Genomic DNA, 71,923 nt, shown 5'->3' with positions numbered 1-71,923 from the left:
TTGGATTGCAGCTAAGAATTCTTTCCCTTTGTATGATTTGCTCTAACCCTTAGCTCAAAGCATGGGGGCTGTGAGAAATCACCAACAAAAGGAGGGTAGAAGAAAGAGGGAGGATCTGGTAAAGGCCAATGTTCTTTCTCAGCTCCTGTTTGATCTGGTCAAAAGCAGATGCATTTGGACTCAGCCTGGGGAAGAAATCTCTGCATAAAAGAGACAAGCTAGGCCAGGGAGATTCCTGGCTTCTCCACCTCTCAAAAAACAAAACAACAACAACAAAAAACTGGATGCAAGAATTTCCACTGCAAATTGCTGGTCACATGTATTCTCCATCTAGAAATCATTTGTTAATCAATGAGTGCAGTTTTTTTCCTGGTATGTTGAATCACATCTGGAAATGATCTATCCCCATAAATTGATGCTCAGGAGATGATTAAAAAATTCTGATTGTGCCCAAATGAGTATGGAAATGTTTAATAAGGAGCTGGGATCCTGGGATGCCTGTGAGGCACATTCTTGAATCCTTATGGTCTGGACCTCACTTTGGGCAAAAGAGACCAAGTGGAGGATTAGGGAGGTTCTGGTTCAGTTTCTGTTTCTCACTCTAGTGTGGAGCAAGAGTCCCCTGCTCCCCTGCTCGCCCTTCTCTATTCATCTGGAGCCCTCCTTTCTATTGCTTTTTTCCCAGGGAGGACGAAAGGCAGGGAGGAGAACATGGGGATGACAAAGCATTGGCATCTCACAGAAACACCACGAGGATCTTGGCACATGGGGACTGTGATTCTGTTTCACCCTTGGAGAGGTTAAGCCATGCTGTAAATCTTTTTGAGCCTACAGTCCCATAGCTCTGACTTGCGCAAGGTCCTGTAACAAGCTAGAGTCTTGTTGCTAGACTTCTAGTGCAGTGCTTTTTGTGTGCTGAGCCCTTTGGAACCCTCTGTCTCCTGAGCAGGTCCATGGGGTGGCTCTTCCTGTCATAGGACCAAACTGTTGAAATTTGGAGGACACTGGGGGTATGCATGTGTGGGGGTGCATCTGTTCATGTATCTGTGCATGCATGCATACATTTATGCAGATATGTGTATCTGCACGTGCATGTGTTTGTGTGTGTGTGCACAGGCCTGTGTCTGTATGTAGGCATTTCTGCATTTCTGTGTCCTCCGTGTGCATGTGTTGGGCCAGGAGTCAATGTAATGTGTACACCTACATGCCTGTGTCTATATGCTTCGGTTACCATTACCAAGGGCCGTACTCAGGATGTTTAGTACCCAGCCTACCACAGTCACTGACCAATCAGAATAAACACTGTCAGTAACTTATCATTGGCTGGAGTCCTGGGAGGCCAGAGGGTCCCATGGGAGAAGCTGGAATGACTGGGGTATGTGTGAGAGTTTGGGGAGCTTGGGGGAAAGCCCCTATATACCAGCTGGTCCAAAAGTATTTCAATACTTTAATGGCTGGCATGGCCTTCCTTGTGCTAATTGGAAGAATATCAGTTCTTCTGTCCTCAGAAATAAACCTAGGTAAGTGATTAGGAAGATGTGTTCTGGTTAATGTTTGATTTTTCAACAAAAGGAATGACACAATTGAATTTGACAAGTTAGAGTACTCTGTTGGCTCTAGACAAGTTATTTAACCCCTCTGAAAAATTGGGATGATCATACCCACCTTTGTATAAGGTTGGTATAAGGGTGAAATGAGCTTACATCCATACAGTGTGCCTGGCACATGGAAGTTGTTACTATTATTGGTGTCATCAGTTTTATTATAAAATGGCACAGTGAATGTTTCCAGGTATGGTTTTGGAGATCACACAGATCTGGAGTTTATGCCTACTTGGCTGTTCATAAGTTTTAAAAGTGAAGCTACTTAACCTTTTTGAGTCTCAGTTTCCCCGTCTGTAAAATAAAGACACAGGATGTTACTCTGTGTTTGTTGCAGCACCATTAACATGGCCTTGCAAGAAGTGATCTAGAGCTGAGCTCTGTTAAATTACTCCTGATGATGACGGTGATGGTGATGATGATACTATAGGGGCTCCCCTCTGAAGTCTGCCAGAATCTGAAGGCCTTTAGAGATCACTTGGTCCTATTGTTTATTTGCACAGATGAGACTGATGTGGTCTGTGGAGGTGTGATGGGCGCCTGACCTCAGGCCTCCCTGGGGCTGCGACCTGAGGGCCCACTGAGGCATGAGCAGCCTCCAGCTGGGAATGGCCTCCCCACGTTGCTGAGCCCTGGGCTGCACAGCCGACTTTGGGACTTGGAGAGACATCAGTGCCGGATGATGTGCATTTCATTACTTTCAATAGATGTGTAAGTTATTGTTGAAGACTGACAACTTGCTCCCGTTCATCACACGTGTGCTGTGGCAGACACCCTCCAGGGACTTGGGCTTTGAGTAAGTTCAGGGTGGGAGAAGAGAAAAGAGGGCATCACTGGACCTCTTCCTTGGTGGATGGAACAGCGGCATGGCTTGTCCAGGTTGGCAGGCTATGCCGGCCTGGTCCCCTGAGAAACCTCCTCCCCACATTTTGAGGCGTGCATACATGCTGCCCTTAAGTATGTATGGCAGAGGCAGAAACTCAACAGAGATATAGGCTTCCCAGTATCAGGTACCAAACATGATAGAAACCTATTGCGACTTTAGGAGATGGTGAGCGAGGTAGAGGTGTTTGGTACTCAGGGATGATCAGATAAAAGCACTTAGACAGCATTCACATTGCATCAGACACTAGTCTGAGAAGTTTACACAATGAACTTCTAAATCTTCACTAGAACCCTCTGAGGTAGTGCAATGATTATTCCCGTTTTATATATGCAGAAGTGGAGGCACAGAACAGCTCCCTAACCTGTCCAAGGTTACCCCTAAGTACACAAGAGAGCTGGAATTAGAACTCGGGCAGTTGGTCCTGGAGTCTGTTCTTTCCATGTCCTCAGTTGGAGGCTGGGACAGAAGGACAAAGCCTCTTTCCCTTGGTGAGATTTAGGCTGAATGCTGGGAAACTGTGAGCAGGGACGTTTTCTCCAGGCAAAGAGAACAGCCCTGGAGCTTCGAGGAAGGCCTGGGCCACTCACTCTGCATTCCTCAGCCAGCGGCCACACTCAGTTGCCTGGTGAGCCTCTGGAGAACGCCAGGGCATCATCAATCACAGCATGGCCCCTCCTGGGGACTGGCTCCACCTCACCCTGACTCTCCTCACTCACTTGCTGAGTTCTCACAGAGAAAGGGATGGGAAGGGAGCACAGCCTTCCCTTGAAGCACAGGCTCCTGGCATCCATGAAGACTTGTGGTTGGGACCAACTCTGCCCTGAAGTTGATCAACAGGGTTATGTTGAGCCCCTGCCAGGAGCTTGGGACCCCAGTCATGGGCTATGGAAGGGATGAGACCTGTGAAATCCAGGCCCAGCCAAGGGAGGGCACAGGACAAACTAACAGGAGGAAAGAGGGCAGTTGGCTTAGAGGAGAGGGAGGTCTGCAGGTTGGGAGATTGGGGGTCCCAGAGGAGGGGGCCTCTGGGAGCCTTTTTGGGGCAAGGAAGTGAGTGAAGGGGTGGCATGTCACTGAGAAAAGAAAGGGAAGGGGTCTGGTTTCTACCAAAGCCCTGGAGGCACATCTGCTGAGCCCTTTTCCCCAGATGTCCGAAGGGCTGGCTGCTGCTCAGGGGGCAGGGATCCTGCCAGCTGGGGCTGGCCACAGAGCCCCTTCCTGTGTGCAGCACTGAGCAGAGAGCGGTGTTGAGCTCATTTGCTTATCCTCATGTATTCACCTCCCCCAGCTCCTCTGTGTGCCCCCAAGGTTCATGATAGGGACTGGAGGTGATGTATTGAGGGAACAAGAAAAACTAAGGAAAAGTGACCAGGGGTTTCCCTATTCTGACCTTACTGTCCCAGCAGAGCTTGCCTGGGGCAGAGGGCTGGCCATGCGTATGGCCTTTACCAGCCCCCACACATCTCTAGATCTGTGTCTGGGGGACACAGGACTATTCTGGTGATGCTGCAGGAATGTGTCAGGAGGAAGCCTGAGCCCTGACCAGCACCCTTCACTCTTCAGCTTTTGGGGAAGGGCACTCCTGGTCCAGCCTTGGTTTACACTGACCTCAGCGTCTGATCCTCAAAGCAACACAGTGGAGTTTCCTGGGAGGCAGGCCATGCAGGGAGGCAGGCCATGTCAGGAAGAAGACCTCCACCTGCTCCCCGAGGGAAGACACAGATAATCAGGGCCACCCTCTTTCCCCTTCCTCTTCAGAGTCTGTAAGTGACCAGAAAGGAGAGCTCATCAGGCTTTGCACACACTAAAAGACTGGAAGTTTGGTTTTCTCTGTGTGAACAGCTGGAAAAGCCAGTGGAGAGTTTCCATCTCAGTGGGCAATGGGCTCCTTCCTCCTGTCCCTGAGCAGGCCTGGTCTCGCCCTAGTCTGAGCAGTGGCAGAGGAGAGGCCCAAGGGGCTGGATTCTCAGGGGTTTCCAGACCTGGAACTGAACCTTTCCTGGGGCTGTCCGACAGTCTCACCTCCCGCTCTCTGTTTCGTTCTGAACCACTCACATTATACTTTAGCACTTAATTCAACAGTCATTGAAAATGTGCTGGCTTTAGTTTTTTCATCATTTTGACCTAAGATCATGTTGGTGCCAATTTCCTTTAAAATAATTCTCTACCTGTGGGCCACTGGCGTGAAATCCCAGCGGTAGCCCCCGTCGACCCTCCCTCCACAATTCCATGGCCCCCCCTCGCTCACGCTCCCCTCAGGGTTCCTTGGCCTCTGTGTTTATACACTAATGTTTTTTCTCACACATTCATTGTGCAGCTTTCCTTAATTTGGTGTCCTGCCGGGCGCCAGCAGGAAGCCACTCAAACATTATGTCAGTGATCTCAAAATTGAACCCCAGGGCTTTCTTCTGCCAGCAGATGTGTGGCACACTTTATTAACTCAAGTACCCACGAGTTGAAAATTTCATTAGTTTGAGGGGAGGGCTAAGTCCCATCAAGAGACCTGGTCTGGACAGATTCTTTGTGTCAACCTGACCCCTAGCAAAACGGATTATTGTTCTAAGTGAGACAAGTGACCTAATGTTCTGCCTATTATGCACACACGGTCTGTAACCTTTTAAAATACGAGTGTGGGAAAACAGCACATTCTGCCACATCCCTGACCAAAAATTCCTGACAGGTGGCAGCCGGCCTCTTAGCAACGCTACCAGGAGCCTGGAGTTATCCAGGGGCCACGGTGGTTCCCTTAGGCCAGGTACAGGGCGGGGTCGGGAGACCTCCTGCTGGGAGGAAGGAGCCCATGAAGGCAGCGCTCAGCCTCCAGTGCCGCCCTGTGACAGGTCAGGGGACAGCCTTGGATGGGCCATGACAGCCCACCTCCTATGCTCCCTTAGGGTGGTCCCCGGGCTTTCCACCAGACTGGGAGACTCGCAGGGAGGCAGTTTGTTTGCTGTGCAAAGAAAATTTCCCAAGACTCTGCACTGAGTGCAGCCACATCCCTGCACAAGGCCCCCTTCTCACCTGCTCACCCAGGCCCTCTCACGCTACCTTGTTCCAAGTGGCCTGATATTCTGCCTGCTAGGCACACATAGTCTGTACCCTTTTAAGGTACAAGTGGGGAAGAAGGACACTTTCTGTCACGTCCATTACCACAAATTCCTGACAGATGGCAGCTAGGCTCTGGGAAAAGGACCAACATGCTCAGTTGAGCTCAGCACCTCCTGAGGCCTCCTTAGCAAGGCTGGAGCCTGGCCTGTGGAGGAGACAGGTGTCCCAACTGTGGCCCAGAAGTGTGCAAAGGTTGGAGGGGAGAAGGTGGAAAGACTATGGGCTTGGGCAAGGAGGTGTAATCTCCGCTTGGAGCAGGGCTGGAGGAGAGCAGGTAATGGAGGGGTGGGGAGGGCTCCCAGGAAGAAGGGCCTGAGCAGGACGTGACCAGGCCAGAGAAACAGGGTGAGGAAGGGTTCTGGGAAGGAACAGGCCAAGGTGTGGGTCTTGGGTGGAGTTTCGGGGGATGCGAAGCGGAGGCTGTAATCATGCACAGCACACTTGCTCTGGACTGTGTTTTGGGCTCAGATACAGAGCAGTCCCTAGGCTGAGAGACCCAACTGGAGTGGGGACCGGCAACATTCTTCGTGGTACCTCAGTCTCCAGTGGGCCTGTTGTGGCGTTGCATCTTCTGACAAACCCGTCTCTTTTGGGGTAGATGAGAATTCCTGGAGATCCAGGGATGCAGCCTTCAGGCCTGGGTTTGTTCTCCCCGGAGTCCCTGTGACCTGGCCTCCCAGAGAGCTGAGGGTAGGGCTGCACTGGCCCCTACCTTCTGACAGACACAAAGCAGAGCTGGTTGTAAAAACTTAATTAAATGAAATATTTTAACAAGAAATTCCTAGAACAGAATGCCCTGCTCGTAAGCAAGCCATCGCAGAAATAAAAGCTGACAGAAAGCGTGTGTTCTGTCCAGCAAGAGAAATTTTCTGCAAGAAACAAGATAGTGCAGAGAGCTGGCCTGTGCTGGACCAGTGGCTGAGCAAGCTGGTTCCTACAGTCAAAGCCAGGCAGAGTCGGGACACAGGCCTGGGGCTGTGACTACTTGGCTCAGGAATGCTTGAACTCCAGACCATAATTCATGCATTCCACAAACTTTTCCTGAGCACCTACTGTGTGCTGGGCAGTATGCCGGGCTCTGGGTATACAATGCCTTCAGCGTTTACCAGGTGCTCCTGTGAGAGGGCTATTTTGCAAGATGAAGAAATGGGGGCTTAGGGAAGTGATGTAACAGGGTACCACTGAGGCAGAGCTGGGACTGGAACTCAGATCTGTGAATCTTCAAGTCCAAGCTCTTTACCACCTGACCTACTCTTTACACCACAGCTCAGTTAGCAGAGGTGCTGAAGAGGAAACTCGACTGCGTTTGCAGGCTGCTAAATTGTGGCTGGCCCCATGCAAGGCCACCTCTGGGGCTGGAGTGTGCTATTGTACCTTCCTGGGGGAGTGCAACCAAATCCTGTCCTCACACTGGACTGAGATTGGACAGAGACACTCATTCCCATACTGAGGAAAGGGCCTGCCGATCAGAATGTGTAGCTTGCATAGTGGACTTCCTGGAGGAGGTGGCACTTGAGAGGACCTTGAATGTTTCTGTAGAGAGTCAGGGGAGGATGTGCCCCTACATAGGAGGGGAAAGGGAGTAAGCCACACCTGAGAGTGGGCAGCAGAGCATGGAGTGGTGCTAAGTGGCAGGAGGAGCCTGCATTGGAGGCGAGAGTGGAGCCTGGCTCAGGGACTGACTCTCCAGAGAAATGTTGTCCTCTGCATGTGTCAGTAAAGATGAGGTGACAGAAACATCTCTTGCTCCCTTGCCCATCTCGGGTGAGTGTGAGAAAAATGCATTGCACGCACAAGCCAAGGAACTGGCTTGATTTCTGCTGACTGATTATTTCCCAGGCTAGAAGGATTTTGGGAACAGCAGAGTCAAATCCTTCCTGCCACCCGGTGCCTTTGTTCCACACCATCTTCCAGTGGCCTCAGTAGGACTTGGCTCAGGACGAACCTGGTTTAAGAAAATTCCATCAAAAACCCTGACATGCAAAGAAGACTCATTTTAGGTAAAATGGTTCACAGGGTAAGAGGAAACTTTGTTTTACAGGAATATTCTCCATCAGGTTCTCTTATATTGTAAATTTCAAATATTCTTTGATTTATTCAAGGAAATGCCCAAACTTTACAGGATATGGTGAGTGCGTAAAGTGAGACAGGGCTGTGTTTGGTTCAGAAATCAGCTTACAACAAGTGCCTCTTTTTTGCAGCAGAGAAATTATCTTTAAACTCTATCCCCCACACTCCCCCAAGGACTCAGCCCCCTATTGCCCCAGGGAGTCTGGAGAAGGAAAGGGGAGTCTAGGGGTGGGCTAGTCCTATGTTTGGATGACTCTCTGCCTCTGGTATTATTGGGGAGATAAGATTGTATGTGCACTCTGTCCCAGCATCGTGGCTTTGCCCCATTCACAGAGCTGAGGGGGAGACCCTGCATCCCCGGCTTATCTCTGTACCTGTCATAGGAAGGAGTCAGCCCTGCATGGGCAGCCGGACCTGTGAGTGGGGAGGCAGGGTGCCTGGGACGGGGAGGCAGAGGTGGAGGATAAACCCACTCAATAGAGCATGACAGCAAGCCCTCAGTCAGCCTCGGGAAACTGCAGCCCCTTCCATCTCCCATCCAAACCTTTTTCTGAGAGAACAAGCCTAGAAATGCCACTTTAGTGTGTGTGCTTAGCCAGTCAGAGGACGGCAGCACACACCAGTGCTGAGTGAGTTGTCTCAGAGGCATCCATGCAAGGGAATGATTGTTTTCAGCAAACTCAGGGAATCCCCAAGAGGAGGCCCTTCAACTACCCAGCCACAGGGTGAGACATGGAGGAAAACTGACGAGACCTCAGGGGAAGCCCCTTGGAAGGGCCTGTTTGATTTCAGTTTGGCCTGGGGGGTGACACAGGCGAGGACAACTAGATCAAGGCAAACACGTGGCCTGGGTGTGCTTCAGCAGGGATCGGGGGGTCTTCAAGGACTAAGAGACATTCTTTGCTGGGCCTGGGAGGATTTTTGCATAGAGAATAAAAAGAAACAGTCACAGAGGCGAAAAGCTTAGATGGTATAGGAGGACTCGGGCTCATTCAGTTCATCTGGAGCATGTTATTATTCTCTGAGTTCCCACTTTACAGATGAAGTAACTGATGAACAGAGAGGCGAAGTGACTGTCCCAGGACCCCATGGCTGGTGAGTGGCACACTTGGAACTCACACCCACGTCTCTCTCCCAAATGTGCTCTGTGACCTCCTGCCTCTTCTGTCTCCGTGATCCCAGAATCCCTATAAGTCCTCCTCATTTGGGTCCCTCCCAGATTGAACACCATGTCCAGCCTCCTACGTCAGCGTCTTGTTTATTTCTCTGCCCTGAATGCTTAGGAGAATGCCTGGCCTAGAGAAGGGGCTTAATAAATAGCTGCTGAAGCAATAATTTTGCCTGGAGAAGGAGGAGTTGATCTGCCCAAAAATCTCAGGTGAAGAGGAAAAGGAAGCATGAAATAATTGAAGTGCTTCATAGAAGCCATGCACTTAAAGGCTTTACTTTTTTCTCCTTTGTTTTAATTCATTAAATAAATAATATAACTAAGTCAATTAGTAGTGCCATAAGCACCTACAAACTCACCCCGCAGCATGAGAATGAGGGCATGAGGGTCACCCACATTGACCCATGAGTCCTCACCCTCCCTTCCCTGCCTCTCCCCACCAGATCATAACCTATCCGGAATGTTGAGTTTAACATTCCCTGGCTTCAAAACTATAATCCTAGAAAACAAAGCATTTTGTTCTTGATTTTAACTGTATTAAAAGAGTCTGGCAGCCGGGCTCAGTGGCTCACGCCTGTAATCCCAGCACTTTGGGAAGCTAAGGTGGATGGATCACGAGGTCAGGAGATCGAGACCATCCTGGCCAACATGGTGAAACCCCATCTCTACTAAAATACAAAAAATTAGCCGGGCGTGGTGGCACATGCCAGTAATCCCAGCTACTCGGGAGGCTGAGGCAGGGGAATCACTTGAACCCAGGAGGTGGAGGTTGCAGTGAGCCAAGATGGTGCCACTGCACTCCAGCCTGGTGACAGAGCAAGACCCCGTCTCAAACAAATAAACAAACAAACTAAAACAAAAATAAAAGCAAACAAAAACCAAAAAACCCAAAAGAGTCTGGCACTGCATTTCATCTTCCAGGACTTGTATTCTTATTCCCTATTATGTTGTGGTCAGATTCCTCTATGTAGTTGAGTATAATTGTAATTGTATGTCATTTATTTTGACTTCTGTCAATAGAAAACCATCGATGCATTCATTCGCTGTGTGCCAGGCTCCATGTATGTTACCTCATTTAATCTTTGTAACAACTCTGTAACATAAGAGGGGGCCACTTTCTCCTCCTGCTCAGAGTCACTCAACCTATTTTTCTCATTGATCTCCATTTTAATGATGAAACTGAAGGTTAGGAAACTCAAATGACTTTTCTGAAGTTAAATAACTCATGAATGATGAAGCTTGAATTTGAGACCGGGGACTTCTTTTGAGAGGAGGGAAGTATTGACTGCCTTGGTTCCCAACCTCAGCTCAACAGAGCTATGGGGCAGCAGTCGGCCCTCTCTATTGTTCTTTCCAGGATCATCCAACATCCCATGTGATTATACAAATGTTCTAATGACCCTAGCTCCAATCCCAGTTCGAAGGCTTTAGGTCTCCTGGAGCTATACTGAGCTCCACTACTCTAGAAAGACCTCGGCACCAGCCTGGATGAGCCCCACCTGATGGAAAAGCAGAGGAATGGAGAGAGAATTGGTGGAGCTGGGCTATTGGTCCAGCTGTGCTTTCCTTAGGCACTGTTTCTGGATTAGAATCTAAACTCTGGATGCCTCTGCTCACTGTGGTTTGGTGTTCATGCTGCACAGCTGACAGCCCAAGCCACAGTTTAAAAACAAGGGTGGGGACACAGGTCTGCAGTTCATGAACCAGTCCACCTTCAAGGCCTGAGTCATCCCTCTCACCCCAAGAATGGGCTATGGTGGTGTCAGTCCAGGGAGTAAAATGGACACAAGTGTCAGTGTTAGCGCCTAGTGCCCTGGCATTGTTGACTTGAAGCACTGCTCAGATCTGGGGAAGGCATGAGCCAGTCTATGTAGCAGAATAAAGGCAATAAAGGCAAGGCCCTCTCCTTGTGGAAACATGTGCACCTACTCCACCAACTTTTATGAGGCCCTGGAATGTTATTTGTTGGTGACCACCCAACCATCCCACCAACAAATGGAGCACTCTGAAGGGAGTTATAGCTGACCTCTTAATGTGAAACAGCATACAAGGAGATGAGCTAAGAGGTAGGGTCTGTTTCTGCACATTTATCTCTGGTTATTAGACACTTTTAGAGGGAACATCTGTTTGTCCACTCTGGCTCCCATATTGCAGGCCCCATTTGAGGGCCAGCTTGGCCCCTTCTCTGACTGAATTGGGACTAAGTCATAAATTAGAGTCAGAAGGGGACCTAGAATAGGGAGTTAGAGGGGGCTTTGCTCAACTTACCAAAAAAGGGGAATTGAGCTGTTCAACTGACCAGGCTTCAAGTAAAAAGCAGAAGAAAATGGAGGTAGCTCTGAAGACATCTGGTGATACTAAGTCCCATTGGACCCATTTCTTATCAGGTTTATCTTGAGGACAGCACCACTACTCTAGGCGGGACCTGGGAGTCAAACCAAAGCACACAGCTTGATCATGCTTCTGAAGCCCCAGGGACTTGGGCTGGGCTCCATTATTTGATTTTTCCTTTGGTTGAAAACTTTAGATATTTGTTTAATGGGAGGAATATCTGTATTTATAGCAGGACTTTCCACATCACCTCACAGTATGTTCTTAGCAGATGTACCTGCTGACTTACTCCCAGGACAATAGGGCAATTAACTGTACAAAAGGAAAAACTCTTTGTTTTCTTGTTAAGTTTCTAAAGTTACTTATACAAACATAAAATTAATGCAATTATTGATTAAAATCCTCCTTTGCCCCTACTCCTTTGGATATTGTTTCTCTAGCTCACATTTCCAACTGGCCTGCTAGATATCTCTGCTTAGACACATCGTTGCAAATGGAAACTCACTATGCGATCCCGTAGTCCCATTCCTGCTGTGATAGTCAATGAATCCACATCTTATACTAATAATCTCCCACTCAACACATTCCCCCCATTTCTACTGAGGCTCCATAGCCCTTCAAGTTACACAGGTTCGGAATTTCCTAACTCTGAAGTCTGCTTTACCTATTCTTCCTTGTTCCTCTCTCTCCTGCAACCCCTCCAATTCCCGGCTTCAGTGACTTACCAAGGCAACTCCATTTCTAAGAGCTTTTGCACCCATCCTTTGTGTTTTACTCAGTTAGCCACCTGATTCTGTCAATTCTGCCTCCCCAATCTCTTTTATCCTACCCTCCTCACCATTCCTAACCCTAGGACTTGACTGAGGTGCTTCTTGTCTGTTACTTGGACCCTGGCACAACCTCATAGATGTGGTTTGGGTCTGTGTCCCCACCCAAATCACATGTCAAATTGTAATCCACAGTGATGGAGGTGGGGCCTGGTGGGAGGTGACTGGATCATGGGGGGCAGATTTCCCCTTTGGTGCTGTTCTCATGATAGTAAGTGAGTTATCATGAGATCTGGTTGTTTAAAAGTGTGTAGCACCTCCCCGCACTTCCTCCTGTTCCAGCCATGTAGGACGTGCCTGCTTCCCCTTTGCCTTCTGCCATGATTATAAATTTCCTGAGGCCTCCCCAGTCATGCTTTCTGTACCACCTGAGGAACCATGAGCCAATTAAACCTCTTTTCTTTTTAAATTACCCAGTCTAGGTATTTCTTTATAGCAATGCTAGAACGGACTAATACACTCATATCCAGATTAACCCCATTACAATTCATTATCCATATGTTGTCATGTTGGTTTTCCTAAATCACAATGCATGTCACCCTTCTGCTCAAAAACTTTCACTGGATGTCCTTCAGCAAAGAGAGTGTCATCTTTTTACTCTGACATTCAAGCCCTCTGCAGTACTATAGATCTGCCTTTCCAATCCTCTCTCCTTCTTACCTTTCCTGTGCTTTGGCTAAACTGGATAATCCAGTGTCCTTACAACACACCCATCTATCATTCTTTACTCATCTTCTTCCTAGACCGCCCTCTCTCTCTTATCTGTTTATTAAAGTCAATGAATATTTGAGATCCATTTCAACCTTTTCTATAAAAATCCCCTGATTCACAACTTTCCTCTTTTAAATCCCTGATAGTACTTTGGTTATATCCATCATGAGACAACACATTTCACCTTTGATAGACAAATGGGCAGACAGACCTCCAGGAACTGTATCTTATTGATCTTTTTCTCCTCTATAGAGCCACTGCACAGTGCCTTACACATAGAGGTGTTTTATCAATGCTCACTGAACCAGACACGTAGCCCTGCCTCCATTCTTTCTTCTTGCCATAACGTCATTTTAATAATCATCTAATGATAATGGCACTTTGTTTCTACAGGACATTAAAGGTTACAGAACTCTCATATATGTTATTTCAACTGATTTTCATGAAAAGTCCTGCAAGGCAGGCAGGATAGATATTATCTCCATTTCATAGGTAAGAGAACTGAGGCTTGCAGAGGTGAAATAAGTTGCCCTAAGTACAAGCAAATAAAAAATGTAGCTATTAATTGAACCAGAGAAGTATCCAGATATGCAGTAGAAGACCAAAGAAGGGAGCAGGCAAAGTCCAAGCCCCCACAAGGATCCCTTGTTATTCAAACCTCATTCAGTGCAACAAAGACATTTTGAGCTCATCAGGGGCCCTTTGTATGAGGGACACTGGTCAAGGAACTGGGCAGTGGGTACCATGTGACTGTACAAACATTTTGGATTTGTGGCTATTTTTTTTTCCTTTCAGCCCTAGATAGATATCAACAAATAAGCACTGGGAATCTTGGACTCCCTCTTTCCCTCCAAATTAAGCCACAGTTCCAGGCCTCCTTTCAGTTTGAACACTCACTAGATTTTTGCTGCTTACAGCTCATCAGAGAAACTCTTGCAGAACTATTCCTGGTACTATTCCATGTGGTGCCCTGGGATTTGAATCTAATTTCCATGTTTCTCTCACTCTCAAAACTGACCCCTCATTTATCTACTCATTCATTTGCTCACCCGCCCATCCATCCATCCGTCCATCCATCCATTATCCAACAGACTTTCCTTGAGTACCAGATTCATACACTACTGTATTATAGCTCCATGGACTGTTTCTCACTCTTCAGTTCAGTACAGAAGAATATTGTTAAGGCTATGTGTTTCCTTTTCCAGGTAACCCCTGTGCATTTTAACAGTGGGCTTCACCAAGAGAATGTGAAGCTTTATGAAAGAATGGTGGAGGCTGAAGGATTTTTGAATTAAAAAAGGAGGTCTTTTCCAAACAGACCTCATGTAGGATTTGGGAGGTGGTGACCTCCAATTTCTTATTGTCCCCAAGTTACACTCTTCCTTTGCTCTTCAGTGTCATGGAAAAGAACGTGCTGTTTTATATCTACCCTTGTCAGTGATACGAATGCAAGTTTTGTTGCACAGGTTTTTTGCAGCTTTCTCTTTCTAGAGCTCAGCTTGGAGGCTCTGACTGGACATTGCCAGTGTTTAAAATCAGAGTTTGAAGTGAGTGGATATGGCAGGAGAAACCCTTGGGTTTTTATTATACTTGGGATTGTTGGATATTACATTTGGAAAAATAAGGATGCTTAAGAGCCTAAAGAGCATATATGTATGCTGGGTCACAGAGTTGTTAGGAATCTACATCTCCACCCCTCCTCTCCCAGTCATACTTTCTTTGCCTCGAATGGATCCTGGCAGAGCTCCAGGGAGACATCTGGGGTCTGTATTGCCATGAAGCCCTTGGGGCTAGGACTCCCTAGCCATTCCTTCTCCACTCCTGGCAGGCTGAGTGAAATAAAAGACCTGTGGTTTCATCTCAAGGCCTACCGGAGAGCCTTGCCTTGCAAAGGCAGACTGTCAGTGAGGAAGACTATGTGGCACAGGAAGACACCAGAGGTGTTCCTCAGGATCAAAGTATGTACAAGCCTTTGTGAATATTTTTTCCTTCTCACTTGGCAAATACAACTCCTGAGATCAATTACCTCATTTTTTAAATTTTTTCCTCATCTTTTTAACTATTTATAAAATATTGAATTATAAAATATGTAATTACAAATACTTTAATTATAAAATATGTAATTATAAATACTTTATTAAATATTTAATTATAAATACTTTAATTATAAAATATTTAATTATAAATACTTTAATTATAAAATATTTAATTACAAATACTTTAATAATAAAATATTTAATTATAAATACTTTAATTATAAAATATTTAATTATAAAAAACACAATTACCTCATCTTTTTAAATATTTTTGCAAAATATTTCCCTCCACAATTTCTCCGTTACCATTTTTATTCTGTTGCTTAAATCACACTATATGTTCTAGAGGTTTTGCTGTGCCAGAACATTTGCATCAATGCCCTCGTTTCACTGTTTTTCAATACAAATGAGACACATTGAGTGGTATGATACACAATAAAGACTCCATTTATTTGTTCCTCCTCCCCCAAGTTTAGCAAAATAACTCAGATCCTGATTTTCTTTAACTTGCAAAAAATGTCATCCTTCTGAGTTCAGAGACCTTCAGAGCCCTGGTGCCACCTTTGGTGCAGGTCCAGTTCATATGTGCTTCTGCTTATAGTCTACTGCCTAATGCAGGGCTGGCTCACTGTATGGTTTTATCAATATAGGCAGTTTGAATTTTTTCTGTGCTATGTGAAAGTTCAATTGGAAAAGAAGAATAAATGAAGATTGCTTTTAAAAAATTAGAGGATGATAGTAAGTTCTCCTGGAGCAAGCTTCATGTAGGGGTTCATGACCGCGGTTGATTGCAGCTTTTTCAGTAACTCCGTGATGTATATCAGAAATGTGTGGTAGTTTTGAATGGACAGGTCAATCAATCTTTTGGATTCAGCAATAAATTTTTCATAGTAATCAGAGAGTTGGTCTGAAAAATCTTGCAGTTTATATCTAAACTGCTGGTGGCAATCAGAAATTATTTCCTTCGTCGCAATGGCCTGGCTTTTAATTATTTCCTGAGCAGTGGTAGAAAGCTCTGCAATCTTCTCTTTCCCTTTTCCATCTGGATCGGTAAGGATGCTAAGATATTCCTGAATATTTCTGTGCAGAAATTCCTCAACTTGACTTGAGAGTTGGGAAGTAAAGTCAGAGGCACTGACAATATATTCGGAATGGAAGTCCTTAAGAGCAACTAACAGGTTCTTGATCAGACTGACTATCTTTTCTTCAAGTTCATAATATTTCACTGTCCAGCCAACTATACTTGGATCAAAATATTCTTCACGAAGGGCCATAATGTATTGATGGATCTGCTGTAACTCTTGGGAAGCTTCCTGAAGCTCATTTTGAATAAATTCATTGAACTTACGAAGATTAAGGCATAGGTTTTCTTTCAACAATTTAAAAACATATGGGATATAATCTTTGAAGATTGTGTTGATCTCATCTTGGATATAATTAATAAGATAAGTAAATTTCATCTCCTTCAGCTGTTTAATGTTATCTTCTATTAGTTGGAAAATGAATTGTAAAAGGTCCTGAAGATTACGTAGCACCTCTGTGGAATTGAGAGACTGAATGGCTTTAAATACCTCTTGGGCTTCTTTTGATAAATCTTTCAACAGTTCCCTATACATTGAAATTACATCTATTAGTTTATGTCTCCTTAACTCGAAAGGAAGTGTAATCACTAGGTCTTGGAAATAGGAAAACAGTATTTCTGAACCATTATGGACTTTCGAATATACCTGGGACAGTACTGTCCCTACCTCCCTTATGAACATAGTGCAAAGTTCCTCCCTAGTGTATGTCCCAGGTTTCCCCGGAAACTGGAATCTGGGGAAGTTCAGAAAATCGATGAGTGAGTCAATCAGATGCTTGACTTTCATATGGAATTCTTGAGTAACTCGTACCAAGCCATCAAACACCTTATCTTTGAGTCCCTGGAAACTGGCTTGGCCTTCCTGAGTCAACAGTTCCTGGTACAGATTCTGGGCCTTGTCCTTCCACTCTTGGTAGGTCCCAGTGGTGCCACTGGCTGCTTTCTGGAACCGCATGTCGATATCATCAATTTGCCTAATGGCCCCTTGATAAACCCATTCAGCATTGTTCTGCAGATTTCTTCTCAGCTTTGAAGACGCTTCTGTCAGGGTGAGCCCTGTGTGTTCCCAGTGGTACTTGTTGACATAATCATAAAAGGCCCTTGTGGCCTTGGGCACGTTGTCTTTCAGAGAGGTTAGCAAGCCAGAAGCTGCCTCTTCTTCCCAATTAACTTTGATCTGAGTTTCCTCATCAGATTCCCGGACCCTCAACTCAGTTTTGAATATGGTGAGTTTTTTATCTGGAGAGGACTAAATAGAGAAAAAACAAAAAAAAAAAAACAAAAAAAACAAACAAACATGTTTTCAATTACTCCAATTACATAATATAGTACACTAAAACTTCATTAGCAGTTAAAAATAAAGATCAGAGGATCTTTCATATACCGAAAGGGATTTATCTTTCATATGTCAGTTCATGTGTTTGTTTTATGGTTAAATAAGTCTACTGTTGTTAATTTCTCTTTATCACATGCCCCAGAAAGGATTAAAAAAAAAAAAAAACGCTTGCTGTTTGGCATTTGCATTGTGACACTTAACATTAAAGCCTTCCTAGGACTGAAAACTGGAAGAGGAGGAGGGGGAAGAGAAAGAAGAGGAGAGAGAAGAAGAGTCAGGAAATGACAGATAGGGAAAGAAGAAATAGCAAAAAAGGCAAGTTGGAACCCACCCTGCAGAGACCCAGAATCCCAATATCAGTACGCATTCTCCAAGCCCATGACAAACTTTTAGTAACAGTAATAGAACCATGTTTGGTCTTCTCCTCTGGTAACGTCACCCTTGATTTGGCCCTGGCAGAGCTTGTAAATGACATGAGAGGAATTTGATGTATCTCATCTAGCAATTCTATTGTGGGGAAGAATTTCAAAGTTTTAAATACTACAGAAACCAGCACTCTCTGAAAAATATACCCTGCCTATGGCTGAGCTTGCCTATGATTTAGATGATGAGGTATAACCCTCATCTTCCTGATTTTGCCCAGAATTAATAAATAATAGTGCTGATAGGATGTCATGTGTGCATCTAAAAATTAAAATCAATCAAGGACTCATTGTAATACTTTCTAGAGAATATTTCCTCAGAGAAGAAGTTGCTTACCGCCTGTCTTTCACCTAGTTTGGGGAATCTCTGAATGAATATTTGGTCCTGAATTAAATGTATCTGCCCCAATTCTCCACTCGCTCTTGGGGGTGTGTCACTCATTAGGCGGTGTTTACCTGAGGGCTGTAGTAGAAGTTCCATTTAGAAAAGTCATCATCTTCATCCATATCCATGCCCACGGTGCCTATGGCTGGGGAGGCTGCTGAGGTGGAGATGCCTTTCTTGTCTTTCTGGTAGCGCAGATGGAGATCAGTGAACGCTGGGCTTTTGATGTTGAGGTGCACTTTTCCTTCCCATCCCCTGAAAGCAGAAAAACAGATGAGTCATCACGAAAGGGGTATGGAGATGATGAAAATCACCATGCATTTTCAAAAGGGATAAGGTTTCAATAAAAGCTCCATACTGAAGTCCTTCATATTTGCCATCTTCTTCATATTCTGTGCTGAAGTCACGGTGTGAAAATGTTCCTTTAGTCTTAGAGGCTAACATACCATCTTCGATTTTGTGTGTTCCCACAACTGTATAGGAGAGATTTTGTATTTTATTAGATTCACAACAGTAGGACGTAGGTGTTTTCATTGTGAAAACTGGGAGAATTCTATCCTAACCAGATACTTCACTTATGTTTAAAATATGCAATGTACGGCTCACAGTTGTTTTAAAATAAATAGTTAAAAGACATTGTTAGTCCCAAAATAATTACAGAAAAATTCATTTTCTTTAAAGCTGTTTGTCTTGAATGGCACTAGATTTTCTACAGTTTGGTTTTTATGTGTAGGGTATACATGTATCTCTTTTCTTACTTAAAATTTTGTGATATTGAGTAATTGTACCTCTACTCACAACTAAATACATAATTATTTACTCATAACGCTTGTTGAAAATATACAGTATCTAGGAGAGGAGGCAGGCTATTTCTTACCATTTAGTTCATATTTCAGGAACTGTACAGTTGAGCTGCATGTGGAATCCAGGACTGTTTCAACATGATCTGCTTTGTTTTTCAAACTGGCACTCCAAGTGGCATTATACAGGGGAGAGTCTACCTCAAAGTGTGCAGTCAGTGCTTGAAAGGAAGGAATGACAATTCCAGCAGGTACAGAGAACTTAATGGAGGGAATCTCAATGGTCTTCTCAGGCACGATGATGGTGGGCAACTCAAAGTCTGTGATCTTGTTGGCCACCGCATTTAGATCCAAAGCAGCAATGCCAACTGAAACACTTTTTGGAAGCGTGAACTGGGACACAGTTAACTGAGATTCAGGCACGGTTATCTCAAAAAAGGGAATCAAGGAGTCTTCTGGTTGAGAATATTTTGTTAACACATCAACTTCAGGGAATTTTACCTCAGGGAGTGTTGGTAGGTTGAGGGCAAATGATGAAGTTCTCAGCTTCTTATAGATTTTTATTTCTCTGAAGTCAAGTTTGTAGGATGGAACCTGAAGATCTGTAAATGGGACATGGAACGTAGGCATGACAAGAACTGAATTTAGATCATTTAGTTTCAGCCCAGGAATAATGAATTTATCAGCCAAAACTTTTACAGGGATGGAGAATGAATAGCCATTGGGGTTTTTGGTGTACACAAAGGCAGTTGAAACACGAAGATGCTGTCTCCTACCAATGCTGGTGGTTACATCCAGCTTTAGGAAGTCCCATAAGCTCTTGTCATAGACTGGTAGGATGATATTTTTGAGGAACCTTAGGTGTCCTTCTAAGGATCCTACAATGTCAAGGTGTGCCTTTTCTTGGTCATTGGAAAGCTCGACATGGCTCTGGAAAGACCCAGAATGAATCCGGACTTCATTTTTCCATCTGATCTTCTGGTTCTTAGTGTTAGCGTTCAGGGCCACTTCCTGGCCAAGGTGGGGGAAATCAAGGAAGGAACTGGGCTGACTTGCATGGACCTGAACAAGAGCTGACATTTCCCATGGAGAGAGCTCCAGGGTGGCTTTGCTTGTGTGTTCTCCGTTTGTGAAAAAGAGGCCCTCTAGCTGTAAGTGGTTTTTCATACTGTGCTCCCAGAGGGAATATATGCGTTGGAGTGTGGCTTCTCCAGCAAAATTTTCTTTTACTTCAAGGTTCCAGGTATCATCAATTTTGGAAGTGCCCTGCAGCTTCACTGAAGACCGTGTGCTCTTGGAATTCAAGTAAGTGTTGGCCTCACTAGCAATAGTTCCTGAATATTCCCGAGAAAGAACCGAACCCTTGACATCTCCTTTGGTAGATGACTCAATGGAAAAGTAAGAGGTGAGGCTTTCCAAGCTGAGCTTGTGGTCAACTGCTCCTTTAGCGGTAGAGTACAGCATTGAAGAATTGAAATCATACTTAAATTCCATGGAGGAAGAGACAGTAGGTTTTGACTTGGTATTTCCATTAAGTTCTTGCTTGAAATTCATTCTCAAAATTGGAATTTGGGCTTTTGCGGTTGTTGCCACTGACGCTTCCATATTTTTCTTGGTTAAGCTCACAGTACTATTATGACTACCCTCCACAAATTTGTTGCTCAGAGACAGAGCTGTGGCTAACTTCAATCCCCTTTTTCTTGTCAATCTTGTGGTGCCCTCTAATTTGTACTGCAGTGTGTCAATGACAGATGAAGATGAAGAAAGGAGATGAGCAACAATATCTGACTGGTTAAAAAGTTCAGCATTGGTATTCAGTGTGATGACACTTGATTTAAAGGAGAAATCATAGGTAATATTGCCCATGGCAGGAATAAAAATATGGCTTATGGTACACAATTCCTTGAAATCTGGAAGAGAAACCTTGAGATTTCTAGGGACATGAAGGACTGGCAGCTCTAAGGATGGCAGCATTAATGTGTATGAAGGCACACGGATATCAGAACCTAGGATGGTGAAACTAGGCATGCTGACTGCTTTTGGGAACACATAGCCGAATGCCGACATCTCTATGGTGAATGGAGACACTTCAACATTGACAACTGGAACAGTGTATCCAGGAATTTGAAAGGTCTTGGGGAGCTCGTCGTGAGATTTTTCAGCTTTGTACTTATCAAACTTAATTTTTGTTTCATTATAGGATTTGGTGACATAATCTAATGCATTGTTTCTGGCTTTTTCAAAATGCCTGTCAAAGGATTTGATGCTCTGACTGATAAACTCATAAAGCACAGCCAAAGGATTTGTGATGGAATGCCTGTGTTTGTTTTTCTTATACTGAGCTTTTACACTTAAATCAAATGATTGCTTTGTTGTTTTCAAGAATTCCTTCAAGCCTGTTTTTTCCCATAGAGAGAAATCTTTCAGTGGAGGAGTTGTGATTATTGTGTAAGGTAGACGCATTTCAGGAATTGTTAAAGGAATGTTTAAGAAATCCAGATTTGCTTCTCCATTTATTCCTACATGGGCCTCCATAATGTTCTCGTTGTTTCCAGCAGAGAAATTTTGGTTGTACTTATACTGATTGAACCTAGCACTTACTTGCCAACTTGCTTGCTGGGCACTGGGACTCAGAAACAGTGCATAGTTATTCAGGAAGTCTATCTTCCCTGTTAACTTTAATGGAAAACTAACTTTCAAATTCCCTTCATTGTTTGTGGATGCCGTGATCTCAAATGGCTGGGCTGAAAAGAAAAGAGAATTTTTCAAACTTCCAATAACCTTTCCATTTAAATGAGCATCATGCCTCCCAGTAAACTCTGCCTTCCCTTCTCCAAACAATGCTGTGCCTTTAGCAGTTAGAACACTGCGGCCCACATGCTGGGAATCAACTTGTGATTGAATTTCAAGTTTAGAAAAGTTGAGGGAGCCAGATTCATAAACCAAGTTTTGGTTTACTCTTAGGTGTTTGCTATTGATCTTATTGGACAGTCCAAAGGAAGTAAGGGGTCCTTCTATGGTGAAACTAATTTGTGATTCATGTGTTCCCTCATCTGAGAATCTGGGGCAGGCCCATTTCCATGACCCTTTTCCAGAAGAAGTCCATGTTATGTGGCCAGCTTCCAACAGTGTCTTGATCTCATTGCGCAGGTCAGCCTGACTAGAGAAGTCCAGTTTGGGGATGTTCAATTTGTGGAAGTATTTAGTGTTGCTATCCAGGGTAAGCCGATTGTTTATCTTGACAATCACTCCATTACTAAGCTCCAGTGTATTTTTTTCTGTGTGTAAACTTGCCACTGTGTTTGATTTTCCCTCAATAGCATTTCCAAAAAACAGCATTTCACTCCCATGCTCTGTTCTCAGGTACTTGCTGGAGAACTTCACAGACTCCTTCAGAGCCAGCGGATTAATCTTAGGGTTTGAGAGTTGTGCATTTGCTTGAAAATCAAAATTGAGAACTTCTAATTTGGACTCTCCTTTGGCAGTGATGGAAGCTGCGATACCTGCTTCGTTCGCTGAGGTGGTTCCATTCCCTATGTCAGCATTTGCATCTAATGTGAAAAGAGGAGATTGGATTTTCAAAATACTGTACAGCTTGCCAAAAGTAGGTACTTCAATTGTGTGTGAGATGTGGGGAAGCTGGAATTCTGGTATGTGAAGGTCAGGAACTTGAAAATCATTAAGGTTGAGATTTGGGATTATGAATTCTGGAATTGCGATTTCTGGTAAATGGAAGTCTGGCAGGGTGATTCTCATTAGAGGAAAGTCCTCCACCTTCAGATCCCTGAGATATACATCTGGAACGGGCCACTGCAGCTCACTGTTCAGCATCTGGTCAATGGTTCTGATGATCTTTACTTTTATTTCTACAAAGTCAATTGTAAAGGAAGGAATGTGGAAGGTGTTAAAGATGGTAAATTCTGGTGTGGAAAACCTGGATGGGATTTTTATATTTTTTAACTCTTTGAAGTTTATCTGAACTGACGGAATCCTCAAATCTGTTAGGGGGACTATAAAATCAGGTGTCTGGAAGGTAGCTTTCTGAAGAGCCTGAAGACTGACTTCAAAGGCAGGCATGGTCCCAAGGATGGTCTTGATTTCAGGAACAGTGAACCCTTGCTCTACCAATGCTTTCACACGTTTAGCCCAATCTTGGATAGAATACTGCTCTGCAAAGTCAGTAAGGTTCTTAGCAGCAAGAGTCCACCAATCAGAAATGTAAGTGACAAGTGTGCTATAAACCTGGCCTACCAGAGACAGGTATCGTTGAAGTTCCTGCTGAATGTCCATTTGATACATTCGGTCTCGTGTATCTTCTAGGGTCTCTCGGAATTTGGCCTTCATGTGAGCCAAAGATGCTGAACTTAAAGCCTCCTGTAACCAATCGATGATTAAGGTTATTTTGGTGTCCTGTAGGCTTTCCAGATACACTGCAACTGTGGCCTTGGTTTCCTCTAAAAACAATTTTAATGCTTCAGCTTTTTGTGGTAGTTCCAGAGCCTGAATTTCACCATTGAGTCTCTGAGTCACCTCACGGATTTTGTTATTGGTTTCATCTACAAACTGGTGGTAATCAAATGACTTTAATTTCTTTATCAACATGTCAAGGAATTTGTTAACATCTTCAATGAACGTTTTAAAAGATAATTCATTAAGCTGCTTGACAGCATCATCAATAAATCCAACCAATTTCTCAAAGTAATCTTTTATCTTAACTTGTTGTAGGACATTGCTTAGCTTCTGAATAGTCTCCTTCAACTTGTATTGGTGGGCCAACTCTACTAATTTATCCATTAAAACCTGGATTTGTTGGTCTACTTCATACCTCTCGATTAACTCATGGACTTTGGCTCTGAAGGCACTGATTTTCTCAGCTACTTCAAAATCTCCAATAAGATTTATAACAAAGTGTTTGACATGCTCAAGAATGTCATTTATTCTTTCAAATGAAATTGTAGTTCCCAATTGATCTAAAAGCACTCTAACATCAATAGCCTCAACGTGTTGTTTTAACTTTCCAGCTAGGTGCTGGATGTCTATATTCTGTATGTGTCTCTTAAGCTGCTGCAGTTTTTCTTGTATCTGGATTCTGATTTGGTACTTAGTATCCACATTTTGAATCCAGGATGCAGTACTACTTCCACTTTTGTTAAAATCAATATTTTCAATAAACAAATGTAGATCATGGACTGTTTTTACTAAATTTACACGGATATGATAGTGCTCATCAAGACTTTTTAATTTTTCAATGATTTCATCAATAATATTAGCAATAGCTATTTTCAAATCATGTAAATCATAATTGTCTTTAATATACTGATCAAATTGTATCATATATGTCTGCAGTTGAGATAGTTTTTCATTAAAGTTGATTTTGGCATCATCTAATGCAATTTGTATATCATTTTCTGTAATTCTATACTTTTTTGTGAGAGCAGTCAGTTTCTCCTTGGCACGTGAAACTTGTCTCTCCCAATTGAATGAATTCAGATAATCATTAGCTTGCTGTGGGAGTTTTCCCAGGGCTGCTCTGTATTTTCTTACAAATTGATCAATATTGATGTGCTTCAGGTCTCTCTGTATGTTTTCCAGTACAACTATAATGGTTTGTTGATTCCTCTCAAAATATTCTTGCAAGGTCTCAAAAAATGGGAGGTTAATGGCGTGAACATCTTGGTTTTTATCATACTTTACAAAAGCAACAATTGTAAATTCTTGGGGCTTCTCAACGGCATCTCTCATCTCTAAAGCATCAATGATATTGATGGGCTCACTGAGTAAAAGTGGCACTTTAATTGGGGAGTCTAGTAGAGTTAGGTCAGCCAGGGTTCGTCCACTAAGCTCCACACCAATTTTGTCTTTAGTGTTGTAAGCATCCAAGTCCTGGCTGTATTCATTGTTGTTAAATTGGGTCTTGAGTTTCCAGGTGCCTGTCTGCTCAGCTGGAGTAAGCAGGGCACTGACTTTGTGTTCAAGAGCTGCACTGATGCTTTTCCTAGACACGAGATGATGACTTGTGGAGCCTTTGTAATCATGAGAGAAAGTAAATGCCAGAGGTTCTGCTTTCAACAGGAATTTGCTATACAGCTGCCCAGTATGTTCTCCCCAGAGAGCGAGTTTCCCATTGCCATTTGTATGTGCATCGATGGTCATGGTAAATGGGGTCATTACAGAACGGAAGACATTGCTGAAATGCAGTGAGTCTGAATTATAGTTTGTGCTCATGTCAATGGCTGAAGCCAGCCCAGCGATGTCTGTGTTGAGCCGATGGCTAAACTCCACACCCTGAACCTTAGCAACAGTGTCTGCTTTATAGCTTGCTGATAAGGCAGCAGAAGAGATGGCATAGATGTGTTTTATTTCATTATTTTGGTAGGCTCCTTTTAGGTTACCAGCCACATGCAGCTTCAGGGGTTCTAGCCGTAGTTTCCCATTGTTGGTGAGATCCAGAGCATTGTATTTCAGGTCACTGTTTAAAGTAGTTACCAGAGAATAGGGCTGTAGCTGTAGATTAACAGTTTGCTTATAAAACTTGTCAGAGCTGTAAATGTTGTCAAGTTTTGAAGAGAAGTCCAGTGATAAGCCTGCAATGTTCAGACTGTTTGTGTGGTCAAATTTCATTTCAGCATATGAGCCCATCATGTCGTTTGAGAGCTTAAGTCCTTCTTGACTGATCTTGAAGTTGAAAATGTTTTTGCTGTCAACACCCAGAATCATGGCCTGATAAGCACTTCCCAGTGATAGCTCTGTAAGGGCGGCTTTCCCATCCAGACTGAATTTTGCATTGTGTTCCCTGAAGCGGCCATTTGTTGTCAATTTCATAGATGCCCCAGAGAGGCCAAGCTCTGCATTCAGCTCATTCTCCAGCACCAGGAGACTATACTTCAAGTTGGTCGTTGCACTGGTAGATATTCCATCTTGGCCAATCCTTAGTGTCGCCTTGTGAGCGCCACTATTAATTTTGTCAGTGCCCAAGATGTCAGCATTTAACTCAAGACCATGGGAATTTAGTGATCCAGAAAGCAGGCTGAAGAACCTCAGTGACTCATAATCAGCCTGATATTCAGAACGCAGCAGCGCATTTTGCTTAGAGAAGGTCATATCCATCTTGTTAGAAGTGGCAAAGTTCTTATACTTCCCATTGGTGTCAGATTTTAAAGTCAGCTCGTAGTTCTCATACTTCAGGGAAGCAGTATTTTTAATGATGCCACTTTGCAGATCAGAGGTGGAGGTGAGGGAGAGGGTTCCATCTTCATATCTTCCTGTTATCTGGTTGGTGCCTTGGAGGTAGGAGGAATTAAACCTCAGGTTGGACTCTCCATTGAGCCGGCCAGTGTTAGGATCCCTCTGACAAGACAGGCCATATGTGCCTTTAGCATAGAATGAAGAGACTCTGAACTGCCCATCAATCTTGACTTCTTTGACAAACAAATGCTGTTTCTTTTTGGAGTCCAAATGAACTGAAGCAGACATCTGTGGTCCCCAGGAACTAGATGCATCGAATGTTAGTAAACCTTTTGAGACTGGGTTGTTTCCAAGTTTTTCTACATGACTGAATTTGATATTCGAATCTAGAAATTTGTGGCGTAGAGACCCATCACATGATAGTGTGAACGTATTCTTGTGGTCATATGTTGTTTCTCCAGATCCTAACATAAAAATGAAAAGACATTGTTTAAATTAAGCAGTACATTTCCAGAGCAATCTCTATGTTGAAAGTCTTTCAATAATAAAGCCCCATTTTTCTGGGCCAATTGTGCAATAGACTCCTCCATCTGTAATGCAAAGATAAAATCTGATAGCAAAAGGCATTCCTCCAGGAAGCCTTGCCTGACCACCACAGGCTTTGTTTAGGTTCCGTTGCTGAGTGCTTCCACTCTACCTTATACTTATGTACTACACTTTATCATAGCACCTCTCACACTGAATTATAATTGCTGGCTTATCTGTCTACTTTCTGTTACTGCCTACTAGAATATTTAATACATGTGATATGTTTAATAAATATTTCTATTTGTTGAATAAAATAAAAGACTTCCAAGTAGCAAGGAAGAATATCTGCTAGAAAGCCAAAGTCCTTTCCTCCCTGGAGGAGGCTCTCCTCTTAGAGCCTGCCATGAACTAGCCCTGTGCACCCTTTACCTGAGCATAGCTCACCTTGCACATTGTAGGAAAGCAGGTCAACCACAGAGTCAGCCTTCATGTGGTAACGAGCCTGAAGGCTGAAATGGTCTGTGCTGGTGTTGCCACCACTGTAGGAGGCGGACCAGTTGTACAAGTTGCTGTAGACATTCGTGGAGAGGTCTAGAACACCCAGGAGAGGCACTTGCAGTTGATACAACTTGGGAATGGTAAAAGTAGGGACTTGGAACTCTCGAGATGGCAGATGGAATCCCACAGACTTGAAGTGGAGGGCTGGTGTCCTAACAGTCTCTAACATCTTTAGATCTCTGGAGGATTTGCCACCAAAAGGCAAAGGAATCTCAATTTTCAAACTGTTCTTGTTCAAGGTATATTTGACCCGGCCATCGCTGAAATGAACAACAAAGACAACATCCCCACAGTCAGACATCAGTCATTCAAAGTTCTCTGCCTATGACCTTCACAGCAATATTGTACTTTTCCCATTCCCAAAGCCACTCTGCACTTTTCCTTGTGCTACTCCTATGCCTGGACCCCTTTGCTTTTACCTCCACCTGTCAAACACTCAAATCCTGGCAAAGCTCTTCTAAGAGCCACTCCTTATCATTACCATCCCACCTAAGTCATAGCCAATTTGTCTCATTCTTACAGTTACATGGTCCCTTGCACCCTTCTCAAAGAGCATGTCATAATTTTGCTTATATAATTAATTATTTCTCATTTGTTGATGTCTCCATGGTATCTTCTTGAAAGAAAGGACTATACCTTACCCAGTTTCTATCTTCTCACTGTACCTAGTCTAACATTTTGCACATAGGAGATACTTGATACAAATTTGCTAAACTGAATTGAGGCAACTTGATTTGTGGAAAGAACATAGGTATGGAAGTCAGTAAGCCTGGGTTAAGGTATTTTCTCAGAATGCTGCCTCCATTTAGTGCTCAATGGCTGTTCTGACTCTCTGTAGCTTAACAGCAAGCCTGTAGTCAGTAACGCCTCTAGCCATTCTGAATTCTTCACAGTCAGAGGGAGAATTTGCTTATAACAGGTTGTACTGAATAAAGTATCTTAGGGTGAAAGTACCAGAATCCTCTAATGACTTTCTTAGATTCTTCCTGACAGGGTTGGCATTCTCATGTTTACGAATGCAAAGATGCCACAGTGTTTGTACTATAGTTATTAATCTCCTTAAAATGCTTAAATTATTTCCTTTAAAAATTTAAATTAAAAAAATGTCTAAATCATGCTATGTAAAATCTTTCATTTACTTTGCGTGGTTCAAGAAGCTTTGCCGGTTTCTTCTTTTACCTTTTTAAGAAGAGGTTTTCTGGGATGTGGAAGTCTGGCAATCCCATGTTCTGGAGGTTGAACTCCTTCAGGCTATTGAGGTGGTCTTGCAAAGTCTGGGTATAAGGAAGACTCCCAGATGCCTTCTGAAGCCATGAGTTCATTGCCTACAAAATGACAGGAGATTTTTAAGGTAACGGGCTTGGATGAGCCTCAAAGAGCAATGAACATTAGGCAAAAATACAGATTTGACAAGTTAATTATTAAGCAGGACAATGCACTGAAAGTTAAAAATAAATAACAGAAAATTATGAATCTTCATTGCCAGTCACTGATTACTGTCCATATTTATAAAAGGAATGTCTAACATAGTCAGCCTCCCAGCTAGTGTCCTGAAGCTTCCTTTGATACCACTAGGCAAAGAACTGTTCTACTTAGTAGCATCTCTTTGATACGTATCACATTCAGCTTTGTGTAACTGGGTAACTACACATGTGTGAAAGTTTTTTTTCCCCCCCAAGAATTCCCTGGGGGGCAGGAAGCATGCCTCATACATCTTTGGAAACCTTCCTACACCTAGCTCAGAGTTGAGGATGTAATTAGCACTTATACCCATGTATTTATTGACTGGCAGACTCATACTTACAACTATTAATTTGGAACCCATGTGCCGGAAAGTCATGTCTGTTTGAGGGACTCTGTGATCCAGGAGTCTATTAGCATACATATGCAAGCTCTTAGGATAATCGTAGAGATCCACAGGGAAATTTGAAGTCATTTTTTTGGTATCTACATTGGTGCCTGTGTTCCATTCAAATTCAATCTTCTCTTCATCTGAAAATACATAGGAAATAGTTGTGAATGGTACTAGGTCAGCCTGTAACCACAGGTCTCAACACCTGCATTACTTTGGAAGTGCTCACACAGGGGAAGAGACACATACCATAACGCCATGCCACCCTCTTGGAAACTGTGGAGCCATAAGCTGTAGCAGATGAGTCCATTTGGAGAAGCAGTTTGGCAGGCAACCAGTGGGCGAGGATCTCACTTCTGGCTTCTGCTTGCAAACGGGGTATGGAAATAACACCCTTGATTTTTCTTTCTTCCTTTGTGTCACAACTATGGTAAAAAAATCAGTTGGTACCAATGATTTTGTCCTTTCAAAGGAGATATGCAGGATTAAACAGAAGTTCCATTTGTGGTGATCAAAACCAGATACAAGGATGGTTCAGAGGAACAGCCACAGATCAAACTCATCAACTTCTAAAGCCAACATTCAGCACAAATTAAGGACTTTGCAAGCAGGTTTAGGAGAAAGAGAAGTTTTTTGAAAACTGTTTGAATCCTGCTCTGCTATTTACTAGCTCTATGACTTTGACCAAATGATTTAACCCCTCTGAACTACCATTTCCTTATCCATGAAACAGGAAAACTCACAGTGACTTCACAGTTTATTGTGAGGACCGAGATAATTTCTTTAAAGCACCCAGCACTGTGCTTGATACATGAATAGTAAGTGCCTGATAAATGGTAGGAAAATCCTACTGGACATGCGCAGAGGGTTAAAATGTTGAGAGCTTGGCCAGGCGCAGTGGCTCACACCGGTAATCTCAGCACTTTGGGAGGCCAAGGCGGGTGGATCACGAGGTCAGGAGATTGAGACCATCCTGGCCAATATGGTGAAACCCTGTCTCTACTAAAAATACAAAAATTAGCTGGGTGTGGTGGCACGCACCTATAGTTCCAGCTCCTTGGGAGGCTTAAGCAGGAGAATCACTTGAACTCGGGAGGCAGAGGTTGCAGTGAGCCGAGATTGTGCCACTGCACTCCACTCTAGCCTGGTGACAGAGTGAGACTCCATCTCAAAAAAAAAAAAAAATTATTGAGGGTTCTATCTGCCACTCTGATTGTAGACTAGGGGAGAACATGGCTTGGTCAGGTATAAAGTGGAAGAGGAATAATGAAAAGAACCACCCAGGCCTGCAGTGCAGGTCAGATGACACTCAGCCTTCTTTACCTTAGGTGGCCCATGAGGGCGACCTCAGTAATTTTCTTGTTCTGAATGTCCAGGGTGAGTCTGTAAGACGTTTTGCCCTCAGTAGATTCATCATTAACCCCGAGGATTGTTCCGAGGTCAACGTCAAAATCCGGAATTTGGACTTCACTGGACAAGGTCATACTCTGCCGATTATATTTGAATGTCATGGTAGCCTCAGTCTGCTTCGCACCTGGATGAGTGTATAAGAGAATCAAGACATGTGTGGTAAGAAGCTATGTTTTGGGCCCAGTGCGGTGGCTCACACCTGTAATCCCAGAACTTTGGGGGGCCAAGGCGGGCAGATCACGAGGTCAGGAGATCAAGACCATTCTGGCTAACATGGTGAATCCCCATCTCTACTAAAAATACAAAAAATTAGCCGGGCGCGTTGGTGGGTGCCTGTAGTCCCAGCTACTCAGGAGGCTGAGGCAGGAGAATGGCATGAACCCGGGAGGCGGGGCTTGCAGTGAGCCGAGATGGCGCCACTGCACTGCAGCCTGGGCGAAAGAGCGAGACTCTGTCTCAAAAAAATAAATAAATAAATAAAAATAAAAATAAATAAATAAATAAAGAAGCTATGTTTTGGAAGGAAAGAGAGGAAAATGTAGAGAAACTCCAAGGAATCAATGTGCTTAAACAAAAACACAGTTCAGGATTTTACTGAACTTTTTTTTCTCATTAAACTTTTTTAATGGGTCTCATTTACTGATAATTTTAAACTCAGTTGTGTTCATGTATGCAAGTCTTTATGGATTGCCTGTTATGAGCCTATTGTGTGCTGGGCACTGCTCTTGGTACTGGGGAGTCCTTGCTTTCATGGGGCTTACCTTCTAGTGCGGGAGGTGTACAGGCAATAAACAAGTAACTTGCTCATGTCAGATGGTAATGAATGTTATGAAGAAGAGTAAAACTGGATACAAGGATAAAAGAAAGGGATAGAAGAAGTGTTATTTCATACTTGGTGGTCAGAGAAGTTCTCTCTGATAAGGGCACATGTGGGCAGAGATCAGAATGAAGAGAGGTTGGAGCTATGCTGAGTTCTGGGAGGAGCACATTCCAGGCAGAGGGTAAGGAATGCAAAGGCCCTGAAATGGGGAGCACTTAGCTTATGGTCCATTTTATATCCTTCGTAAAACAATGTTTACCAAACACTATTTCCCCAGCATGCCCTGCTCCTCCAGTGCTTTCTATCATGGGATTTTCCTCCTAGTTTAATTTTGTGATATGCTATCCGTATATAAAAATTTTTCCAAAGTGAACACCTAAATGTGTCCCATTCCCTAAAACCCGCTCCTCCAGTAGCCCTTTCCATCTCAATAAATGGAAGCTCCATTTTTCAGTTGCCCAGGCCAAAAACCTTAGGTTTGTCCTCATTCCCCTTTTCCTCTTACACTCAACATCCACTGTATCAGCAAATCTTGTCAGCCTAATCTTCAAAATATGGCCAGAATCCATCCCCTTCTCATATCTCCTCTGCCATTGCCCTAATCCAAAACAACACTGATTCCTGCCTGGATTATTGTGATAACCTACATATTAGTTTCTCTGCCCTTGTCTCCCCATAGCATTTTCTCAACATAAACATAAATCAAATCATGAGGACTCCCCAGTGGCTTTCGTTTAATTCATAGAAAAAGCCAAAGTTCTTACCATGGCCTATGAGATTATCCTTCCTTCACCTCTCCATATCTCTCTGTCCTCATCTTCTACCTCTTTTCTCCCTGGTCTTTCTGCTCCAGCCATACTGGCTTCCTTCCTTTCCTTGAAACATGGCAGTAGTGTGTCAGCCTCAGGGCCTTTGTACTTGCCGGTCTCTCTGCCTGTAACAGTCTTACCACACAGCTTCTCCTCTTATTTCTGTTAGGTCTCCTTATGCTCACTTTACCAGGGAGACTTTCCCTTATTATTCCGAATGCACTGCTTTCCCTGCCCTTCTTCCTCCCTCCTACTCCTAGCCCTCCCTAGACCAGTCTATGCTCTGTTTTCCTCCTCAGTACTGATCTGATATTCCAAATATTAACTTGTTTGGTTGTTCACTGTAACTTCCATGAAGGCAGAGACTCCATTGTTCACTGTTCTAGCCCCAGGTCTTAGAATAGGCCTGCCCCTTATTGGGTACTCAGTTAACCTATTTGTTAAATAGGTTAAATTACATGTGTTCTCCTCATGAATTCTGAACCTGAGACTGTGAGTAGAGATGAGGCAGCTGTGTTTTGAATACTCACCTTCTGCTTGAGTTACAAACTTCAGGGTATCCACCAAGGCTCTGTCCTCTCTCTGGAGCTCATAGGTTGCACTGACAGAATACTGCTCAATCTCTCCTGTAGGCCTCAGTTCCAGCTCTAATCTAAAGGTGTTACAATGAAGACAGTGCATAATGTTACAGCTTTCAAGGATGGTGATTATGTTCCCAAAACAATTCAGCCTCAAATGCAACAAAAATATGGTCCTTATTTTAACATTGTCTCTTGCCCTTAACTAAGATGATCTTTTTGATCCCTCAGTCCTACAAGAACCCAAGGCAAGGGCAGACACCAGGATTCCCAAGACTTTGGACAAGCAGAGCAGGAGTTGGCTGGTTGTTTCAGCAAAGCTGAGAACAAGCACTGGAACTTGGGGGCTGAAGACAGGGAGCCGCCTAAGTACAGTGAAGGCTTCAAGCACATTGGTGGGCTCCAGGAAGCTCATAGCAATGGGTGTGGAGGCTCAGAAACATGGACACTGAATTAGGAGCAAATTGGGATCTGTGCTGTGATCTCATCCCGTGCACAAGGAAGCAAAAGGGGACACCCAACGTGTTGGCCAGAGGACCCTGCTTTAAATACCCAAAGATGGTGCAGACCCAGAAGGCTAGTGACAAGGGCTTACAACACAGAGTATTTTTTCCTGTGCCATGCTAGGTGGCCATGATGTGGAAGGTGAGAAAATGCTGGGCCAGGCACTGAGCATCTCTAACCTGGTGTCCCCGGTCAGCGGATAGTAGGAGGCGGAGTCTGTGGAGCTGGCGTTGGAGTAAGCGCCTGAGGTGCAGTAATTCAGGCCAGTAAAGACTTGCTTGCAAACTGACCAGGACTGCCTGTTCTCAATGAGAGGTGGGATCACCTCCGTTTTGGTGGTAGAGACCAAATGTAATGTGTTGCTGGTGAAGAACAAAAATACCTGAGTTATTGCCAAGTCATGAATCAAAATGAACATCACAAATTCTCAGGGTGCGAATACCCCCTTATCCTCCTGTCTTCCCTCAGTCCACACCTATCTCTAACTATTTAATTTACTGAGAAACAAATAATATTAGAAAGAACACCAACATGACAAGCCATGAGAGTGACTCTGAAGCTTCTGGCTGAGTTCTTTCCATCTGTTACCTGTAATCCTCACAACAGTAGGCTTATGGTTCTCATTTTACAGAAGCAGAGGCTCAGAGATGTTAAATAGCTGATCACTGGGGCTGAACTCCAGTGTGCCCCTTCCTTCCTATGATGCAGGGCAAGAGAAACTGTCTCTTTCATATGAAATCTCCTACTCTCTACCTGCTTCCTTCCACCCGCATTAAGCACGCTCAAGTCTCTTCCCCTGTGCCCCTCCCCTATGCTCCTTTCTTTCTTTTCTTGCTTTCTCGTCTTCCTCACCATCAAGAGAGTTGTCTGCCTTTGCAGTCTCTACTTCCTCCCAATGTGCTCTGACTGCTCACTCCATCTTCTGAAAATGCTTTCGTCAATGTCTCTAATGCCCTCCTTGCTCCTACATCCAATGGGCATATTTAGGTTTCATCTTCCTTGACCTCCCAGAAGGCTTCCATAGAGTTGTGCACTCACGACCAGACTAAGACGCTGGAGCCTCTCACATCTGAAGAGATGATGGCACCTTCCTTCCAAGTGTGTACTTAAAAACTTAGTACATGTAAGAAAGTTCAACATTGGCCTGGTTTTTTCTAAGGATGCTTTCTTTGAAATAGCACATTTTCCTCCAAGTATTGTTTCTCCAAGTTGGGAGTGCCACAAGACCAAGCTTTGCTGATATGCTGGAGTCCTAATGCCAGCTTTCGCCTACCCAAGGGGTGATCTCCCCTGTAGCTGCTCTTTGGCTTCTGTGACCTTTTAGGGCTTTGGTTCTCCTTCTGCTTCTCTGGTCACTTCTTCTAACTCATTGCTGGTTATTCCCCTTCTTCCTTTATATGTTGGTCTTCTCCATATTTCTGTCCTCATCTCTCATGTCTCATTCTACACCAGTTGCTGTTTAACCACAACAACCTCTGTATACTAATGACTCCCAAATCCATATGTGGAGCCTAAGCCTCTTTACTGGGCTCAGATCCATAGGTCTATTTACCAGCTAGATTTCTAAACTGGTTGTTTCATAGGACATCAAATACAGCACATCCAAAACTGAATTTGTCACCTTCCTTGAAACCAGAAGCTCTCCCACTGTAGTTCTTATTAAAATGAAGGGCGCCTCTTTCCTCTTTTCTTTCTTTTGCCTTGTCCCCATACCCAGTTAATCACTCAGTACTCCCAGTACTTATGATTCTGCCTCTTAGAAAGTTGTAGAATCTGCTCACTCCTTTCTATACCTGGCTTTCCTCCATTGCAGGCCATTATCAGCTCTTAGCCACATAGGATCGTAAGAGATGCCCAATGGTCTCTTCGTGTCCAGGTGTGCCTCCTTCTCACCCATTTTCCACACTAGAGTCAGAGTATTTCTTCTAAAACATCACCCCTATCTTATTTCTGCTCCCCTTTTCAACTCCTGTGCCTTCAAAAGAGTCCAAACTCCTTAGCATGGCTTTCACAGCCGGGCATGCTCTCTCCCCTGCCTACCTCTCCCCATCATCTCTGAGCACCTTACCATTCTGCACTTCTTCCAGTTCCTCGAGCCATATTCCTTTACCTTCAGGTCATTACATGCTTTTCCTTTTGCCTGGAACACTCACTCCTTTCTCCTTTGCCTAAATGACTCTAACACAGTCCTCAGTTATCAGGTCAAGTACACTTGCTTCAGAATGCATTCCCTGACTAGCACAGGCTACATGATATAAAATTTCACGGTACTCTAATACTTTCTATAACTTAGCCCTTACTCTATGATTACTGCTTGCTTAATTGTGTGTCTCCCTTATAAAATGTAAGCGTTCAAAGGTCAGGGACCTTGTGTGTCTCACTCAACATACGTGGTATATATTAGGCAATTAAATATACTATTTTTTGTATTTTGTGAGACAGGGTCTTGCTCTGTCACCCAGGCTGGAGTGCAGTGGTGAAAGCATGGTTCACTGAAGGCTTGAACTCTTGGGCTCAATTGATCCTCCCATCTCAGCCTTCTGAGTAGCTGGAGCTACAGGCATGTGCCACCACGCCTGGCTAATTTTGTTATTTATTTATTTATTTTTTTGTAGAGATGGGGTTTTGCCATGTTGCCCAGGCTGGTCTCCAAACACCTGGGCTCAAGTGATCCATCCACTTGGGGCTCCCAAAGTGCTGGGATTACAGGCGTGAACCACCGTGGCTGGCCAATTAAATATTATTTTTGAATGAACACATGAATGTGTCTAAAATATGAAAACTAAGGTAAATCAATGGTTGAGGGTGCCACTTAAAATGGAACTCTCCATAAGAGGCTGTATCCCATTATCACAAGGTTAGGGGTTTCATGCTTTACCTACCTAGCTACCTCAAATCAATATGTTCTTAGGTATGTTTTTTGGGGAAAATATTAATTTCCCAAAAATGATCTCTCCAGAGCTATTGTTTCTTCATTCTCAAAACAAATAGTTAACAAAAAATCACAACTTAATAAAAACTAATTAAGCAGTAGGTCTTAATAAGTCTCAAAGCAGAAAGATAAAGGACAGTTTAGTAAAATGTGAAAAGTAGAAGAAAGGCAATTATGTAGTTATGTAGTAAGTCTAGGCTAGAATTAAAATAGGTAACCCGGAATCTTTCCTCTCTACTCCTCTCCTGCTTCCTCAGGACCTGAATGATCTCAATCAACTGTTTAGCCTGGCAAAATTCTGCAGGTACATTTTCTGTTCTCTCTTTCAAACTGGCTAGGCAGACTTGGCTGAAAGAATTACCCTCCACTGAGCAGCTTGACTGGTCTCTTTGGGGAAGGAATGATAAACTTCAGCTGCCCAGCTTTCAGGGCAACATGAGCCTCCAGGCCCGACTCGTGGAAGAAGTTGGTGTTCATCTGGACCCCACTCCTGGCGAAGTCCGGAATGATGATGCCCATATTTGTCACAAACTCCACAGACACGGAGGGTTTTGCCACCAGTTCAGCCTGCATCTATAAGTCAGAAAACAACCTATTCAGATTCATTAAATACTTCAGTCCCCTGTCAGTCAGATCAACCACACTTTCTCACCTCCGGGCAAAGATTTCCTGGATAACTCAGACCTTTGGAAACATAACTGGGATTTGTTTGGAAGAAGGAAAACAAGTTCTCAGTTCTCTAGAGTTGGAGTATACTACCCAGAACTAGAAAGTACCTGAGTTAACGTTAGGCAAAACCAGATTAAAAAGATGATAGGAATACTCATTTATTGAGAGAACTGAGTTCTTGTCTTATGGCCATACCACTACTGGAGCTAGTGAGGTAGTACATTCTGGTGGAAGCTTGAAGTTTTTCATAAAAAAATAATGAGGTGATTACAATGATGAAGCATTTTGTCTTGAACTGGAAACACATTTTTAAATGTGTTTTAACAAGAAATCCACCCTGGAAGAAAGTAATAATCTAAGACATCAAAAGGCAAACAGAATCTTACGTTGGCTACTTCCAGTTTTACTCCAGCCTTGGTGCCGGGAGCAATGACTCCAGATGAAGATATTTGCAACTGTAATCCAGCTCCAGTGGGGAGTTCAAAGGCATTCTCCATGAAGATGTAGTGAAGAAAAAAGTCGTTCTTTGAGCCCTTCCTGATGACCTCTCCAATCTGTAGACCCAACAGGGGAGAGCAAATAAAAGTAAGTCTTTTTAAAGTCGGTTTTGTTAACTACAACCTCCCATACATTGGAGAGTAATTCCTCTTTATCTAGAAAGGAAGGACTAGCATATTTTGATGAGCTGAATAGTTTGATAAATAAAGATCAAACTGATGTTTTTACCATTTTCAGTGAATCAGGATATAAGAAATTTCACTAGATAGATATCATGTCATTTTCAACTGGATTCAGAAGGCTCTTAAGAATATTGCTGGGCCTCAGAGCTTTATGGACTTTAAGTATCATATATGCCATGGCTTAATTCTGGTGCTCTGGAGTCTGACTGTAAGTGAAGGTGTACTTGAAATGTATTATATTACGATAAAATCAATTTTTTGAAACCAAAGGCCTATTGAGATGATGTACATATCAATTTGCATTGGGTTTTATTTTTTAAATAATATTTCCATAAAATAGCTTGAGACCTGTTTTCTTAAAGTCAACATTGTTTTTGTTTTTAATCAAGCCATAGGAGTATATTTATATATTTCCTTTTGTTAATAAATAATAAAAATTATAGCATATTTAGATAGTGAATTATAGTTTGCCAAATACTTTCTTTTATAATCATTGTATCATTTCAATATTAAAAGGACCTCAGGTGCAGTGGCTCACACCTGTTATTCCAGCACTGTGGGAGGCCCAGGCTGGAGGATCACTTGAGGTCAGGAGTTCGAAACCAGCCTGGCCAACATGGTTGTCAACAGGCTTGTCTCTACTAAAAATACACAAATTAGCTGGGCATACTGTTGCATGTCCATAGTCCCAGCTACTTGGGAGGCTGAGGCAGGAGAATTGCTTGAACCCGGAAGGCAGAATTGCAGTGAGCCAATTGTATCACTGCACTCCAGCCTGGGATCAAGACTCCATCTCAAAAAATTTAAAAAAAAAATAAAAATAAAAATAAAAGGACCTTCAGCAAAGGTAGAGGAAGGTATACCGAACATTGTTTTCCAGATGAATAAATTAATGCTCTTAAAAATACAGCTAACATTATGAATAGCTTAATTTCTAAATGTTAACAGTTCCTTGTGATCCAAGAGTCATCTTCAGTGAAATTCAAGGCAAACCTCCATCTTTGAAGAAAGTACAAGCATCTTTTCTGGCTTGTGCAGCTGGGATTGTAAGGGAGTCTAGGTGATCTAAAAAAAAAAAATCAATGTCTGGTCTCATGGGCCCCCAATGGGGCCTGCTGACTTACCACCTGGGGGATCCCCTGAAGAGTGCGGGCACCCATCAGAAGCAGCTGTCCCAGGAGCTGGAGGTCATGGAGCCTGGCAAAACCAAGCTCCTCTCCCAAGATGCGGAGGTAGGCTCTGGCTTCCGGGACTTCTTTGGATTTCAAATCTTTAATCAGCTTCTCAACACTGAGCATCATTCCATTTACCATATCCTGAGAGTTTAGTAATAAAATGGCCAGTGAGACGTCAGCAATATCAAACACCTTTCAGTTCCCAATGTGGGACCTGTCTGGTGCAGCCAGGATGGGCCTAAAAAATGCTCCAGGTGAGGAACAGGGAGACACTGAAGTCCAGGCTAATTCCTCTAAGCAGAGATTAAAGAACTAAGATCTTGTCAGGGATAGTGGCACTCCTAAAGCTATTCCTAATTTAAAAATCTGCAGACATAGTAAGATGTGGTGGGGTGAGGGGAGGGGTCCCTGTTCTCCAGTATGCCAGAATCCTCAAGATTAGAAGATCCTCTATCCCCCACCCGTTCCCCGCTTAGCCTTCTCTTCTTTGACCAGTGAAGACTACAAGGTGTTTCTTAAGAAAATGTAGCTGTTATATAAATTCACCAGAAGTTTGAAAAACACTTGATCCTAGACAAGTTCTTCTTAGAAGAAAAATCTCAGAGATGGATGCCCAGGCATTGGGGGAAAAAAAATGTGAAACTGACAGACTCAAAGCAGATCAAAGATCCTCGGCCTCAAGTGGGGGTCAGGAAATTAGAAGATGGAGCTGGTGCTCAACAGTGAGCTTGGAGGGGTAAATTACTGCCTTGCTCTGCAAAGTTGAATGTGCATACAAGTCACATGAGGTCTTGCTAAAATGCAGCTTCTGATTTAGTAGATTGTGGGTGAAGCCCGAGAAGCTGTATTTCTGACCAGACCACACTTTGGGTAGCAAAAAATTCAAGAATAAGCTCCAGATCATACAACCTATTTTGCTTCTTAAATGGGGGCTCATTGCTAGCTTCAAAGTGGAAGTTTGGTCTCATTTGCTAGTGCACTGATGGGAGTGAGAGCCAAAGAAAGCAGTTAATAATAATGAAAATATTAATTTAAAACCATAATAGTGTCTGCTTATTGAACAATCAATGCCAGCATCAGGCACTGTGCTTAGCATTTTAGATGCCTTATTTCATTGTCTTTAAATAACCTTGTGAGGTTTGGACTATTATTAGTAGTCTGGGATGCAGACAGAAACAGATACACATAATATCAACCAACTTCCCCAAGTGTGCACAGCTTCAAGACAGGGAAGTTAGAATTAAATCTATGCCCAGAGTTCATACTTTTTTTTTTTTTTTAAGATAGAGTCTCACACTGTCACCCGGGCTGGAGTGTAACGGCGTGATCTCGGCTCACTGCAACCTCCACCTCCCGGGTTCAAGCAATTCTCCTGCCTCAGCCTCCCGAGTAGCTAGGATTACAGGCACCCACTACCACGCCCAGCTAGTTTTTTGTATTTTTAGGAGAGACAGGGTTTCACTATATTGGCCAGGCTGGTCTCAAATTCCTGATCTTGTGATCTGCCCACCTTGGCCTCCCAAAGTGCTGGGATTACAGGCATGAGCCACCACACCCGGCCCAGAGTTCATACTCTTAATTGTTATCCTAGAGTACTTATCGTGAGTCTGGTTTCTGGGCACACTGAATTCAGGAAATCTTTAACTGCAGAGGATACTGGCCCTTACCCCAGCAGGTCTGGTTGATAAAAACCATAGTTATCCCTTCAGTTAGGTAGTATTTTGATGACTTCCATGCTTAGAAAAGAATTGTTTTTGCATTGAGACCCAAAGCTTTCCTTAAGAAGCTACCTAACAAATACACACCTGCTCATGTTTATCATCTTTGGTATAGCCAAAGTGGTCCACTAAGACCTTAGAGACACCATCAGGAACTTGACCATTAACCCAGTACAAAGCTTTGTTGACACTGTCTGGGAAAAATCCTTGCTTCCCAAAAAGAGCTTCCAATGTTGGCTCAAAGCCTTTTCCTTCCAAGCCAATCTGAGAAAGAAAATCAGACAAGAAAATGGCATCAGGTTTCTTTGTTGTATGCCAGCCTAGTAGTCCCCCCTCTTGATGTCCATTTATCTAAACAAGTATTTGAATACCACAGGCCAGGAGCTGACCTTAGCACTTTACAGGAGCTGCTTTATTAAAATCTCACTAGAAACTTGACCTTATTACTTGCTTTTTTCTAGAAGAGGCAGCTAAGGTTCAGAGAGGACAAATATTTCAACCAAGGATTCAGAGTTGGGAGTGATTTGAGATTTGAAGCATATCTGACTAGGCAGCACATGTGCTTCCTTGGCTTTGGGACTTAAAGACGAGACATCTGCATTTCAATTTTTTTTTTTTTTTTTGAGACGGAGTCTTGCTGTCGCCCAGGCTGGAGCACAGTGGCACAATCTCTTGGCTCACTGCAAGCTCAGCCTCCCAGGTTCACACCATTCTCCTGCCTCATCCTCCCGAGTAGCTGGGACTACAGGTGCCCGCCACCATGCCCAGCTAATTTTTTGTATTTTTGGTAGAGACAGCGTTTCACCGTGTTAGCCAGGATGGTCTCGATCCCCTGACCTCGTGATCCACCTGCCCTGGCCTCCCAAAGTGCTGGGATTACAGGAGTAATTACAGGAGTACAGGAGTAATTACAGGAGTGAGCCACCTTGCCCAGCCTGGATTTCTACTAATGTTAAGAAGTCATGCTTCAGGTGACCCCTAGCGGGGAGAGAGGAAGGCGGGGAAGGAGGGAAAGAAGAAAGCTTCAGAATCATAGTAGAAAGTGCCTGGTGGTTCTTAGTTTTCCTCTGGCTAGCTCCTGGCTCCCAGGGACTCTCTGTTTATGATGCTGTACAAAATGGGCTAGAGAACCTCGAACTCTTCACACTTACCTCGATGAGGTCAGCTGAAGCAAATCCAAAGGCAGTGAGGGTAGTTTTCAGCATGCTTTCTTTAGGAAGGTAGTTATTTGGATCAAATATAAGATTCCCTTCTATTTTGGCTGAGACTGGGTCAAGTGATGGAAGAGAAACAGATTTGTAGAGTTGATAGTTCCGAGAGAATTTTCTGAAGTCCATGACAGTTGGAAGTTGAGATTCTTTCAGAGCTTCTTTCACTAACTTTTTCAGACTAGATAAGAAGAAGTATATTTTGAGCTGACACACCATGTTATTATCCTTTGACTTTTGCACCCCAAGTAAATATGGATTTCCAATCACTACCAAAATGTCTGGATTTCATTGACCCTAAGGCTTTGGGTCTAGGTCTGCTACACATTTGCACAAGTGTTTGTTTCAGAAGCAACGGCAGACAGTGGCTATGCCGAAACCTAGGGTTGGAATTCCAGCTCAGGGCCCTCAGTGGTATATGGGGGGAATAGCTCTTACTTACTCTTGGATATCCAATTCTTCTGAATTCAAGATATTGGCAATATGGGAAGCGACAAAGTTCTTCACTTGCTCATTCTGTTCCCGTGGTAGAAGTTGGACAATTTTGTTAATATCTGCCTGTGAAGGACTCCTCATCAGCATGAGATAGGCAGCCAGTCGCTTATCTCCCGGAGAAGCATCATCAAGGACAGTCTGAAGAAGAACCTCCTGGTCCTGCAGTCAAAAGAGGAGATGGTTATCACTGTCCTGTGGTCAGAACACAGAACATGCCTGGCAAACACTGGCATTGTCTGCTAGCTCTTTCTTAAGCACAGGTCTAATTTCTCTGTAATCACTCTTCAAATGCTGGTATTGAATCTTCTTGCCAGTATTTCCTAGAGCACTATCAAGTAAGGGTTCCCAGAAGAAGCCTGTGGAATGCCTGTTGAACTCAATTCCATTAAAACACATAAATTATGGCCAAGTTATGATTTGTTTGGCGATCCACCACTAAGTGAAAATCAAGTTGTTTTAACATAAGTTATTTTAATGTGAGAGTAAAGATGAGAAGGGGTAGTAAGAGTTTGGGGCTAATAAATAGGGTAGTTTCCAAAGTTCTGGAGTCATTGCACCTAAGAGGGGGCCAAGTTGGCTATCCTAGCCTAAGGTTATTGGGGGAAAATTAAGCATGTTTTTCCATGATGAGAGGGATGGTCAATCTGGTAGGTGGATGGTAGGTAGCAAAAACATCTCACATTCTGCATGTTGACATAGCAGCAAGGTCAAGTATTTCTCTCATGCCACATACTGCTAGGCAGTCAAGTCAATAGGCTTGTTGAAATTTGCAATTAGAAAACAGTAGAGGCTAGGTGCAGTGGCTCACGCCTGTAATCCTAGCACTTTTCGAGGCTGAGGCAGGTGGATCACCTGAGGTCAGGAGCTCAAGACCAGCCTGGCCAACATGGCAAAACTCCGTCTCTACTAAAAAATACAAAAATTAGCTGGGTGTGGTGGCACATGCCTGTAATCCCACTTACTCAGGAGGCTGAGGCAGGGAGAATTGCTTGAACCCAAGAGGCGGAAGTTGCAGTGAGCCGAGATCGTGCCACTGCACTCCAGCCTGGGCAATAGAGTGAGACTCCATCTTGAAAGAAGGAAGGAAGGAAGGAAAGAAGGGAGGAAGGGAGGAAGGGAGGAAGGAAGGAAGGAAGGAAGGAAGGAAGGAAGGAAGGAAGGAAGGAAGGAGGAAGGAAGGAAGGAAGGAAGGAAGGAAGGAAGGAGGAAGGAAGGAAGGAAGGAAGGAAGGAAGGAAACAGCAGAATAAAGTCAGTAGATGAAATCTAGAGTCTCATTCCCCCAGTACCTTCCAAATCCTTGTTAATAAACTTTCACTTTCAGACCTCTTCTTGTGGACTTTACCTTGTCTTTAGGCTCCATTTTCCTCAGAGCCTGGATGGCAGCTTTCTGGATCATCAGTGATGGCTTTGTACTTTGGACACATTTCAGGATTGAAGACTTGAGTTCTGGAGTTAACTGCTCCATGGTTTGGCCCATATTTCCAATGACCTGCATAAAGAAGAACCCATCAGGGTGTAGGAAAGGGAAGTAAAAGGTGTCCAGGAAAAGTGCTTCTGAAATGATGTATGTCATAGAAAAGACTGAGATTACCCGCAGAATCAAATAGGTGTAATCTTCATCCCCAGTGCACTCATCTTGAATCTGTTCCATCAGGTAATTAGCAATGTCCAGCAGCTCCTGGGTCCCTGTAGGGTTTGTCTTACGATAGCTACAGAATAAGAGAAGAGAGTCAGGACTCGGTAACCCCAGTTAGGTTTGTCTTAAAACCCAAATTGTGAATTATAAAAAATAATTATAAAATTCATATGGAATCCAAAAAGAGCCTGAATAGCTGAAGCAATTTTAAGCAAAAAGAACAAAGCTGGAGGCATCGCATTACCTGACTTCAAATTATGCAACAAGGCTATAGTAATCTAAACAGCATGGTACTGGCATAAAAATAGACACATAGATCAATGGAACAGAATAGTGAACCCAGAAATAAAGTCACATACTTACAGTCAACGGATCTTTGACAAAAGTGACAAAAACATACACTAGGGAAAGGACACCCTTTTCAATAAATGGTGCTGGGAAAGATGGATTGCCATATGCAGAAGAATAAAACTGGACTCCTATCTGTCACCATATAAAAAAATCAACTCAAGACGGATCAAAGACTTAAATATAACACCTGAGACTATAAAAATGCAAGAAGAAAACCTAGGGAAAACTTCTCTGGACATTGGCCTAGACAAAGAATTCATGAATAAGATCTCAAAGGCAAAGACAACAAAAACAAAAAATAGACAAATAGAACTTAATTAAAGTAAAAACTTCTGCACTGTAAAACAAATAATCAACAGGGTGGACAACCTGCAGAATGGGAAAAAATATTTGCAAACTATTCATCCAGCGGGGTACTAATAACCAGAATGTACAAGGAATTCAAACAACTCAACAAAAAAATCCCCCAAATAATCCCATTAAAAGGTAGGCAAAGGACATGAATAGACATTTTTTTCAAAAGAAGACATACAAATGGCAATAGGCATATGAAAAAATGCATAACATTACTAATCATTAGAGAAATGTAAATTAGAACCACAATGAGATAACATCTTACAAGAGTCGGGGGGCCATTATTCAAAAGACAAAAAATAACAGATGTTGGTGAGGATACAGAGAAAAGGAAACAGTTAACCACTGTTGATGGGATTGTAAATAAGTACAACCTCTATGGAAAACAATACAGAGATTTCTCAAAGAACTAAAAATAGAACTGCCAATGAATCCAACAGTCCCATTACTGGGTATATACCTAAAGGAAAAGAAATCATTATATCCAAAGGAAACCTGCACCCATATGTTTATCGCAGCACTATTCACAATAGCAAAGTCATGGAATCAACCTAAGTGTCCATCAATGGACGATTGGATTAAAAATGTGAAATTCGGCCATAAAAAGGATAAAATCATGTCATTTGCAGCCACATGGATGGAACTGAAGGTCATTGTCTTAAGTGAAACAGGACAGTCGCAGAAAGACAAATATTGCGTGTTGTTATTTATAAGTGGGAGCGAAATAATGTGCACACAAGGACGTAGTGTGTGGAATGATAGACAATTGAGACTCAGAAGGTGTGGAAGTGGAGGGAGATGGATGGTGAGAAATTACTTAGTGGGTACACTATATGTTGTCTGGGTGATGGATACCCTGAAAGCCCTGTCTTAACTACTGCACAATCTATTCATGTAACAAAATTACGCTTATTCCACATAAACCTATATAAAAATGTAAAAAAGAAAAAGCAAAAAAATTTCATCAAAAGAAAAAACTGCTAGCCTGAGCAACATGGTGAAACCCTGTGTGTACCAAAAATACAAAAATTAGCCAGGGCGTGGTAGCAGGCACCTGTGGTCCCAGCTACTCAGGAGGCTGAGGTGGGAGGATAAATTCAGCCCAGGAATTTGAGGCTGCAGTGAGCCGTGACTGCACCACTGCATTCCAGCCTGGGTGACACAGTGAGACCATCTCAAAAAAAAAAAAAAAAAAATTAAGAGGAAAAAACTGCTAACTAATATTGAACTGAAGTTAATAATATGCATGCTGTAATACTTAGGGGAAAGTGTGTTGATGTTTGCAATTTACTTTGAAATGCTTCAGAAAATAAGATGAATTAATGGATGGATGTATATGTGATAAAGCAAATATAATAACACTTAAATGGTAGGAGATAGCTGGTTTTCTAGGGGTTTTCCCTGTGAAATTCTGTCAACTTTGCTATGTTCAAAAACTTTTATAATATAATGTAGAGAAAATATTTTTAAAAATTCAATTTGTGTTTGCTGATTTCTTATTTCAAGTCATTACCCCAAAAATGATCAAGAAAAAACACAAGAGTAAGGAGCAGAGTTTGAAAGTGGAAGGAGGGGTTCAGTTTTAATACAGAGATGCACAGAGGTGCAAGATGTTCCTCTGCTCCTAGGAGGAGAAATACAGTGTGGAAACTCACTTGTTGACCGCGTGGCTCAGCGCATACAAGGTGGCTCGGCTGCGCTGATCCCTCGCCATGTTGAAGATCTCTCGCAGCTGCTGTGCTGAGGGCTCGGGGATCAGGGCCACCAGGTAGGTGACCACATCTATCAGAAGGGGGTTGGCATGCACACGTTTCAGCCACCGGAGGATGTGAGTGGAGCACTGGGGCTGTCCACACTGAACCAAGGCTTGTAAAGTGATGGGGCTGAGAGGAAAGACATGGATAAAGTTATACAGACCAGCTTCAGGGCACATAAAATATTGCTCATGGTGTGTCCTCTGCCAGGAGAGCCCTTAATCACCTCATTCACTATTCAAATCTAACCATCTTTCAAAACCCAGCTTGGAGCTCAGAATCATGACGCTTTCCTTAGGAATATTACCCACAGAAGAAGCTCAATAGAGGAAAGTCCCAAGAGGGGACTGTGGATCTGTAGCAACAAGAAGACTTATCACAGTCCTTTGGCCAGCACACAGAATATGCCTGGCTAACATTAGCTGGGTCTCATTCCTGGCCTCAGTCCCTTCTCTCACCTTCATAGCACTTAAAGCCAGTGCCTTGAAGGGTAGAGAAATCATATTATAATTTTTGACTGAGTTCTCTCTCCACCAGCCTATAAGCTTCTGGAGAGCACCTGCAATAGACCTAGGAATTAAAAAATAACCATCAAAATGTGGGAACTATTCTCCTTCTGTTTTAACACACAAATACATAGCTGCCTTGAACACAGTATGCGTGTGTGTGTTTCATGGAACTCTTAGCACAGCAGCTGATAGTTCTCTATCCAGCAATCATGAACTGATTGACGAATTGATTAACTGGATTGATATCCAAATGGTCCCTGAGATTCTCCATTTGGCCAAGGTTTGAAAGTTCAGTCAGTTACCATCAGTTTTATAAAAAGTTGAGCTGTAACCATTAGATACCTGGACACCTCGATCAGTTGTGGCAAGAGAGATGTGACTGCCTCATCACTGAGGCCTCTCAGCTCAGTAACCAGCTTACTGAAGAGATTAGCTCTCTGGATATTTTGCTCAGAGATGGTTAGTTTTTTCAGTTCCTGGAGAGTCTTCAAAACAGCTTCAGCCTGCTTTGGAGGTGATGTGGATTTGGTGCTCTCAAATGCGAGACCCATCTTCTTAGTACCTGGAAGATGGAAAGTGTCAAAGGAACTCTAGCTTTCTTCATCTCAACCATATCTTTGTCTACTGGAAGCTGGAAATTGTGGAGTATCAGCACAGGGGAAAAGGGAAGAAAACTATCCTGTATTCTATGCCTGCTAGATCTGGCTCTGCCATAGGCGATTGACTTGTTTTCACTGACTCATCATCCTATTCCTGTGGGGTGGCATTATTGTTCAATTTAAAGATAAATTCAGCCCTGCTTCTGAGACCCACAGAGCTTTTGGGCAATGTAAATTGCTCATCCCTGGATCTCAGCTCTGAGTTCCAGAGATGAGACAAAGAGATGAGACCCAGAGATGAGGAACTGCGACCCAGAGATGAACAACTTAGGTTTCCCAAGAGCTCTCAGGGTCTAAGAGGTAGAGCTGAAGTGGAATCCAGACTTGTCTGAGTCTATCATCAGGTTACCCTTAGCTTGAAATAATTGGTGAGGAGGTGCTACTGTTGACATGGTTACAACTGGGACCAGGCACATGGGTGCTTATCACCATTTCTTCTAATTGGGTCTACCAGCAGCTTGTGGGGAGGGGAGACACTTTTGTATCCTCTCCACCACCTACTGTGACCTATGCCAGGAAGAGAGGTAAACGTCATCATGGAAATGTGGTGTCATGAAAATAGTCCTGGCTTAGATTACAGTCTGGCACTTATTTGCCCCCCTCTAATATTCTGCAGCCTTGACTACATCAAACTCTAAGCCTCTCTGTGTCACTGTCTCCTCCGTAGAATAGGTATAAAATCACATCTCTACCACTTGACATCACAGGTTGCTATGAGCAAAAAGGACAATGAGGTAATGCACAAGAAGGAATTTGGACAGGTATAAATACAATACAATACTGGGTAAGGGTTGGACTTGAGATTACTAGAGTTCCTTCTACCTCTAAAGACTGACTCCTGAGGTTACTATCTGGCTGGACTCTGAAGGTTCTCTCCCACTTGGTCCACCTTGTCTGGAACAATTCTGGGTCTTATCACAGGATGGGTGATGACAGTTCTACCAAATATGTCATGTTAAACTTAGGATTCCAGTTTTCTATTTACAAATGCCTAGGTAGCTTTGGGAACTTCTTTTCCTTTATGCCATTGCAACTTGACATCCTGAAATGAGTTTGCTTTCTCACTAGAGGTAGCCAGAAGACCAGTGTCCATATCACTTGTTAGTCAGCAGACATTTAACAGGGCTCAGCAAGTGGCTAAGCCATGATAGGCACATTTTGAGTAGATTTTCTAGCAACTATGTGGACAGAAAGTCTTACCTTCACCAAAGAAGCGGCTGTTGATCTTTGGTGTGTCTTCAAGTTTGAAAGTCTGTGTCACCTGTGCCACCATCCCATACTTATTCCTGGTAACCAAGGAAGCACATCATGTCACGGATGGCCAGAAAATACTATTCTTTCCATGTTGAAGGTTTTCCCTGTCTCTGCATCTACCCAAGTGCTGCCCATCTTTCAAAGCATGGGTAAATCCAGCCATTGTTGGCCCTGAATGAATAACATCCACCTCTTCCTGGTCACGCTAGTTATCCTCCCATCAAAAAGACATGCGTGCCACTCCACTAGTCTGGAGTGGCCAGAGGTAGGAAATAGTGCAATGTCTCAAAATTCTTTCGTATCTTCCACAACATAGAGCCAAGAATATGGCAGTTACTCAATAAATATTCATTGATTATCAGTTTTCAAAGTGGATTTGGATACACAAGTTTCCAGTCAATATCCCAAATCTTCCACGAAACCTTTTCTAACCAGGGTACCCTGCAGTGATCCCCAGGTCTTCTGGATCTACAGCCCTTAAAGAATGGGTCTTAGATATCTTTTGTTGGTCTTGTGTTGTTTTGCATGCCTAGGACTTTTCTGCCAAATGGTCTGTTAGCTTAAAAAGGGGGAGAGGGAGGGGAGGCATTTTATCCCTCTCCATTCCTCCCTCCCAGGCACAGGTTTGCTGGAACAGAGCACTTGAGAAGTGTTCAGTTCACACTGACCCACTAAATGACAAATCAGGGGTGCATCACATGACCTACTTGTAGGAGAAAGGCAGGAAGAGGTGTTGCTCCTTGCAGATGGCTTCTGCCACATGCTTCCTTTTAGCATCCAGGGTGTACTGACAGGACTGGCTGCTGCTGATCAGAGTTGACAATGGGCGGGTCTATGAATGAGATTGGAGACAAGAATTTTGATCAGTCCCTGTATCTTCTGTTAAAAGCATTAACCTTCAAGGTAGAAGGGAGCAGGAGTCCTGTACCATTAGATAAACTCAGAGAAAGAAGATAACTGGGTACTTGACATTTAGACCAGTGGGTGCAACAAGTCAGCATCCCCAAAGCTGAGTCAAGCTGTAGACTCCTCTTTTTCCACCCTCACTGGACAAAGTCTAAACGTTGTATCCTCCACATGCCCATCCCACCACATAGCCCCTCACACACCTGCTCAGTAAGTTTTCTTTGCCCAAAAGCCCATTCTTACATGTCTCTTTCATTTACATATTCTTTGCATTTTTTGGGTTCCTGCTCCACATCTTCCATGAAACGTTGCCCACTGAGCTACATGAATAATACATTCTCCTTCCTGGTCAGGCCCAGGACTTCTTGTCTGCACTGTTCAGCTTATCACCTTACTGAGTATACCATGTATACTTTATTGACCTGGCTCCTGCATTAGACTGGAAGCATCCTGAGGGGAAGGTCCATGGTTCATCTGCCACTGTCCCTTCCTTGGTGCTGCCCAGAGGGGGGTTGAGCAAACAGCAGATGCTCAGAAAAGACCCCTAAGCCGGTGCATTATCCTCTTCTGACTGTGGCGCTCATGGTCATCAGACTCCCTGTTTTCAACCCTAAGGACAATGACCAGGAACAGTGCCCAGCATGACAGTGATTGCTCAAGTTATTCATGTTCACTGAGACAGCCTGGGGTTCATATCAGGGAAGATGTTGCAGGGGTCAGGCAGGCTCAGGTAATATGGTGCTCCATGGCCCCAGTTAACAGAGAGGAGAGGGTGCTCCGGGCTGGTGGCAGTGGGGCTGTGTTTGGTCAGGGTGGTACTGGGAGTGGAAGGACAAGAAGCTGGAGCACTCTAAGTCACTCCACTTCATGGGATGAGGGAGAGCGGGAGAACACAGGTCTTGGGACTTCTTCAAAGTCCAGAGGCTTGGAGCTGGCACAAGGAGTCCTTGTGCAGGAAAGAACAGCAGGTGGTTTTGCTGCCCTACATCCATCCCCGGAACCTTCTCAGGGGTGAGCAGTCATTACTCTCAAGTGATGAGATTAGAGGCAGTTTGGCGCCAGTGACAGAAGGACAGGAGGAAAGACAGAGCTCTGGGCTGGGAAGAGGAGCCTGACTCAAGTCTTGGCTCAACTGATCCCAGGCCATGAAGCCTGGGCAGACCTTCCCATGCCTGCTCAGGGTCCTATCTCTAGTCTGTATAAAAAGCAGCCTGGGCAGACTGTCCTCAAAGGTGCCCACTAGCTCAAAAATTCTGGAATTTTATTAATAAGAGGATGCTCCTTGGTGTGCATGACAGTGCTGACATGGGACTTACCATGCCTTTGATGAGAGCAAGTGGGCTGATGCCTGTGCGGATGGGCTTGAAGCGATCACACTGCCCCAGGTCTCTTTCAGTGGATATTTCTGTTGCCACATTGCCCTTCCTTGTCTTGACGGTAAAGTGAGTGGAGCAGTTTCCATACACGGTATCCTATGGGGGCAGAAGATGCAACCGCAGGTATTCAACACGGGCAACATCCTTGGGTACTTGGGAGGGATGGGGTGGGGATCGTGAAAGAAAAGGCAGAAGGAATCTAGCTTTGGGAGGGACTTTCTTTTTCCTCCTATGCAGAGTGTGGTCTTGCTAGTGCCTGGCCAGCCCAAGTTAGGAGAGAGAAAACCAGTTAAGGGTGGGTCTGCAGAAAGGCCTCCACAGGTTGCATCGCTGTCTTCTCCCAGTATGGTGTCGTAGAGAAATTAGAACAAGATAAGGGCACAAAAGTGCTCATGGGACTGAGGTGAAATGAATTCTGTCTCACAGTGAAACCTGAAATTCGTAAAAGAGACCGGCAACAGATCCCATAATTTTTGGTGTTTAAAATACACACAGGATTTACTGTGTTACTTCATAACCCAGCAAACACAGGTGAATAGCATCAAACAAAAGCGGGGGTGGGGTGGCCAAGACTCCTCCATAACTGTTTTAAAATTAGACCCAACCCGATAAGCCTGCTTGGGATGATCTGTCAGTGACCCCAAGGGACAGGAGGAACCTCGGGCACCAGTATGTCACACCAATCCAGGGCTTCCTATGTAACTAGTCATGGACCTGACTCAATGATCTGCTTTGTATATGGTAGGACTGGTCTCTAACACATGAAGATGAGTTTCAAGGGCCACTGCTATCAGCTTTCTAAATCCTCACCAGAAACAACACTTGCTTGGCTTCTTCTGTCTCTGGAGGAACCAGGAGGGCAGAAATGATGCCCCTCTTGATGTTCAGGATGTAAGTAGGTTCATCTTTCTCCGGATAAAGGAAAACTTGCTTCCCTTCTGGAATGGCCAGCTTGAGCTCATACCTGTCCCAGAGAGAGGATGGTCAAGGAAATGTCCTTCTCCATTACAACTTGCTGGAAGTAAGCTGCGTGGCACTGAAGTTTCTTTTCTCATATTTTTTTTAACCAATTGTTCTTCTGACATCATTTCTTTGTAAACATAGAATATAGCTACACATAGACATACATTTTCAAAAAAGTATGCACATATACGTATGTTTTGGTGATTCTTTTTTTTTTTCCTTTTTTTCTTTTTTTGAAATGGAGTCTTGCTCGGTCGCCCGGGCTGGAGTGCAATGGCGCAACCTCAGCTCACTGCAAACTCCACCTCCTGGGATCAAGTGATTCTCCTGCCTCAGCCTCCAGAGTAGCTAGGACTACAGGCATGTGCCATCACACCCAGCTAATTTTTGTATTTTTAGTAGAGACATTTTTCACCATGTTGGCCAGGCCAGTCTCGAACTCCTGACCTCAGGTGATCCTCCCTCCTCAGCCTCCCAAAGTGCTGGGACTACAGGCATGAGCCACCAGGTCCAGCCGTGTTTTAATTTTTTTTGCTTGGCTCATCCAGCCCTGCTCTGTTCTTCACCCATATCAGTCTCTTTGCCTGTCCTCCCCATACGGACACCCAAGTGGTTGTTCCATTTGTTTCTGCACACTCATACAATCCTCTGTAAACATGGGTGAGTGCAAACAGAGTCATACAAAGATTTTGTCATTGTTTGTTTTATACAAGTGGCATTGTATTATGCATACTTTTATCTTGTTTTTCTCACTTAATTATACTTCACAAAAATCCTTCTGAGTCACTTGGTATAGCTCTAACAGATTTTTTAAAAGCTGCATGCAGAACATTCCATTCCATGGCTAAATATAATTTATTCACACATTGCTCCATTTGATGGCATTTGCCTTCTCTCTTTCCGGATTTTTTTAAACCACACAAACAATACCAAAACAAACATCCTTATGTGCCTATCTTCACACATTACTGCTTTTATTTTCATGGGCTAGAGTCCCAGAGACTAAAATATCTGTGTCAAAGGGTATTTAGTATTTTAAATTAGAGTAGATATTGCCTGATGGCTCTCATTTCCACCAGCAGCTCAGGACAGCACACTTTTCCTCACTGGCCTGCCAGCAACAGGTGCTATCACTGTTTTCCAGTTTTGCAGTATGATGGGTATAAGCGGATAAATATCTTGTTGTTACATTAATTTGCATTTCTGGACTACCAGTGAATTGGAGCTTCTTTTCATACACTTGTTGGACAGTCATTCTTTTGTATGGTGTCAGGCCATGGCTGAAACCCATGCTGACTTTGGTCTTAGAGATTTCCCATTGGGTACTCTCTGAGTTTCTGAGGACCTGGCTGCAGCCACTCTGGTTACATCAGGAGGAAAATGTGACGGACTTATCTCCCACAGCCTACACCCTCTCAGAAAGTTCCCAACACGAAGAAATGATAAATGTTTGAGATGATGGGTATGCTAATTACTCTGATCTGATCACCATACATTACATATATCAAAACATCACTATGTTCTCAATAAATATGTATAATTATTGTATGTCAATTTAAAAAAAAGACAGTTAAAGTCATGAACATGCAAACCCAGAAAGCCCTCCTTTTCAAGAACAGGAGTCTCTTCTGTATTTGGAGAAGACCAAGGACCAAAAAAAAACCACTCTTTCCTCCTGCCACCATTCCCCTCTCCCTCATATACAGTTAAGTCTTGGAGAAAATAAAGCATAGGAAAGAAAGAAGCCTCACAGCCTATTTTGGCGAGAAAGGACTGGCATCTGAATCTAATGTTTAGCAAAACTGAAAAATGGGCAAGGATGGTGATATGGTTTGGCTCTGGGTCCCCACCCAAATCTCGTCTCGTAGCTCTCATAATTCCCACGTGTTGTGGGAGGGACCTGGTGGGAGGTGATTGAATCATGGGGGCAGGTCTTTCCCGTGCTGTTCTCGTGATTGCAAATGGGTCTCAGGAGATCTGATGGTTCTAAAAACAGGAGTTTCTCTGCACAAGCTCTCTTTGCCAGCTGCCAACTACATAAGATGTGACTTGCTGTCCCTCACCTTCCGCCATGATTGTGAGACCTCCCCAGCCACGTGGAACTGTGAGTCCAATAAACCTTTCTTTTGTAAATTGCCCAGTCTCAGGTATGTCTTATCAGCAGCATGAAAACAGACTAATACAGACAGAGTTTTCTGATGCTACCAAGTTAACAACTCTATCCTGCCTGTATTCATACACACCTAGGACCCTACAAACTGTGATTGAGGATGAGGCAGGGGTGATGTCGAAAATATTTACAATGGGTGCGACACGGGCCCTGACCAGTCAGCAGAGATGCAGCTGCAGTGGCCTATCAGCGTGCAGTGGCTGAATGCCAGCCTAGGAGGGGGAGCCACTGAAGCCTTGGTGCTCCTCTGCCCTGCGCTGAACAGACCCTGCCCCACCATGTGCCGGCCACAGCAGCCAGTGCCTCTGGGACCCCACACCAAAGACCACCAAGCATTGGTCTTGTCTAGTTCTTTAAATAAGAATTCACTTGTTTAAACAAAGCATCTCAGTTTTATAATCTCAAGAAGTTTAAAGCATGAGATTTTTAGAAACACATTAAAATAATTAAAGGAACCTAACTAGGGAAGGGTAAATAATGCTTCTCTCTTTTTGATGATTGTGAAAACTCAGCAATTCCCTGATCCATGATGGATACGGAATACAAATACTTAGAGTCACATCCGTGCCTGGTGTAAACACACAAGTTCATACCTCAGCGGATACACACATGCACGTGCTCATGTACAACATGCCTTACCTGGACATGGCTGCAGCAAACTCCTCAGAGTTCTTGGTTTTCTTCAGCAAGGCTTTGCCCTCAGGGTTGAAGCCATACACCTCTTTCAGGGTGCACTGGCTGGTCTTCAGGATGAAGCTGCAGAGCTGGGGAACCTCCAGCTCAACCTGAGAATACAGGGTAGCAGAGCATTGAGGTTGTCTATCAAGAATGAGAGGCAGCGCCTGAAGCACAGGGCTTAATCTCTAATCAGAGCACCAAAGGGAATGCTGCCAGGAACACCACTGCCTGCTCCTCAACACCACATGCCTTATTAACGTGCTCCCGGGTTCTCCGTGCACCAACCTAGACTTAGTCCTATTGCTGGCCTTTTCCCCCTCCCGGGGTAACACGTTTCTTAAGTTTGCCCCTAGCCACAGGAAGGAGGATGTCCTTTTATTGGTTCTAAAGTTACTCACTTTAATTATAAAGAGCTGTGGTTAAATAGAAGCGCTGCAGACTAGGAGTGAGAGTGAAGAAGAAAAACAGAAAGCAGGAAGACGGCCATCCTTAGTTTCCACAGCAAACGTCTCCTTAATGTCACCCAAAAAACTGGTTATATTTATTAGGGCCTATTTAGAGCTTTGCATATAGCTGGAGTTTCAACGGATTCCTACTTATTATCCAGCACTATTCAAATAACTTTATAGAAATGTTGTACATGTGTGCTGTTCAATATGGGAGCTAGTAGCCAGGGTGGCTGTTGAGCAGTTGAAATGCAGCTAATGTGACAATGAATATGAATTTTTAATTTCATTCCATTTAAATAGCCCAATATGGCTCATGTCTACCATATTGGACAGCACAGACAAGAGCTATAGTACTCTCTAAAAAAGGTGACTGCTCAGCTTGACTTCTCTTCTCCACCCAAACCCCAATAGCAGCCTGTAGATCTGCCCCAGATGTACGTGACATGAGTACAACCAGTCTCAATAATAAGCAAAGTTTTATTTTAGAACAAACTGTATGTTTATATTTTTTTCTTCTTTCTATTTGTTTTTCAGCAACAGATTCTGTTTGACTTAAATTATAAAAACTGCATTTCACAGTGTGGAGATGCCTGCCTCCCTTAGCTCACCTACTGGGCTTCTCTCACGCTGAAATCTACAGACCCACACTGCTGCTAATCTAGATCATGGATTCCTATTGCATCTGGGAAGTTAACGGGAAAATACATCTGACTTGCGAAATTTGGCGGGGGCAGACCACATCTCAGCAATGTGGCTGACTTACAAACAGAGGCAAAGTCCCAGTGCTTTGATCAGATTACAACAGTTCTGGGATGTTCTGCGTTTGCTCAGTACACAACCTCCGGGAAGGTCGCGTGTTGGGCGCCCGCTGGAACAGGGCTGGGGGAAAGCTGTGGGCTCTAGGTCCCTCCTGCCTGCATCCTCCATACCTTGCAGTTGATCCTGGTGGCGCTTCTTGAATCAGCAGTCCCAGGGACTCCACTGGAACTCTCAGCCTCATAGTTGTATGTGTACTTCCGGAGGTGCTTGAATCGGGTCGCATCTCCTAACGTGGGGAAAAATACGTCAGCCACATAGCAGAAATAGCTCTCCCAAGGACAGCCAATTCTGGGCAGAGAGGGGCAGTGGCATAGAGAATTAAAAATGGTAATTAAACTCAAATTATTTTATAATTGACTTTATACTTAATTTTCCTTTATAGATTTGACTTTTCCATTATGTTTTTGCTGAGGCTAATGTTTAAATTGGCTGGCATGTCTTGAATATCTCATCTGAGGCACAGGGAAGGGAGTGACAAGTGTCAAGTAATGGGGCTCAGAAAATCTGCATGAGAGACCCTCTGGTAAATTAAGAGATGGCAACATTACGCAAATAGTACTATCTCTAATGCTTTTTTAGCTTGAAAACGCCGTAATTCCGTGACTCTGAGACTACCAAATACTGGAGGCAAAGTTCATTAAGCATTAAGAGTAACAAACTCCTAGAAAGGAGTTTCCGGAGGTTTCCACTGTAGCTGAGAGGAATTTTCTGAACAATTGAAGAAAAAGAACATCTAGGTCCTGAGCCCAGCTGCAGTGATGACAGATGGACACTAGATGGCAGTGCTGCTCCATCAGAAGTCCACCCCGCGGCCCCAGCACACAGGGTCCCGTTTGGAGGCCAGTTCCTTTGACCTCCAGGGGTCAGGTAAATAGGAAGAGGGTGGAGGTCCGATTTCTGCACAAAGGTTAAAGTCAGTATTTCCTCACCCTCACATGCTTCGAATCAATGACTAGTCACTGAAAAACCGGACAGTGATGTTTCTTCAAAGTGTGCACAGGCCAGCGGAGTGACAGTCCCTTCCCTCCCCCGCCCCCAGGCTGAACTTTTGGGACAGAACAGGCCAGGTAGAAGAGAGTTGGCATCCCTTGGGTGTGGGCAGAGGCTCAAGAAACTTGCTTCCTGGGGTCAGAGCAGGGCACACCACGATGCCATCTCAGCCCTGTAGAGTGGGAGGCCCTCAGGGACCCGGGTGTAGGAGAGTGCACGGGGCTGGGCGCCCTTCCACGCCCGATGCGCAGATGCCTTACTTGGACAGACTGGGCTGACATTTTCCAGCATTTCCTCTTCTGTAAGACAGGAGAAAGAAATCTGTGAGCTTCCCACGTCTTCCCAGCGGGTGCTAGGGCCCGACAGGGGCACCACCGGCACAGGTTTCACCTTTCAGGAGGGAGGCAGGCTCCGGAGATCCCCTCCTCAGCCCCTCCATCCCGCGCCCCCCATCCTGAGTCTCCAGGGGCCGCCAGCTGGTCCAGTCCCCCCACTCGCCCTGGACCCTGTGGCTGCCCTCCCTCTGGCTTAGGCCCAGGCTGCCCCAGCCAACCTCGTGCAGCCGGCTCCCTCCCGCTCCCTCTGCTCCCGCAGCGCTGCCACACACTCACCGGCCCTGGCGCCCGCCAGCAGCAGCAGCAGCGCCGGCAGCGCTAGCAGCGCGGGCCTCGGCGGGCCCATGGCCAGCTGCGGTGGGGCGGCTCCTGGGCTGCGGCCTGGCCTCGGCCTCGCGGCCCTGGCTGCCTGGGCGGGCTCCTCAGCGGCAGCAACCGACAAGGGCACTCAGCCCGGCAGGTCCCGGTGGGAATGCGCGGCCGGCGCTCGCACCTCATTTATAGGAAGCCCAGGCTGCAAGAGCGCCCGGATTGCAAAAGGTCCAAAGGGCGCGTCCCGGGCCTGGCCTGTTTGCTTTTCTACACTGGCTTCTCTTTGAGCCTTGAAGATCCTCAGGGGAGGGGGCCCACCTGGGATGCAGCCGCAGCCACCCGGGGCTGGGTCCCAGGTGGGTTCCCTCCCCCGAGCGTCTTCAAGGCTCTGGCGGGGCCCTTCCTGTGTCTCAGTGGGGCCATGGCCTGCGCCTCAGGGTCTGAGATACCTGCCCTGACCAGGTGGGCCTTCTTCAGATGACCCACCACGGGAACAAAATCTCTGCTTCTCCTGGACTGAATTGGGAGCCACGTGGAGAACCAGTCCTGAGCGCTGTCTTGGTGGAGACATGTTCCCATCGGTTTTCTTTTCCATTTTGGTGGACCTTGGATTTGCACCCACACCCTAATCCTGATCAGTATCTGTGGCTGTGGGGTTCAGCCCGTGCTGGAGGAGGAGAGAGAAGGGGGATGCAGGGAGGTCTGGTGAGTGACCAGTCACTGCCCCTGAGGATGGGTGGCCTGCCTGGTCCCAGCAGGAGTCCAAGTGTCTGTCTTCAAGAAACCCCAGTGAGGAGAGGCCTCTGGGGAAGAGCAACCTCCCAGGGCCCACCCCTCTTAAGCAAAGTGTTCTTGGGATGTTGAGGGGAGGCTTTCCCTACCTGCACCAGCTTCTGGGTTTCCTCCAGTGGTGGGGAGGCCGACGCGGAAAAGCAGAGTAGTAGACAGGACACGTCATGTTCCTCATAGACATCTGGAACCTTCTCATGCATCGTTTCCTTCTCTTCTAGGCACTGCCCATTTCCCACAGGAAACTTCAGCCAGCGCTCGCTGCCTCTGCCCAGCTGTAGGGAATCAGCGGTAGTGGAATATCAGGGACACTCAGTTTACTAACCCAGGATCACTCAGAAGGGGTTATTGATGAGATGGCACTATGATGGGCTGAATGAATGTCTGAGCCTGGCTGTGTCCCCTAGGCACCTCCAATCTGGTTAGGGAGACAAGCTGTGTAGGCAGAAAACCGCTGGTGAGCAATTGTGGTAGGATAGAGGGGGCGACAACCAGGTAGGTATACCTGCTGGGGGACCACCCAGGAAGGCGAGTGGGAAGCAGCCAGGAGCAAGCTGGACGAGTGCGGATGGGAAGTGGACAGCGCCTGTTGCAGAAGTCAGTGTGTGCTCATTGTTACAACTTGTCAGCTTTGTTTGAATTATGAGATACCTCCAGATGTAACAAGCTACTGGTGAAGACTGATGATTCCAGAAGGATCAATTCTGAAACAGTAACTATGTATAAAGACCCAGTTCCCTCAGAGGAGACTCACAGAAAGACCTTCACCTGCTTCCTGCACCTGGGCTCCACACCTGTCCTTATTCAGATATTGTCATTAGCCATGAACTCCTATGGGCAGCTAAACTCCCTCCAGTGATCAGTTGCTCATCCACAGCATATTAATGTTATTAAAGATGGATATTACAGAGGTCTCAACTCAAGACTGGTCATACCTACACCACTGATTTGTGAAAGGTCTGGAAAAAGTAATTGCTCTGAAACCCCATTTCTCTGAACACTTTATTTGAATTATTCTATGTGAACTGACTTTCCACAGGGTTCGCTGCTGCTAGTGTTTGAGGAAATAGTCCTGCTTCCATGCACATTCACATTAAGGAGAATGAGTAAGAATATTCAGGTATAGAGAAGCCAAAAGGAGGTGTCGAGCTTTAATTTGCAAGCACAAGTCCAAGCTTACTCTGTTGTGTGCAGGTGAAACCAGGGTCCAATGGTCAGCATCAACAGAGAACATATACATATATATATATATATTTTTTTTTGAGATGGAGTCTCCCTCTGTCACCCAGGCTGGAGTATAGTGGCACAATCTCGGCTCACTGCAACCTCCGCCTCCCAGGTTTAAGCGATTCTCCTGCCTTAGCCTCCCAAGTAGCTGAGATAACAGATATGTGCCACTATGCCCAGCTAATTTTTGTATTTTTAGTAGAGACGGTGTTTCACCATGTTGATCAGGCTGGTCTTGAACTCCTGACCTCATGATCTGCCTGCCTTGGCCTCCCAAAGTGCTGGGAGAACGTAATTTTTATGAAGTAGGAATAAAAAATGAATTTGATGACTTGGAGGCAGGGAAACATTGTGAGATGCTTGGATGTGCTGAGAGGACTGTCACCATCTCTAAAGGAAGAAACATAAGACTCAGCTTCCCTCTTTTCCTGATGGTCTTTGGCAAGTCTTCCCTGGACTGGGCCCTAGCCAGCAGTAGTTATCCCCTGACAGGGTCTAGCACAACCCCATAGAGCAAATGTTGAATTGTTGAGCTGACTTGAGTACACTCACGGAAATACTGTAAAGACTAATGCATAGATTTTTCTTCAATTAAAAATCCACTTAGATCCTTTGTCAAAGACTACATGGAAATATATTATTTATGAGCAAAGATATCACCCTTCATCCCTTTTCCTTTAGGTAGAGACACATTCTGGTGTCACACAGATTAATCTCAGCTAGGGACTGTGACTTATCAGCTCATAAATGCAAAGTCCTGTTGGGTGCACCATCAATCCGGGTAGTCATAGGGCTCTGGGTGCCCATTAGAAAGCCACCTGACTAGAGGAATTTCAAGGTGATAGATAATGCTGAATGTCCCGGTTACATTATCTAGAAGCAAAACTATCCATTGTGCCTATCTGCAGCTGACCAGAAGGGTCTTGGCCAAGTTCAGGGAATCATAGAAGCTAATAAAGGGCCCCAGCAGACCAATATTCTGAGTTTAGTGCTGTTCACATACTGAAGTAGGTGCTTAGAACATAATTTGCTGAATATGAATGAATGAATCTGCACCATTCAGCTATACCCCATTTTCCAGGATATTTATACATAGCGACCATGATGCTAAATAAATATTTCCAGTGACATAAAGCAATCTATACCAATTATTCCCAGCCATGCTGTTCCAAAATCTCATCTGGCAAATAGGGATCAGTATTGACAATGATTAATTAGCCTATCTCTTTTCTGCCTATGACAGCATTATAATTGCAAATGATGCCCAGAAGCTGGAAAGTAAACTTCAAACATTGTAGATGGAACTGTGCCCAGGGTGGCCTGTTCACCCAGTGACAGCATGCATGTGTGAGCACGTGCACACACACACACACACAAATGAGAAATATCAGGAAAGAAATGGCACATTTAGGTGAATGGTTCAGGTGGAAGATGATAGGGTGAGCCAGTATCAACCAAATGTAGGCATTCCAGACGGATGATTAACCCCTGTGAGAAGCAAAAAGAAATTTTCCTTCTCCATCATTCTGCTACTCAAGAGATAAGATCAGAATGTTGAGTCGCAGTTCCTCCCGGGAGAGAAGCCAGAAGTCAGCAGGGTTCAATGTGCAGTGAGGAGCTGCGTAAATGAATTATCACCCTCTTGCCTATGTGGATGTCATCCTTCCACCCGCCCAGGGCTGGCTGCAGCCCCACCTACTGCACTGAGTCTTTCTCTGGGACCAGCCCAGTTAGACTTCATGGCTTGTGACTCTGATTCCCTGTCATTCAGTTTCTAGGTAGGACAACGATGATGAAAGGCCTTCATACAAACCTGCTGTTGTTGTCCTGAACTTACATTTTTCTCTTATAACATTATTTGATTTTTCATGTATTTACCTGTTACCTTGCCAACGAGAGAGAGAAGCTGGGAGAGCAAGAACCATGTGTAGTTCACAGATTGGTACCCCTTGTCCTCTCTTCCTCACTGACACCCTTGCTAGGCCAGGCAGATGGTAGCCAAGCAGTAAACACTGTGATTATAATGTAATATGGTCCATGTGAATAGGTTTCTTTCATATGCACACTTCATTTTTACTCTTGGGTGTTGCTGCTTATGTTTACATCTTAATTTAGAATGCACAGTGAACTTGGAGCTGTAGGAGAGAGGAAAGGTCTGGGAACTGGGGCCATGGGACAGTTTCTACGGCTCTGGGTGGCAGTCCCTCATCTGTGTGATGAGAAGACAGGAATGGACGGTCTCTTAGCCCCATTCAGCTCTGACTGCTTTGATTCTATGGAAATTTTGGGACTGAAGAAACAAACACATGAATTATTTTGGGCTCAAACCTCATGGCTGTTAGGAGCTGTGGCTGAGGATCCAGAACCATCAAGCAGGAAGGATCTTCTGGGAGGCCATCGACCTCTCCAAAGACCTGTGCCCACACTGCCCAAGAAATAGAAACCTTCACTCATTTTATACAGATTTCCAAATCAGATGAGGGCATGCCCTCCTGGGGATGCTGGGGCACAGGGAATCACAACTCTCCGTAAGTTCTTCCCCACATCTAGCTTTAGGCTTCATCTTTGCCTGACTTCGGATAAACTTTCTTAGATGTAACTTAGCATTTCCTTTGAAATGCTTTTGGTCAGCTTTTGTCCGCCACTTTTTACTATTTTTTAAAAAAGTTTTCTTTATGTTCTCTCAAGACTAAGGCTCAGAATGCATTACCTCAGAAGGCTGAGACCAGTGCTGGTGCCAGACAGCTGGGTGGATAAACACACCTCATCGTTGCCACACCAGCACTGCTTCTCTTCACATACTATGGAGCCCCTAAGCACGCTCCTCCGAGAGCTTCCAGACCAGGAGAAGGGCATAATCAGACTTCACAGCCAATAATGAGCATACACAATGTGCCCAGTGTGGGGTCTACACCACTCGTACGATGGGGGTCTCAGGGGTTCTGAAGTGGTGAGATTGAACTGGCTCTGGGATGGTGGGCAGGATTTGGGTAACTGAAGAGGGAGGCACACTGAAAGTGCAGTGGCAGGAAGCTGGGAACATGTTGGATGTGTCTGGCTGCCTGTGATGACGCCAGGCTACTGGAGTCTCTGGGGAGAAGGGAGACGGGGATGGTCAGTGGGGGATATGGTTTGCTATGCCCAGGCCAGGGACGGAACTTTCAGGCTAATGAAGCCTTTGTCTTAATTTGACACTAAATATTGTAAATATGGCATTGAAACTCTGGATTGTATAGAAAGCCATGAGAATTAGGCTGAATTCTCCTTGTCCAGAGCTATGAAGGGAAATGTAGCAACAGGTATCTGTAGTTTCAAACATAGACAGGATCTTAGAGACCAAATTGTGACTAATATTCTCATCTTATAGAGAAACTGGGGCCTAGACAGCCTAAGAAGTTTTGTTTTGTTTTGTTTTCCTGACAAGGGCAGAGGTAAGGTGAGAACTTGGATCTTTAGTTTATAATCTAGGTTATTCATTCTACTCTAATTGCACTAAGTCTACATTGGCTACATAAAATTGCTTGGAGATTGCTCTTTGGGCAAGGCACGGTGCCTCGTGCCCGTAATTCCAGCACTTTGGGAGGCTGAGGTGGGTGGATCACCTGAGGTCAGGAGTTCAAGACCAGCCTGGCCAACATGGTGAAAACCCATCTCTGCTAAAAATACAAAAATTAGTCAGGCATAGTGGCCTGCACCTGTAATCCCAGCTACTCGGGAGGCTGAAGCAGGAGAATCACCTGAACCCAGGAGACGGAGGTTGCAGTGAGCCGAGATTGTGCCATTGCACTCAAGCCTAGGGGACAGAGCCAGACTCCACCTAAAAAAAAAGAAAAAAGATGAATCGTTGATATCAGTGTATTCTCTTGTGTATTATTGTGTTTTCACGCTGCTGTGAGGAAATACCCGAGACTGGGTAATCTATAAAGGAAAGAGGTTTAATTGATTTACAGTTCCACATGGCTGGGGGAGGCCTCAGGAAACTTACGATCATGGCATAAGGTAAAGGAGAAGCAAGGACCTTCTTTACATGGCAGCAGGAGAGAGACGAGTGAGGAGCGAAGGGGAAAGAGCCCCTTATAAAACCATCAGATCTAGTGAGAACTCACTCACTGTCACAAGAATAGCATGGGGGAAACCACCCCCATGATCCAACCAGGACCTCCTCCCACCAGGTCCCTCCCTAAACATGTGGGGATTATGGGGATTACAATTTATGATGAGATCTGGGAGGGGACACAGCCAAACCATATCATCTTGTAATCTGTTTCTTATTGAAAGTGAAAAATTTCATTGATTTTTTTGTGGGTTTGTGTTTAGAAGAAATATGATTATGTAACTCATTACATAGGATCTTAGAGGTTCAGGGCCTAGAAGGGCCATAAGTTTATTGAATCCAACTCTTCTCCATCAATCTGAGAATCCCTGGGCACTCATTAACAGGCTGCCTAACTGGTGGAATTTTATGAAATTAGATCATGTTCTAGGCAGCATGCAATGAAGAATTTCCAGAAGGGAAACCTCTCCAGCCTGTCTATCTGCAGATGGCCAGATGGAGCCTGCACATGTGGATCAGTGCTTTGTGGTCATATCTCAGGTCTCTGCTATTTCTGTCCCCAATCCGGGGCATAGACTGTCCATCACAGGGAAAGCCAGGAATGGTCAGTACTGAGGTGAAAGTTTTTCTGACACCATCTTTATCTAGATTCTGAAGTAAAAACCAAATAACTACCAGAATGGCCTGACACTGTTTTCATCTGTATGTTGTTCCCTCTCTGATAGCATGGAGAGGGCTCAGACCATTGCCAGAGACCAGACTGCTTAGGTTACTTGGTCTCCAAAGAAGAAAGTGGGTGGAAATGGGCCATTTAGTATCAGGAATTTCTTAGTTTTCTCTTTTTAGTGGTGCACTTAACTTCTAATAGAGTCATTTAAAAAAAATAATGGCCACCTTTAGGTGTTCTAAGGCCTACCCTGCAGAGGCCACAGATAAATATATTCACTTATCTGTGAATATACTAACGGATTCACAACAATCAATTTTAGAATATTTTAATCACCCCCAAAAGAACTCTGGTACCAATCAGCCATCACTCCTTAAGTTCCCTACCTGTCCAGCCCTAGGCAACCACTAAGTTACTTTCTCTCTCTACAGATTTGCCTGTTTTGGACATTTCATATACATGGGGTCAAACAATATGTGGTCTTTTGCAACTGGCATTTTTCACTTCCCATAATATTTTCAAGGTTCATACATGTTGTAGCCTTTTATTCTTTTTTATTACTGACTAATATTCCATTGTATAGATATGCCACATTTTATTTATTCATCAATTGATAGACATTTGTGTTGTTTCTACTTAACAGCTATCAGGAATAATGCTGCTATGAATATCTGCATTCAAGTTTTTATGTAGACACATACTTTCATTTCTCTTAGATGTATACCTAGGAGTGAAATTTCTGGGTAACATGGTAATTCTCTGTTTAATCATATGAGGAACTGACAGATTGTTTTCCAAAGTGGCTACTCCATTTTACATTCACACCAGCAATATATGAAGGTTCTAATCTCTCCACATCCTTGTCAACACTTGTTATTATCTGTTTTTTTTTTATTATACCCATCCTAGTGGATGTGAAGTGGTATCTCATTGTGGCTTTTATTGCATTTCTATGATGGCTATTGATGTTGAGCATCTTTTTGTGTTCTTACTGGCAATTTGTATATCTCTTTTGGAGAAATGTTTGCTCAGATTCTTTGGATTTTGAATTTGTAAATTGGAGTGCTTGGACTTTTTTATTATTAAGTTGTAAGAGTTATTTTTGCCTTCTGGATTCAAGTTTCTTATCAGACATAGCATTTGCAAATATTTTCTCTTATTCTGTGGGTTGTCTTTCTACTTTTCTTTAAAATGCAAAAGTTTTTAATTTTTTATTCTGTGGGTTGTCTTTCTACTTTAAAATGCAAAAGTTTTTAATTTTGATGAAGTTCAATTAATGTTTTTCCTTTGTTGCTTTTCCTTTTGGTGTCATATGTAAGAAACTATTGCCTAAAACATGGTCAAGGAATTTTACTCCTGTGTTTTCTTTTAAGAGGTTTATAGTTTTAGGTCTTATGTCTAAGGCTATGATCCCTTTTGAGTTAATTTTTCATGTATAAAGGAATCGTTTTGCGCCTTGCTGTTAGAAATTTTCAGGTTCTGTGAGCCTGTAAGTGGCCCTGAGTTACATCTTCTGCCTCCTTACTAATAGGGCGTGACCTGTTCCCAATGCGGGTGACATCAGCCCTATTGCTCAATGAGCAGAATCAGTCCTTATCAAGGACTGTTCCTCCCCGGGGCTTTTCAAAGAAGTGACCAGAGACCCAGTCACTGAGAGGACAGGCCCTGAACCCTTGCCTTTTCAGAGAAAAAAATAGAGATATTCTTGGTCTCCGAAGCTGAAATCCCAAGCTTCTTTTAGAGTCTGTAATGTCCTGATAAACTTTCTTCCCTTTTCATTCAGAAAGAAAGTATTCAGTGGTTAGAGACATAAGGTTTACTCTGTATCCAAAACAGCTTAACATGTTTTATAAGGAAACATACAAAACTAGCAACAAATACAAGTTTAAAAAAGTGACATCAAGTACCTTGGAATGGTTGCTTTTGGTGTGAATGAGAAGAATAAGAGCTGGGAGTGGGGATGCGGAGTAAGGATGTGGAACTAGAAACAAGCCAACAAAATGAGATAGCACCCTTCACAGACTGACAATTACAGTGTGCAGATGTTGAAGATGGTGAATACTTCATCTCTGCTCCTCAGTGGCAATAGGAAATTGGCCTATCATTGTAAATATATATATTTGTAAACCCTGGTATTTCTCAAGCACCAAAAAACGGACCCATCATTGTGATAGTTAACTTTCATAAATTATCTCATTTTACATTCCAAAAAATCTACAAAACAGATATTTTAACCAGCCGTCTTACAAATGAGGGAGCCAGGGCTAAGTTTTACATAACTAACCAAATTCTATTGTCTTCATTATATAAGCACAGGTACCTAGAAGGGGCAGTTATGAATATGTAAGATCAAATGACCAACATAAGATTGAGTCTCAGTAACTTTGGTGTAAGCACCTGAGTTGCCCTCTATCTGGAGAAATAAGCTACTGTCTTATTAGCAAGATCTGCAGTCACACAACGCTTTATGATTTGTAAAGGGCTTTGGTTTCCATTATTTCTTTTAATCCTGGTAGCTGTGAGTTTTACATTACACATCACAGGTGAGGCATCTGAACCTCCCTGGGGTTAAAAGACTTTCCAGGATCACCTGGCATATAAACAGCTGAGCTAGAACTCAAACTCAGGTGTTGTGACTTTATATCCCATGCAGCTCATACTACACCATCCTGAATCTCAATGAGAGGATTAGGAAACCTGAGATTCTTTATGGCATTTGTTAGAGAAATAAGGCAGGAGGGGGTTCTGAGCCTCAGTGGGCTCCCAGGGAGGAGAGGCAACATGAAAATATCACAGCGATTCGCTGCCAGAGAAGGAGATGGGAATTAGAGGCATTTCCTAGGGGCTGCCTTTGATAATATCCAGATTTCTGAAGAAATGCACTTAGGGAAAAGCATAAACATGCGGAAATATCTGTGCTTGCTGCTGTTTGGATGTGTTCTTAATGTAAATGCTGTTTATTACAATTTTTCCCTTCTAAATGTCTTCATGCATTTTCCCCAAGTAGGTAAACAAGAAGCTGGGCTCAGCCATCTCAGTTGTTTTTTAATACTTATCCTGCACATGTCCAAATTGTGGCTTTACATGGCTGATCCTACCGGCTTAACAATCTGGAATGTGAGATACTGCATCACACTCAGAAAATACCTCTGAAAATGAGTTGGTATGAAATGATGTGTCTGTCACTCATTTTGGACCAGGCCCTGGCACTGAAGTCCCTTGGGGAACACTGGCCAATGGCCTTCTCCACCACTGGCTGACCCCTGGGCAAAGCTGGAGGCCAGCTCAGTCATTTAATTTGAACAAATCCAATAGAAAATGGTAAATTGAGGCAATTAATTAAAATCATTCTGTTCCTCTTGACTTTTGCACATTTTCAGCCTGGACAATTTAGTTGAAAGTGGTGATGGATGCCTGAATTATCCAGGTAATTACTTCTTTCTCACTTCATTAATAACATAGCCGTGTCTCCTTGTGAGAAGTCAGATGAGCTATTTGCTCCCTTACTGGTCAGAGAATTAAGAGCCTTCCTGAAAGGAGGGAGCGGAGAGGTGGGAGAGTCAGGTGGCACAGGCAGCTTCTGAGCCTGCCTCACTGAGGACCAGCCCCATCCTCAGGGCAAGTCAGCTCCGGTCTAGAGTCTGATTCCCCTCCTGACAACGTTTCCTTCTCACCCCCATCTCTCACTCCCTTTCTCCTCTCTTTCTCTCTCCACAGCACTCTCTTTCTCTCTCTCTCTCGCCCCGCCACCAAATCTCAGCCGCAATCTCCAACCTCATTGGGAAGGTGGTCTGTCCTATTCTTCCTCCTCTTTCTCACCCTTGCCATCTGGTGTCCCAATACCTCTGAATTCGTTGGTTTTCTGAGTTATTTTATGAACGGGGATGATGGCATATGTGGAATTCGCTACTTTGCTGCCTTAAAGTACCACAGACTGGGCTGCGTAAACAATAGACATTGATTTCCTCACAGCTCTGGATTCTGGAAGTTCAAGATTAAGGTACTGGCAGAGTTGGTTTCTTTTTTTCCCCCTCATTGCTGGATTCGGTTGTTTGTTGTTGTTGTTGTTGTTGTTTTTGTTTTGTTTTGAGATGGTGTCTCACTCACCCAGGCTGGAGTGCAGTGGTGCAATCTCAGCTCACTGCAACCTTCGCCTCCCAGCTTCAAGCAATTCTCCTGCATCAGCCTCCTGAGTAGCTGGGATTACAGGCAACCGCCATCACAGCCAACTAATTTTTGTATTTTTAATAGAGATGGGGTTTCACCATGTTGGCCACGCTGGTCTCGAACTCCTGAGCTGAGGTGATCCACCCACCTCAGTCTCCCAAAGTGCTGGGATTACAGGCGTGAGCCACCATGCCTGGCCTGGATTTGGGTTTTTAATATTTAAGGTTTTTCGGTATACATATATTCATAAGTTAAATGGGACTATATTTTTTCTATCCTTTTAATTTTATTTTATCTATGTGTTTATAAGTCTGATAAGCAGCTTATAGAAAAATACTTTTTTAAAATTTAAAATTTTACTTTTTAAATTGACAGAATAATTATGCATATTTATGGGGTACATGTATATGGGATACATATAATGTAATCAGATTAGGGTAATTAGCATATTCATAATCTCAAACATTGATCATTTCTTTGTGTTGGGAACAGTCAATATTCTCCTTCTAGCTATTTGAAACTATATAACGTATTATTGTTACCTGTAGTCATCCTAAGGTGCTATAGAACTCTTGAACTAAAATCTATCCCGCTGTAATTTTGTATCCTTTAACAAATCTCTCCCTATCCTTCCCGTCCCCCATCATTCCCAGCTTCTAGTGTCCTCTGTTCTACTTTTAACTTCTATGAGATTAGAGCTGGTTTCATTTGAGGCCTCTCTCCTTAGCTTATAGATGGCCATCTTCTCCCTGCGTCTACACGTGGTCTTCCCTCTGTGCCTGTCTGTGTCCTAAGCTCTCCTTATAAGGACAGCAGTCATATCAGATTAGGGCTTATCCTAACAACCTCCTCTAATCTCGTTACCTCTCTGAAGATCCTATCTGCAAATATAGTCACATTCTGAGGCATTTGGGGTTAGGGTTTCAACACATGCCTTACTTTGCTCGGGCTGCCTTAACAAAATAGCTTCAACAACAGAAATGTATTTTCTCACAGTTCTGAAGGCTAGAAGGCTGAGATCAGAAGGAGTGCTGTCTCCCTTGCTTTCGGACAGCTGCCTTTTCACTGCATCTTCACATGGAAGGAGGATGAGTTGGGAGAGAGCTCTCTGGCATCTTTTATAAGAGCATTAATTCAATCATGAGGGTCCTACCGTCATAACCTCATCTAAACCTAATCGCCTCCCACAGGCCCCATCTCTACATACCATCACACGGGGGATTAGGGTTTCAATATGTGGATTTTGGGGGGCAGAACTGAGCCCCTAATAGCCTGAATGAGAACCGCAAACAAAAATAGGTCTATACTTCTGGTATTTCCTGAGAAAGGTTTTTAAAATCTTTGATAAGATTCTGTCATCTGATTAGCTGACCAGGCACAGTGTCCTAATGGTCTTGAGAGTGCCTCAAACGTGCGCTGCCCAGTGTCTGAGTGCTTCCTGAGATGGGCTTTGGTCGCGGTGTGTGCAGCAGTGGAGAAAGGTTGGAGGTTGCCTCTAGGGCACAACACTGGCAGATTTGCTACTGTACTCTGGTGACCACACAGCCATGAAATCCTGTGGCATTCATTCCAGGAGTAGGACAAATCCAAAAAACGACTGCCCTAGGAGACTCATAAAGCCTTTCAGCAGCAGCAGAATAACCCAGGAAGAAGAACGATAAAACTTGTTGACTTTTGCTCTTTGGAAGCTATCTTTCTCCTAGCAGAGTAAGTGCATCTCTAGGGGATTAAAGGCAGGCTCCAGAGAGCTATCGACTCCCACGCACCTTCAAGCCAGCAATCCTTTTAGCTCAAGAGATAACACAGCCGCTAACCTTGGCCTTCTCAGGAAGGGCAGGTCAGGGCTTTGATGCTGTGAGTGATTTGGTTGGGAAACAAGAGATATAAGGGTGTCCCTTGCAAGAAAGAAACACACTAAAAAGCACTATAAATTAGAAAAAGATTTATTTACATGAGATATTAGGCTTCTTCAGGAAAGTACTGGAAGAAATATTTTTGGCTATTCATTTATGAGATTTTTAAAGTGACATCATTGACATCAACCAGCTTAAAAAGAAAGACACAATAATAGCATATTTGGGAAAAAATGATATTAAACTAAGACAAAAAAATTATATTGGTGGTCTGAGGAGTGTGATGAACTCAACAGCAGTTTGGTTCCATTATGGTCAGAACATTTACTCTCTGATTTCAATCTTTTAAATTTGTCGAGGCTTGTTTATGGCACAGAAGATGGTCTATATTGGTGAACATTCCATGGGCACTTGAAAAAAATTATGTATTCTGCTGAGTTTGGTGTAGTTTTCTACAAATGGCAATTAAATCTTGTTGGTTGAGGGTGTTGTTGAGTTCCTTTACATCCTTGCTGATTTTGTCTGCTGGTTCCATTAATTGCTGAGAATGAGGTATTGATGTTAGCACCTATAAATGAAGCTGGGGCTCAAAAGCCAAAACCAAACACACTGTGGCCTCCAGCTCTCAATCAATCAATAAATCAGTGACAAAGCATTTATTGGTTAATTTCAGCATCCTTGGTGGTATCCTGGATGGTGAAGGAAAGAGGAGATATGGGCTTAGTTAAGAAAACTTGGTATTTACATCATGTGTGAAATAGATATGTATAGGTTCATGCTGATGTGCTGAAACATTTGTAACTTCCCTTTCTAATGATTTTTTTTTTTTTTTTTTTTTTTTTTTTGAGACGGAGTTTCACTCTTGTTGCCCAGGCTGGAATGCAATGGCACAATCTTGGCTCACTGCAACCTCTGCCTCCTGGGTTCAAGCGATTCTCCTGCCTCGGCCTTCCGAGTAGCTGGGGCGCCACCACACCCAGCTAATTTTTGTATTTTTAGTAGGGATTGGGTTTCTCCATGTTGGTCAGACTGGTCTCAATCTCCTGAGCTCAGGCAATCTGCCCGTCTTTGCCTCCCAAAGTGTTGGGATTACAGGCGTGAGCCACCACGCCTGGCCTTTAAAGATTTTTATGTGTTCAGTCAATTCATCCTTTAGCCAGACTTGGTTCTAGGTAACCATATAGAGCAATAAGAAGAAAGGCAGGCCTTCCACATGCTGGGTGATCTATGGAGCAGCTTACTCTTGTTACAGAACAAGTGGATCCTACACAGACCCAGAAGATACCCATCATTTATGCAGGGCTAGGTACTGATGCTTCCTTGGTTCATGCATCTCTTCTTTTTAAGGATGTGGACTACCAGCGTGGCTAGGAATGCAAGCTCTGAATCCAGGGGTCTGTTCAGTTCTGCCACTCACTAGCTGTGTCATTTGGGGCATGTTATTTAATTACTTGGGCTTCTGTTTCCCTATCTATAAAAATGAGATCACAATAAATGATACCTACCTGATAGGGTTTTGTATTTATTAAATAAGTTAATACAGATAAGGTACTTGGCACAGTGCTGGTACTTGGTTAATAGTCCATAAGTATTAGTTATTATCATTGGTCTACCAATATATCCTTTCACGTTCAGTTCCCTTTCTTCTATGGGTCTGGGACCTTCCAGTGTTCAAACGTAACATCCACTTCAGATTCTTCCCCAAGGATACCAAGATGAGTACAAAGTGTTTTTGTTTTAGTTTACTTTTAGCAAGACCTATATAA

The 71,923-nt window shown here is 43.9% G+C and overlaps 1 protein-coding gene across 1 annotated transcript; it reads right to left on the bottom strand.

Annotated features, from left to right (window-relative positions):
- Nucleotides 1-15,167: 15,167 nt before the first annotated feature.
- On the bottom strand, nucleotides 15,168-57,562 carry APOB (apolipoprotein B). The gene is made up of 29 exons (XM_054475522.1): nucleotides 57,365-57,562; nucleotides 57,014-57,052; nucleotides 55,874-55,989; nucleotides 54,457-54,602; nucleotides 51,495-51,648; nucleotides 50,625-50,780; nucleotides 49,110-49,234; nucleotides 48,349-48,434; nucleotides 46,832-47,051; nucleotides 45,882-46,109; nucleotides 43,477-43,594; nucleotides 43,228-43,374; nucleotides 41,831-42,042; nucleotides 41,332-41,569; nucleotides 40,268-40,444; nucleotides 38,412-38,603; nucleotides 36,994-37,161; nucleotides 36,300-36,511; nucleotides 33,186-33,368; nucleotides 32,455-32,576; nucleotides 30,209-30,419; nucleotides 29,135-29,310; nucleotides 28,838-29,025; nucleotides 28,213-28,358; nucleotides 26,920-27,293; nucleotides 18,840-26,411; nucleotides 18,321-18,435; nucleotides 18,034-18,217; nucleotides 15,168-17,068 (listed from the first exon to the last, which is right to left on the bottom strand). Exons 1-29 carry the CDS (start codon nucleotides 57,432-57,434, stop codon nucleotides 15,464-15,466), a joined length of 13,680 nt encoding a protein of 4,559 aa, XP_054331497.1. The 5' UTR covers nucleotides 57,435-57,562; the 3' UTR covers nucleotides 15,168-15,463.
- Nucleotides 57,563-71,923: the final 14,361 nt, after the last annotated feature.

Source organism: Pongo pygmaeus, chromosome 12 (genome assembly GCF_028885625.2).
Source record: "Pongo pygmaeus isolate AG05252 chromosome 12, NHGRI_mPonPyg2-v2.0_pri, whole genome shotgun sequence".
Lineage (NCBI taxonomy): Eukaryota > Metazoa > Chordata > Mammalia > Primates > Hominidae > Pongo > Pongo pygmaeus.
The sequence above is the reverse complement of the archived record's forward strand: the minus strand, read 5'-3'. Positions and strand labels throughout refer to the sequence as shown.

Bases quoted from the DNA above. Each gene is read 5' to 3' on its own strand.
- APOB (XM_054475522.1), bottom strand. From the start codon at position 57,434: ATGGGCCCGCCGAGGCCCGCGCTGCTAGCGCTGCCGGCGCTGCTGCTG. The intron at 51,649-54,456 runs GTAAGGCATGTT...TCTCTGGGACAG, and splicing joins TTTGCTGCAGCCATGTCCAG to GTATGAGCTCAAGCTGGCCA. The intron at 38,604-40,267 runs GTGTGTATTTGT...CTAAACTCTCAG, and splicing joins AAGATGATAAACATGAGCAG to GATATGGTAAATGGAATGAT.